Raw genomic sequence first — 72,089 nt, 5'->3', positions numbered from 1 at the left:
TGCTAACGTGATAAAGATTCCAATTGGTTGTCTCTCATTCGCTGCCTATACTCATTCACTGTTTGTTCAGTGTCTAGTTGCAGAAAATGTGAAGTGACTGAAATAAAAACCTGTGAAGAGACACACTGACTCACTAAGGTTTTGACCTCAAGGTTACAAAAGAAGACGTGTTCAAAAGCCCTAAAAAGACCTGCTTAGACTGAAATGGAAACCAGCATAAACGTCTCAGGTTACGTATGTAACCCTGGTTCCCTGAGGGAACGAGACACTGCGTCCTGAAACGCTATGGGGAACGCCATTGGCGGGCCGCACTCTGAGTCATAGTCTAACAACCAATCGGATGACGGGAGTGACGTCACAGGTGCGGTGACGTCAGCGACCAGGAAGTATAAAAGCACGTGCGTTTGAAGCCGGCGTCAGCTCAAAGGAATGAAGCGAGCGCCGCAGGGGTGCGGGAATTATGGTCCGAGACGCAGTGTCTCGTTCCCTCAGGGAACCAGGGTTACATACGTAACCTGAGACGTTCCCTTCCGGGAACTCAACACTGCGTCCTGAAACGCTATGGGGAACGAGGTACCAACGCCCCCATAATTCCAAAGCCCTGCCTAGTGTCTGTGCTGCTAGGCCAAGGGAAAGGAACGCGTTGAGTCTCTGGTGTACCACTCCAGAGAAGAAGTTCCCTCTGTCTGGTGACACTAGGGTGCCAGAACAAGAAGGAAACAGTGTCTGGAATACTTACCTGCCAAGACACTGAAATGGCTCCGCCTGGGAAAATTGCCAGGACGCGAGTGGTAATACATCTCTGTCTGTGATCAACCACCAGACAAGAGGGATATAAGAACCTCGGCCCTCGGGCTCACGAGGAGAAAGTGGTAGTCCTTTGTCTGGGAACAGCCAGAACAAGAGGGACACAAGAAGTGCCTGGTGAGCTTGCCAGGACACTGGAATGGCTCCGCCTGGGGAAATTGCCAGGATGTGAGTGGTAATACATCTCTGTCTGTGATCAACCACCAGACAAGAGGGAATATGAACCTCGGCCCTCGGGCACACGAGGAGAAGTGGTAGTCCTTTGTCTGGGGACAGCCAGAACAAGAGGGACACAAGAAGTGCCTGGTGAGCTTGCCAGGACACTGGAATGGCTCCGCCTGGGGAAATTGCCAGGACGCAAGTGGTAAAACATCTCTGTCTATGATACCCACCAGACAAGAGGGAGATATATTCCTCGGCCCTTAGGCACACGAGTATAGAGTTCTCGACCTTTGCCTGTCATTGACCAGTGCAGAGGGAGAAATAGTCCTCAGCCCAGAATGTTCCTCGGCCCTCAGGAACATGAGGAAAGTGGTAGACCTCTGTCTGGTTGCCAGCCAGAGCTAGAGGTACTCATCGGCCCTCAGGCGCACGAGGAGTCTTAGTCCTTTGTCTGGGAAGAGCCAGAACAAGAGGGACTAGAAATGACTCGGCCTGGTGACTTTGCCAGGAAGCGAAAGGTATGAGCCATTGTCTAATATTCCACGGACAAGAGGGCAATATGATCCTCGGCCCTTAGGCACACGAGGAGAACAGGACCGTATAGGACCAACCCGCAGCACCGCAGATGTCCTGGATAGGGACACCTGACGTCAGAGCCTTAGCGGCAGATAAGCCTCGAGTAGAGTGAGCCTTGACTCCCAACGGAGATGGGAGACCATAGGCAGTAGAAATGGCAGCTCTGTGGACGTATGTGTCTAGTGCTCATACTGGACACATTAGGTTATACTTCCGATGGTCGTGCTCCACGAATGGAGGAGGATAAAACGCTTGAAGCGTGATCGGCTGTGGTGTTGAAGGCGGGACCTTAGGGACATACCCAGCTCTTGGGTAAAGGAATGCTTTGGCCAACCCAGGGGCAAAGTCAATGTATGAAGGGGCCACCGAAAGGGCCTGCCGGTCCCCGACTCTCTTGAGAGACGTTAGCGCAAGCAGCAGTGCTGTCTTTAAAGTAAGCATCCGATCGGAGACCTCCTCTAGAGGCTCGAAGGGAGGCTTACACAGCGCCTCCAACACCACAGCTAAGTCCCACGTGGGGACTCTCAGTTTCGCACGAGGCCTCAGCCTGAGTGCACCGCGGAGGAAACGTGAGACCAGGGGGTTTTTGCCCACTGAAAGGCCGCCATGAAGGGCGTGGTAAGCCGATATAGCCACCACGTACACCTTCAAGGTGGAGTGAGCTAACCCTGCGGAAAGACGAGTTTGCAGGAACTCCAGCACTGTACCGACCGGGCAGTGAACTGGGTCTAAACGGCGTTCATGACACCATGAAGCAAACAGGTTCCACTTTAGGCCATACAGTTTCCTCGTAGAGGGAGCTCTGGATTGAAGAATGGTCTCGACAACCTCGGTTGGGAGACTGGCTTCTATGAGTTGTGCCCCCTCAGGGGCCACACCCATAACTTCCACATCTCTGGGTGGGGGTGGCAGATTGCGCCCCCAGCCTGGGAGAGAAGGTCCGAGAACCAGACTCGGGCCGGCCAGTACGGGGCTACTAGTAACAGCCGTACACCGTACCGGCGTACTCTTTCCAGAACTCCCGGGAGCAGAGCGATCGGGGAGGAAGCGTACAGACGAAGCCTCGGCCACGTCTGTACCATGGCATCCAGTCCAAGGGGAGCTGGAGGAACTAGAGAGTACCAGAGGGGACATTGCGATGTCTCCTGAGTCGCAAAGAGGTCCAAACACTCTCCAAATCTGCTTCACTACTTGTGGGTGAAGCATCCATTCCCCGGGCCTCGGCCCCTGCCTCGACAGGACGTCTGCTCCCACATTGAGACGTCCGGGAATATGGACTGCTCTCAACGAGAGAAGCTTTCCTTGAGACCACATGATGATCTGGTACGCCAACTTGTATAAGGGGCATGAACGCAGACCTCCCTGGTGGTTTATGGAGTAGACTACCGCAGTGTTGTCTGTACGGACCAGCACGTGACGGTTTCTTAGGTCTGGAAGGAAATGCTTCAGAGCCCGGAACACGGCCAGCATCTCTAGGCAATTTATGTGCCAAGAGTGATGATGGTCGTTCCACAGGCCACGGGCCGAGCGGCCACTCATGTGAGGGATGCATCTGTCGCTAGCGTGACGCGGCGGCAAGGAGCTCCCAGCACTGGACCTTGAGATAGGAACCAGGGCTTCTTCCACATGACTAAGGCACGTAGGCAGCGCCGCGTGACCTTGATCTTGCGGAATGGGTTCCCCCTCGGGGAAAACCCTTTGGTTTTGAGCCACCACTGTAGCGGTCTCATGTACAGCAGTCCAAGAGGTATCACGTTGGATGCAGCTGCCATAAGACCTAACAGTACTTGGAACTGTTTGACAGTGAGTAGCAGGCCTAGCTTGACCGCATTTGCTGCAGTAAGGATCGACTCGATCCGAGCAGGTGACATTCGTGCCTGCATCGTGGCCGAATCCCAGACTACACCTAGATAAGTGGTTCTCTGTAATGGAGAAAGCACACTTTTCTTGGCGTTGAGCCTCAACCCCAGCTTTGTCATATGAGCAAGAACAACATCTTGATGTTGAGCCGCTAACTGTTCTGAGCTGGCTAGGATAAGCCAGTCGTCTATGTAGTTGAGTATGCGGATGCCCTGGAGTCGCAGAGGAGCCAGAGCAGCATCCACACACTTCGTGAAAGTTCGGTGTGAGAGCGCTAGGCCGAACAGAAGAACTCTGTATTGGTGAGCTTTGCCCCTGAAAGCGAACCTGAGAAACTTCCTGTGTTAAGGAAGGATGGAGACGTGAAAATATGCGTCTTTTAGATCTATCGTGACAAACCAGTCCTCGGACCTGATTTGAGACACGACATGTCTGACAGTCAACATTTTGAACTTCAGCTTTCTGACTGAGAGGTTTAGCTGTCTGAGATCTAGAATGGGCCGCAGCCCCCCATCCTTCTTGGGAACAATGAAGTACCGGCTGTAGTACCCGGATTCTCTGTGTTGAGGAGGGACCACCTCGATGGCCTCCTTCCTCAGGAGAGTTTTTACTTCCTGTTCCATTACCAGACCCTGCTCGGGGCTTACAAGAGTAGGAAATACCCCGCTGAAAGGTGGCGGCTCGGCGCCGAATTGAGTGCAATAACCTTTCTCTACAGTGCGCAGGACCCACGTAGAAACGCTTGGCAGTAGTTTCCACGCTGCCAGAAACTCTACTAAGGGAACCAGCCTCTCGAGACTGGTTTCTGGATTTATTTGAGGAGCTAATTCGGTGACCTGTAACAGCGAACTGGCAGGATACACCTGAAGTAAGCGCTCTGAGGACCCCCGTGGGGGTGGCGAACTCTCTGGTTCCGCTACGTTTCCGGGCGGAGAGACCGGAGAATGGTGTTCGCGGGAGATTGCCGCGCCCTGTAACACTGGCAGGGTTAGCTGACGAATCTCCTGAGGGCCCCGAGGAGAGGTGGCCACCGTAATGGCGGTGGGGCACCTAACTCCCCGAGAGGGGCTGCCCTCATTGTCCCTGAGGTACAAGAGTCAGGGCCGTTTAGCCGAGGAACTCTAGACTAAAGCACGACCCTCAGATCGGGCTTAGTTTTGAAGCCCCCGGTCAGGAGTGTTGCTAATCCCGCCCTCTAGGTCTCACCGGAGGGATACAGGCTACAACGCTCCTATTATGAGCCTCTTATGTGAGGAGCTGGTACACGGCTGGGGTTCAAAGCTCCCGTCCAGCAACCCCGACACGTGTACATTTTGCCCATCAAGCCTGAAGTTATTTAGGCGGCCTGGAAAGCAAAAACGGAGCATTCAAGGATGATGCCAGGCTGGGCGACAGATAGCTGGCTAACGTCTGTTCAACCCGTGGCATCATCTTTTCTTTCTAGTTTTTCCCCTGATCTAGACAGTTCAGTGTGCAGATCGGGGAAGAACAGAAAGCTCCGTTTTGGAAGTGCTGACTTAGTCTGCAGAAAACATAAAGTTTGTTTCCCTGAGGCTCATTAGTCAGCACGTCCAACAGCTCCTCATACTGAGGCGATCAGGGGGGGGGGGGCGGTTGAATACTTTTGACAACGCTCTCCACATCAACCTCCTCGGAGGAAGATAGGGGAAGCGTTGAAAAACTTTTCCTGGAAGGAAGTAACCGCATTGCGGGCTTCCTTATCCAGTAGGAGGTTTACCAATCCACCAGGTAAGGAAGGAGATAGGGAATCACCCGTCTCCATTCCCTCTAGTAGATTGAGCTGCGATCCCCACGAGAGCAGCTACCGCTCCGCCTTGGCGGAAGCGGGGCCAGACCCGCGAGGAACGCTAGCGAAGGCTCCCTCGAAGAGAGCCTTCCAGGAACGGAGCACCCGCAGTGGAAGACGCTCACACTGTGGACAGTCAGCCTTTTCGAGGGCTGACTGTGCGTGCTCCGCACCCAAGCAGACCACGCATAGACTGTGTGTATCCCCACCAACAATGAAGCGTTGGCAGGGAGGAACACACTGTCTATGTGGCTGCTGTACCGCCTTAGTTTCTTAAACTTTCTTTCCCCCTTTGGTTGACATATTGCTCAAAATAAAGGTGTGCAAACTGGCACAAAAAACAGCAATATGTTTTTAAGACAGACACAGACACAGAGCGCTCTCGCTGAATGACAAAAGCTGACGCCGGCTTCAAACGCACGTGCTTTTATACTTCCTGGTCGCTGACGTCACCGCGCCTGTGACGTCACTCCCGTCATCCGATTGGTTGTTAGACTATGACTCAGAGTGCGGCCCGCCAATGGCGTTCCCCATAGCGTTTCAGGATGCAGTGTTGAGTTCCCGGAAGGGAACTTGTTTGTTGGATCAGAACATCTGGGAATTTGGTGCTTACATATGCACACTGTCCTGATCCCCTAACAATTATGTACTGTAAATACAAACATATGTAAACGAAAGATGGTGTTATAAAAAAGCAAAATATAAAAAAACATGTATAAAAGGTACCCTTGTGCAACCTTATGGACATTTTTGTCCACTTTAATGTTTTTTGATAATGTTGCCTGTGTTAATGCTAACTGCATAAATTTTGGCTCAGGTGTGTATTTTTATTGGAATTTTAAAATTTCACCCTCATTTCCTTTAATAAATCTATTTTACACTAGGTACAAAAAAATGTTCCTCTCAGCACCTTTTGGACAAAAATGTCCTTCTTGAAACCCTTTAAAACTTTGATTTTTAATCCTAGGGCCATTTAACTATAAAATTATGCAATTATTTGTTAATAGGCTTTTATTCTGTTGGCAAGGATTCAAAATTAAAATTTAGTACTTTTTACTAGATGGTGCCATTTTTGCTATGGATGTCATAGTGTGGTTTGTATGTGCATCCTAAATAAAATGTTTGCATTTGTGTGTGTGCACCTGTAATGTTTGAGAGAGAGAAATTATACTGTACTGTGAATCTAATGGGAAAAATTTGGTACTACACCCAAACAAAATCTTCCTAGAAGCTCATTTTTTGAGATATCAACCTCGAATTTAAAACACAACTTGTTTAGATTTATGGCTTTGACTTTCTATCAATTTCAGAGTTCAAAATGTTTTATAAATATTTATTTTATGTAAAAAAATTTGCTCAGATTTTTTTTTTAACTTTAACATTAATCTACAAAGGGTCTTCTTTAAAATGAGATCAAACTTAAGTCTGTACTCTCAAGCTTCAAATTTTTATGACAGTTTTTTGACATGGACATTTTTGTCCTCTATGAACCTGTGTGTAACTGTAAGGGTTAATGGAGAGCTTTTGTTTAAGTTATTGGGAAGTTTTTTAACTGTGGTATAATTTAACAGCACAGTGGTATTGCAGAATTAGATACATAAAACATCTAGGTTATGTAGGTAACCCACGTTCCCTGAAGGAGGGAACGGAGACGTTACATATGGAAACTCACTAGAGAGACCAATCACCTCTGATCTAAAGCTCAGCGTACAGCGCAGCCCAGGATTGTGGCAAGGGGATGTAACGTCTCCGTTCCCTCCTTCAGGGAACGTGGATTACCTACGTAACCTAGACGTTCCCCTTCAGTCGTTTACTACGACGTTACATATGGGAACTAACCCATGGAAAACGCCACAATCCTGAAGCTGCGTTATGCATGAGGACCAATGATGGCAGGCAAGCTTGACAGAACAAATGGCCTCAACACGTAACCTGCCCGACGCCCTGTAGGCCGGATAGAGGCCCATCAGGGGTGCCAGTTACTTTGGAACTGAAGCAGATTGTCGGGGGGCGGAGCATATGTGGTTAGGCATGTGGAATAGCAGGAAATTACATGTATTCTGGCTATAGACATAGGAGGAAACACGGTCTTTTGATGACCATGGATACTGAGACATGGTGCCACAACCAGCTGGGCGAAGGAATCCCAGCTGGAGCACAGGTCAGACTACTCCGTCTAGTCCGGACTGCGGACTAGGAGCTGGAGGAGCCAGCGTTTACACAGAGGGAAATGACTGGAAAAAACGACACCGAGCCGGCCCCCCGCAAATTACCTGATGTTACCTTAACACACGGGAGGACATAGGCTCAACACGGAGATTGTAGAATCTCGCGAAGGTATTGGGCGTCGCCCAGCCTGCAGCTCTACAGATGTCTGCTAGAGAGGCGCTGTGCGCCAACGCATAGGAGGAGGCAACACTCCGGGTAGAGTGAGCTCGAACTCCTAGGGGGCACGGCTCACCTTGGGACTCGTATGCCAAGGTGATGGCATCAACCACCCAATGGGCCAACCTCTGTTTGGAGACAGCTGTCCTCTGTAGCAAACAAAGAGCTGCTCGGAGCGTCTGAAGCTCCCGGTGCGATCCACGTAAAGACGCAAAGCGCGAACGGGACACAGCAACGCTAAGGCCGGGTCTGCCTCCTCCGGGGGCAGAGCTTGCAGGTTCACCACCTGGTCCCGAAAGGGAGTGGTGGGAACCTTGGGCACATAACCGGGCCGGGGTCTCAGGATGATGTGAGATTAAGCCGGGCCGAATTCAAGGCACGTTTCGCTAACAGAGAATGCGTGTAGGTCCCCCACCCTCTTGATGGAAGCGAGCACGGTCAGGAGCGAGGTTTTCAAAGATAAGAACTTGGGTTCGACTGAATCCAGGGGCTCGAAGGGCCATGATGCAGCGCAAGAAGTACTGCTAGAAACTCCAGGCAGTTGATATGCCATTGCAGTCGAGGTCTGGTCCAGGAGCCCGAAGCTGCTTGCCCGTTGCACACGGCACCCCAACTCGTCATGGAGGGATCTGTATTGACTACAACATGCCTGGACACCTGTCCAAAGGGTACTCCAGCCCGTAGGAAGGCAGGGTCTGACCACGGGCTGAAAAGGCGGCGACACTCCGGGGAAACTCCAATCTGGAGTGTGCCGCAGCGCCATGCCCAACTCGGGACTCGGTCGTGAAGCCAGTGCTGAAGCGGTCTGATATGAAGCAGGCCGAGTGGCGTAACTGCCGCTGCAGCTGCCATATGCCCCAGGAGCCTTTGAAAGACTTTGAGAGGGACCGCTATCTTGTGTCTGAAAAATTTCAGACAATTCAGCACTGACTGTGCATGCTCGTTGGTGAGACGTGCCGTCATGTTGACCGAGTCCAGCTCCAGACCAAGAAAGCAGATTCTCTGCACAGGGTTGACCCGAAGCCCCAGATGGCTGAGGTGCTGAAGCACCAGGTCCCTGTGCTCGCACAACAAATCTCGCGAGTGAGCTATAAGGAGCCAGTCGTCGAGATTGTTGAGGATGCGGATGCCTTTCCGCCAAAGAGGGGTCAGGGCACCCTCTGCCACCTTCGTGAAGGCGCGGGGAGACAGGGACAGGGCAAATGGGAGGACTTTGTACTGATAAGCCAGACCCTCGAAAGCAAACCGAAGAAACGGTCTGTGTCGAGGCAGAATCGAGACATGAAAGTACGCGTCCTTCAGGTCGATGGCTGCAAAGCAATCCTGGTGACGAATGCAAGAAAGAATGCGCTTCTAGGTAAGCATCTTGAACAGTAGCTTGTGAAGGGACTGGTTCAGAACTCGAAGGTCCAGGATTGGCCATAACCCACCGCTCTTTTTGGGCACGATTAAGTAAGGACTGTAAAACCCTGACTTCATCTCGGCTGGAAGGACCGGCTTGATCGCGTCCTTCACCAGGAGGACTGCGATCTCCGCACGCAGGGCAAAGGCATCCAAGTCCGAGCGGACAGTTGTGAAAAGTACGCCCTTGAACCTGGGCGGACGCCTGGTGAACTGAATCGCATAGCCGAGACGTACTGTCCGGATCAACCACCGAGACGGGCTGGGGAGCTCTAACCAGGCCCCCAGACGACGTGCTAGTGGGATCAACTGGACGTTGACCGACGTGACCACGGTGGGGCAGCCCAGGGGGGGAAAGGAGAAGGGACTGGTTCTTCGCTGGACCCTGAGCAGCGGGCGTGGCCGCCCTCCTGCGGCCGGCTCGACGTTGTTGGGAAGCGAGCCTCAGCGGTTAGCTCCTCAACAAGTGCGTTGCCGCGGCACCCGCCCCCAGAAACCAATCATCCAGCCTTGAAAGATCGGGCGAAGGTACCTTGGGCACCTCCAGCCCAATCCCCTTGGCGGCCCGGAAGAGCATAGCCGACAGTTCGGCGTCCGCCTCGGACGGGTGCTGTCCAGCTGGGGCTTCCTCCTCTGCTGTCAATCGCTCCCCCTCTGATGCAGCGACAGACATCCTATCTTCCTCGGGTGCTCCAAAGGAGATGCTAGGCCTGCCAAGCGGGGGAGCAGTCTGCTCAGGAAGCACCACAGGGCCAAGTGGCAACACGGAAGTCCGTGGGGTTTTGCCCGGCGGAGCATTCCGAACCGTTACCATGAGGTCCCCCAAGCGCCTAGCCGAGGCAGCAGAGAAGCCTTTACGGCTCGTCGAACTGGCCCGGGTAGACGACGAGGGGAGCCGTCTCGCGAACGAGAGGCGGGACCTCAACGTGGCCATGGTCATGCGCTCGCAATGAACGCATGTACCATCCACGATCGCTGCTTCAGTGTGACGTAAGCCCAGGCACGTGAGGCAGTGATCGTGTCCATCGAGGGAGGTGAGGAAGCTACCGCACCCAGAAGTACACGGTCGGACAGACATCCCGAAGAATGTCTCTCAACGACCGTGTAGAAATTTACTCTTTTAAGAAGCCTGGTTCGCCCATGGAGCGTGCGCGGCATAACTGTGCACTCAAAGGCTCGCTGGAATGCGAAAAGCCTTTAAAAAGGCTCACAGGCTGAACGGCTGGTGATGGCAGTGGCGGCGGCGGAGACTCCTCCCACTCGGCGCGCAGCAGCAGCAACAACAGCAACGGTGTTTGAGAGCGAACGTTGCTTAACGAACGTCTTTTCCTTTTCTCTATCCAGAACAGCAAACAAAGGCGAGGCTCTGAAGCAGAAAATCTGAATGAGTGAATGCGCGCCGCCATCTTATATATCCGTATGTACATGGGAGTGGCTGTGCACGCAAATCTCACTCGCCAATTCTCATTGGCTTTTTCTCTTTAGATCAGAGGTGATTGGTCTCTCTAGTGAGTTCCCATATGTAACGTCGTAGTAAACGACTGAAGGGGAACTTAAATGCATAAAATATCTTGCATAAAGATGAAAAAAGCTAACTGTGGTCTATCTGTACACATTCCTGATTTGCGTTAAAACTTTAACTAGAATAAAAGAACACTTTTGATTAATCAGGATTGTCTATTATGATTATTTTTTACAACCCTTGTTTTACTGTATCTAAAAAGATATGACTGTGTAAATGTAGCGTGGTGACAATGTTAATGGAGTAAACTGATTTAGGTAAGTGAAAATATGTGCAGAAGTAATTAGAGAATATTAATGGAGATAAACTGTGTGTTTTACGGGATGTGTGTCAATGTTTTGAAGTGCAAAAATAATTTCACATCTATCAGACATATAGGTTTGATGTAATTATTTAAAAAAGACATTTCATACTAGTTCAGTTAAAATGGTACTCAACAAGTGCATGAAATCTGAATATTTATGGGAAATAATTTATTGATTGGTAAGAATGCAATGGTTAAGTGATGGGTTTATGTAATGTCATACCTTTAAACTTAACAACAAGCAGGCTAGTCTGGCATTGGTGTAATATAGCATTGTGCAAGGCTGTAAACGCCACCAAAATTAATCAAAAATGCCCCGAAATTCAAGATATGAATTGCCTCTGTATGATAATAATATAGTTAAGCAATAGCACATTAATGAGAGGGCTATTTTCCCAAATATCAGCACAATTGAACTTGCCACCACTTACTAGCAGTTTTAGTTATATTTAAAACATTAATCTCATAACATAATTTATGCAATTGTAATTGCAGTGTAAATGCATTTTGTTGATAGTGATTTCATTAACATAGTGTAAGATGTTAAACAGAATGTAACTTTTTTTCCCAAAAATAATGATGAGAGGAATGCATCTTATCAGTCTGTAGTGCGTCTGCTCCCACCATTGTGTTTGCTTCTCTTTAAATGGCTTGTTTGCTTTGGCTCTCCTAACGCGTCATCTCGCCAGCACAAAGCAGATATTTATGCAGGATGGCAGCTCTTATGAGTCTCTTTGTTTTTTGAATGTTGTTTGGCCTCCAACTATGCCTCAGTCCAACAACCCCTGTTGTGAATTATTATTGTAAAGTCTGGTGTGAAGAACCATGGAGCACAGAAATATGTCATTAGAGTCTGAGCACATCAACACTCTAACATTTAGTGAACTCAGAGATGGGGGAAAACAAATGCAGAGTTTTAGGAAAGTAATATCAAAAATGAGCACACCAACACAGCATGCATGAAAGGACAACAATAGGCAACAAAGACAGGAAACACTAGAACTATATACACAGGGTAGATAATTGAATAACAAGACACATGTACAAACAATCAGGAAGACTGAAACTACTGAAAACTACAGTACAAACTAAGTGTCTCAGTTTACAGCCATTGCTATAGCTTTCTGCTTGGTGATGAATGTCTTTATTATCACATCTCCAATATACAGTATCATATTATAAATGATAAAGCAGAATTTTGGTTGGCACATCTCTACTGCCACATGATATATATACCATCATACCACAAAGCTCATAAGAAAGAACAAATGTCAGGACTGTATCACTATTTATGTACTGTGAAATTCTGCAACAAGAATGCAGTTGCTGGGCAAACCAGTAGAATCAGTATCCTACCTTGAGAAAAAGAGCTTGCACATAACAGTGTGAATAGAAGGTTTGGAAAAACAGAGAGCCTTTTTTTTAATTGCATTACATAAGTTGGGTTATGTAAGCCGGCCTCACAAACATAGGTTTTCACAAACTAAACATGAAAAAATGTATATTGGGTTGTGTTAATAAAGGGATGACACGTTGAGAGGGGAAAGAAAACAGACACAATGATGGGGAGATTATTTCTGCTGTCTCGACACACCTCCTCCTGTCATATCGTCCCGAGGGGAGACACATGCGACAAGAGCTTCTACCGTGAAGGAAAGGTTGTTTACCTTTGCAGTAAATAATATCTCTTTTGAACATGACATCAAACATAAATCAATAGCATATATTCTGAGACCAAAAATAAGGCATTGCCTTAAACGCACTGATATTTCAAATAACCAATTTCAAATATAAGATATATCAAATATGTTATTCCTGTTATGAAGGCCATAAAGACTAGGAACATGCTCTGGTCCAGCTCCAGCACTTAAACCTTCCATCGAAAATGTAATATATATGACATACTGCTCGGTATCAAGGGTGATAATTTCACATCTTACACCAATCCATGACACCAGCACTCCTATCTCTATTATCATTTCTATTATCACTTCATCATACACCCATTTTTATACAATTATGCCACGTTCACAGTCACTTCTTCTCTCAATTTCCTCATTCTGATTCTCGGTTTGAATTTCAGCAGATTTGACCATGTCTACATGCTTAAATGTAAAAGTTGCTGCCTTGTGATTGACTGATCAGATATTTGCCTTAAAAGTGTCCGGTGAGCAGCGTTGGGTAAATTACTCTAAAAAAAAATAATTAACTACTAGTTACTAATTACTTCTTAAACAGTGTAATTAGATTACTGTACAAATTACTCTCTCCAAAAAGTATTTGATTACTTATTACTCATTTCTAAATCCTATGAAACAGTTTTTTTTAATTCTCTCAAATAAATAATAGATAACTACATCAATTATTCTGGTCACACTTTAGGGTCCGATTCTCACTATTAACTATGACTTGTGCATCAATATGCTCCTAATTACTGCTTATTAATACTTGAAGTAGTTAAGTTTAAGAATTGGGTAGGATTAAGGATTTAGACTAAGGTGTTGCAGAATAAGACATTAATATTGTCACACTCTGGCTGGGTTGAGGAGTGGAGATGGAGGAGAACCGGAGTAAATGAATATATATTAAAGTTTATTAAATGAAATACAAACAAACAAACAAAAACCAGGAGCAAGAAACGAGAACATGTAACATTAACGACGGACAGCTGGGAGTGATTAGACACAGACATAAATACACAGAAAACAAGGCGTGGTTACAAACAAGATGACGAGGGGGAAATACAAATATGGGCAAGACTGAACCAACTAAACACAAACCAAAAGGGGGAGACAAGGACTAAACCATATGGACTGGAAACAGAAGGGGAAAAACATTGGGAAAACAGAACAGAGACAAAATACTGACAAATATGTACTTTTTAAAATGGACACTAAAGTGTTACCAGTATTAACTCTTATTAACTCAAAGTATTTATAAAAAGCATACATTTTAAGGTTAGACTTTAAATTTTGATGTTAAATCCACTATTGCATTGTATATAAATGTTCTACAGTCTATACACAGTATTAAGTTCAATTACATAAGAAGTAACTGTGATTAAATTAAAGATAAAATAAGAGTAATCCCTAACTTTTTAAGGGAAAAGTAATTAAATTGCAGTAAGTAATTACTTAGTAACTAGTTACACTCAATACTGGAGGTGAACTCTGCTCATTCAAAATGTCCAGCATCCAATTATTTTTTCTTGGTTGTACAAACATTATTGGAATATTACTTTTGAATGTTGACCAAACAAGTAGTACAGCAACATTTTTAAAGACTTTAGATAGACATCCAACTAAAACGTTTCAGAAAATATAAAAAAAGAAGAAAAACAAATGTGTCAAGGTTAGCTACTGTGATGAAGTGAAGGAACGAGGAGACACGAATGGAACAAAATGTATGTTTACATTTATGTTTTAGGAAGGTTTATTAAAGAAGAGAATAGACATTCTATTAACGTTACTGAAAAACTTTTTAAAAACACTTTAAAAGTGGAAACCCTGCAATTTGAGCTGGATAAATACAACTATTTGGAAACACTAGCAGAACTAATAAGATTCCAGTGTGGACAAGTTTGTCAGAGTCTGTGCTGTTCTTGGCTGAGTGTCCTTTCTGTATCCTTCTGAAGAATGTCAGTTTTATAAACAAGTGACTAAAGTCAATTTTTAATTCCTTTCCAAAACTACCATATTCAATTATATTTTACTTGTCTGCAAACAGTCTCATGTTTGAGTGCTACAAAGTGCACTCATTCAATGAAAGGGACATTTCTTAAAATGTCCTGTTTAATTCAGGAGCACATTGGAAAATATTCTTGATTGAAAAACTAAATTATTGCAGCTTGTAGTGGAGAAAAAATAGCATTATAAGCAGACCTCAGGGAAATTTAAAATGATTAAAAAATGTATAAGACCATTAGACACAATCATTTTATGAAAAACCACAAACGTGACCTCAGATCAGCATTTAAAGAGAACATTACCTCCTCTGATAAGCACCCTAAATACCCCCATTTTCTTCTTATTAGGTTCTTATCATTAACTAACCAGCATATTGAAATTATTACATTGTTTGTAATTTGTGTAATAGTGGAGTCTGTATAATAATGGTCTCTCAGACCTCCAGCCCTCCTTTTGCATCACGAGCAAGGAAGACTGAGAGGGTTAGAGGAGATGAGGTGAGCACAGGAATGCTTGACTGAAGGAGCATTATGGTTACATAACCATCTTCAAGCATGCCTCAGCTGCTTTGGAGGAAGTACAAGCTGTGCCTTACCTGAGGTGGGGGTTTGCAGAGAGAGCACAGCACATCCACAGGCCTCCTCTATGGGTCTCAACCAATTAACACGTCATCACCATAAAAAGGTTTGCTAAAAAGTGAACTTAGAGAGTACATTACAATTGCCTTTTCCCTGAAAATGAGAACTGTAAGTACTGAGAATAAAGAATGTTCAGACAGTCATTGTTTGGGATTGACAGCTCTATTTAATACCAGGTGAATTGCAAAAATAATTTTCTTTTAATATTTATTTTGATCTTGTTTTCCAGCAAAAATAACTGATAAGACTTTTTATAGTGACTGTACATGAATAATCATGCACTAATACCCAAATTAACATACTTTAACAAGAACTATTGATTAGTGAAGGCAGGAAGTAATCATGAATCAATGAAAAGCTATTCTTCTGGAGTTATATGGATTTGTGCATAAATAACAGCTTAAATACTTTAATGTATGTGTGTGATAGTTAATGCATTAATTAACATTTGAGGTAAGCAAAATCAATCACACTCTTGAGTCCAAGCCTCCATCACAAATTCAAATACATAACCTTAAAACTAGTAAAGAGGAAATGTTGAGTTGCTTTATTTAAAGCTTATTGTATTACTGTATTAAGAGCTTACTGTATTATGAGAAAGAGAATGATGGACTGAGCGAGTGTGATTGCCTGCAACTGATACAGCATTTATTCTTAAGCTCATATTCACAATAAAACATTAGTTTGAATGTCCGCTCAGAAAAGCAATATCTTTGTTGTACTATCCTTTCCTCTGTTAAGGGTTATTTCTGATAAAAGCGCTGCACAGTACGTTTGTTGGTTGCGTCTTACTTAGCTGTTGTTGAAAGTAAAAATGTCTCGTTTAAAACCCTCTTTCAATTTTTTAATATAAAAGTCTGCTGACTCAATCATTAAACAGTCTCTTGTTACCATGTAATTACGGAATAGTCTAAACTACAATAACAATCATGAACACACACACACACACACACACACACACACACACACACACACACACACACACACACACACACACACACACACACACACACACACACCATTGCTCAATACTAAATACTATCATTGGAATCATGAGTTTAGAGTGTTTAAATCAAGAAAACAACAACAACAACAACAACAACAACAACAACAACAACAACAACAACAACAACAACAACAAGGTAAAGCTGCTCTCTGTGGGTTCATGAGAGATGAACAGCTGCTGACGCCCTGGAATCAAATTTTCAAATAGACGTTATCTTTATCAACAAACCACATATTTAAAAGTCTAAACAAGTACATTCTTACCTAAAAAGTCTTTAAACTACATATTTTGACATAAAACAGTATTATAACAGTATTAATCATAGAGTGGATTTGGGCATCTGCCATGACATTCGCTGTGAGAAATACCACAAGCGTATTTGTATGTATTAAAACTTTGCACAAGATTGGCACAGGATGTTGATCCTCGTTATCAAATGTAGATACAAATAACTGCTACCAGTAATTTGATTTGATTTGTGTGATTCTCTTTTGCTTTAACTTCACCCTACTGTGGATTATAGGCAATTAAATAGAAAGTAAACAAAAAATGTAAAACCCAAAAAGAACATTGTTGGGACAGTTCCAAAGAAAAATAGAGCTGCAAGCAGCAATTATGGGGCCAAGCACACCAGTGGCAAAATGAGAAGCTAAGCATGGCATGGAGCACCAGACCATTTGCAACAATGAGTAATTAAAGCAAGTTTAGGATAATTATAATTAAAATGGCTGAAAAATCATACATACAACCTATGGTAATGTGATTTAATGGCTTATCACTTTTTAACATACTGACATACGTCAGTATGCAGAGATACAGCCTCAGACATTATTTAGCATTTTGCCTTATATTTGTTACGGCACTATACAAAAACAGTTTCATCCATCAACATGAAATTTGTAACTTTTTGTCAGCACAGTCTGAAGATGATCTGACTTGATTTTGGTGAAAATCAGACGAACGGTCTAGGAAAAGTTTGAAAAAGTAGGTTTTCAACATTAATCAAAATGGGGGACAGGAAGTTTGGCCCACAATGGCATAATTGGTATCTACAGGGGTTGGACAATGAAACTGAAACACTGGCCAATTTTGTGTTGGAGGGTTCATGGACAAATTTGATCAGCCTGGTGGCCAATCTTCATTGATTGCACATTCCACCAGTCAGAGCAGAGTGTGAAGGTTTAATTAGCAGAGTAATAGCACAGTTTAGCTTAAAAATATTGCAATGCACACAACATTATGGGTGACACATCAGAATTCAAGAGAGGACAAATTGTTGGTGTTCGTCTCGCTGGTGCATCTGTGACCAAGACAGCAAGTCTTTGTGATGTTTCAAGAGCCACGGTATCCAGGGTAATGTCAGCATACAACAAAGAAGGACGAACCACATCCAACAGGAGTAACTGTGGACGCAAGAGGAAGCTGTCTGAGAGGGATGTCCGGGTGCTAACCCGGATTGTGTCCAAAAAACATAAAACCACAGCTGCCCAACTCACTGCACAATTAAATGTGCACCTCAGCTCTCCTGTTTCCACCAAAACTGTTCGTCGTGAGCTCCACAGGGTCAATATACATGGCCGGGCTGCTATAGCCAAACCTTTGGTCACTCGTGCCAATGCCAAACGTCGGTTTCAATGGTGCCAGCAGCGAAAATCTTGGACGGTGGACAATGTGAAACATGTATTGTTTTCTGATGAGTCCACCTTCACTGTCTTTCCCACATCTGGGAGAGTTACGGTGTGGAGAAGCCCCAAAGAAGCGTACCACCCACACTGTTGCATGCCCAGAGTGAAGCATGGGGGTGGATCAGTGATGGTTTGGGCTGCAATATCATGGCATTCTCTAGGCCCAATACTTGTGATAGATGGGCGCGTCACTGCCAAGGACTACCAAACTATTCTGGAGGACCATGCCTTATGGATGATAATGCACCAATACACACAGCAAGACTGGTGACAGAGTGGTTTAATGAACATGAAAGTGAAGTTGAACATCTCCCATGGCCTGCACAGTCACCAGATCTAAATATTATTGAGCCACTTTGGGGTGTTTTGGAGGAGCGAGTCAGGAAACGTTTTCCTCCACCAGCATCACGTAGTGACCTGGCCACTATTCTGCAAGAGGAATGGTTAAAAATCCCTCTGGCCACTGTTCAGGACTTGTATCTGTCATTCCCAAGACGAATTAAATTTGTATTGGCCGCAAAAGGAGGCCCTACACCATACTAATAAATTATTGTGATCTAAAACCAGGCGTTTCAGTTTCATTGTCCAACCCCTGTATGTTGTCTGCATGATCTAAGGAATATTTTGAGACCAGTTTCATTGTAATAGGCTAATGCAATCAAAAATTATTAGCATTTTTGGAAATTTTATAATTAATAGTTAATGAGTGGTACTCTTGACCAAAAAGTGTTACCAAAATAATGTGGCATGGTCAGTGTGAGGTGACAACTGCACATACAAAATTTGGTGTTACTATGTCAAAGCTTTGCAGAGATATAGCCTCAGATGCAGTTTGGCATCTTTCCAGCAAATTCGTTAATGCGCTAAACGAAAACCATTTCATATATCAACACGGAATCCATAACTTTTTGCCAGCAAGGTCTGAAAATGATCCGAGTCAAATTTGGTGAAAACCGACGGGGAGTTCGAAAAATTAGGTTATCAACCTAAATCAAAATGGCGGACAGGAAGTTCATCCAATTATGGCATAATTGGTATTGATGTTCTTGGCATAATCCAAAGAATCTGTCAACATCAGTGTCATTACAATAGGTTAATTTAAACAAAAGTTATTAGCATTTTTGACCACAAGGTGGCAATACCACCAGCTTTTTGAGTACTGTCAGGGCACACATCAAGTTTTGTAACGATACGTCAGTGTGTTCGTAAAATATAGCATTTTACAACAAAATTCAAAATGGCAGACACCCAAAATGGCTGACATGGGACAATTCATTATCATTCAGCATGGTACACCGAATCTAAAGAGACCAGTTTTGTAATTTTTGGCCAAACCATTGAGAAGTTATAAGCAAAAATAGCAATTTTTCATATCTCCTAAACCACTAGGTGGCAGTGAGCCGAAACACTGCAGGTAGCCTTAGGTCATGCTTGTTATTACACACACCAAGTTTGGTCTCAATATGCCAAAGCGTTGTGGAGATATAGCCTTGCATCCATTTTTGTGTGTGTTTTGTACAATTTGTTTTCGCGTTATATAAGAACAGTTTGACGAATCAACTTAAATTCCATAACTTTGTTCCAGCATGGTCTAAAGATGATCTGAGCCAGTTTACGTGAAAATCTGAGGAACACTGTAAAAAGTTTTCACCAGTTTCAACTTAAAAACTTAAGTTTAGCAGCTGCCTTAAAATGTTAAGTTAAACCAACTTAAGTAATTTAAACTCACAAGTTAAATCAACTAATTTTGATTGTAATAAGTTCAAATGACTTGTAGTTTTAAGCTGATTTAACCTAAAAACTTAAGGCAGCTGCTGAACTTAGGTTTTTAAGTTGAATCTGGTGAAAACTTTTTACAGTGTAGGTGGAATTCAAAAAAGTAGTTTTTTCAGAACATTCTAAATGGAGGGAACATTTTCGTGATGGAAAATGAAGCCATATGATGCATTTGAATTGGCTTGAACCAAGAAATCGGAGGGAAAAAAATGTTTTCAGCCCATATGGTTAAAAGGTTATTAGCATAAACATGAGTGAAACTTTGGACAAGTGATGGTGCTAGAGAGGTTAAATTTAGAGACTCCAAACTTGCTGTGGTTAATGTTGGGACTGTCCTCAATCTCTGCGCCAAATTTCACAACTTTCCCGCAAGCGGTTTTATGGGCTGCCATAGACTCAAGAGCGGAAGAAACGGATAAAGAAGAAGAAGAAAAAGAATGCTAATGATACAATAAGTATCCCCTAAAAATAGGGGCAGTGTCAGGGGAACGACTTACAGTTCCCAGGTTATGACATACTTTAACTGTATGTGGCTTCTTGAAAAGTTTGACATTTCTAACAAGCATACTGTAAATCTTGTGGTAAATGCAGCTGTAGTTGTCAGCCACATGACTGACACAGAGACCTGAAGGGCAAAATATCCATGATATTGCAGCAAAGTCCAGTCAATTTTCATCGACTCGTGTTGCTGCTATGAAACAAAGGTTGCTGCACTGGGTGAAAGCTTATTATTTCTATTGCTTATCAGGCTTGTGGGTTTATTTCGCCTCCTAGTTAGGGTGTGTCTTTGGAAGACCTTTGTCTTATTTTATTAACTTTTGTCAGATTTTATAATCTGGACATGGATATAACTCCAGTACTGTTACCTCCTTGTGTTCCTGTGTCTGCCTGTTTCCCATTGGATTTATTAAATACTTTTTATTACGTCGTTGTTCGTGTGTTCCTGCCTGAATCGTGACAAGTACATATTTCTTTGTGTACCTGTATATAGTGCTGTGGTGTAGTGTTCCCACTGCATTAGCTACTAACACAGCATAACGTGAACCCATGAAAGGGAACATACTGTATAATGAATGGCAGTGGCAGAATGCCGCATCTCGTTCCCTACTCAAGGGATCAGGTTAGCCCTTGGAAAACAAGGCAAGAATATGCATCAAAAAAATTAAAGCAACAAAAATGACAAAAATGAATAGATTTCTTTTTTCTTTTATTGTATGACTAATGAAGATAATCAAATTCTACAGGGCCATAACATTTAAGAAAGCAAACCTTTACAAAGACGATTTCCCAGTGTACAGTACAGAATAAATCATACTTTGCCTCTGGACTTGTGCACACTGCGGTTTGTGTCGATGACCATTTATGCACATGTTCATCCTTTGAGTTAGTAGTTACTTCAACTTTTGCCAAGCACAAATGTAGGTGTTTTTTTTAATTACAGTGTGTGTTGGATTTCTTCAGTACATTGCAAAATCAAAAATTAAACCACTTTCACAATCTGGTATGCATATGAAATGCTAAAATCTCCCATAAAACAAATCAAATAAAATTACAAACTCTTAAATCCATAACACAGGTCATCAAAAATATATTATTAGATGCAACAAAACAATCTAAATATATCTATTATTTGTTGTGTAAATAGTATAATACACTAACTGAAATATTCTTTTCAATCCATCTTTTTTTATTGCCACATTACCCTGTCTTTAAAATAGATTATTCCAGATCTGAACCACCCGTCTTTACATGCTTTCAGAATGACAAACAGTCCCACAGCTAAATAGGGTTAACAGTTCATAACTGACTTTTTACAATATATACTGGAAACGACAGTGAGGAGGGGTGAGAAGCTAATTAATATGGTTCAAAGCTATCCTTGCATAGCACAAAGCTAACTACATAAATATCAAATATGCCTATAATGTGCAAAATGCATAACAAGAGGTTGGTACAAATGAAATGTTGCATCTTTAGAACAAGTATCATGATGGAAAATGTGTGTGTCTGTGTATATGTATATGCATATACACAAACACAAACATGATATTAGACATCAGTATCTATGAACTGATAATTTTACCGCATTCACAAAAGTTTGGGAACCCATGACTGTGCATTTGCATACTGTTTTCACACATATTCCCAGAGTAAACTTTCAGTCTTTGCTCGATCTGGCACAAACTCAGCAAACTCCTAGATACTGTCAAAAAGGTCTTTGTGAAGATCAAAGAATAAAATGAAGAGGGGTAACATGACATTTATCTGCATCACATAGTCCTTCTCCAGTGGCATACCCCAAAAACATCATATAAAAACTGTATATATTCATCATTTCAAAAAAAAAAAAAAAAAGTGAATTTAAACACTGAAGTTGACAAAACAGAGGAGTACTGCCAACTTATAAGAGCTTCTTGTATTTCAGGCATACATAAACACATCAAGAATAGCAACTCAGATTGATCAGAATGGTGTGCCTTCTATCACTTCCATCACAAAAAAGCCCTTACTAATCTATATTGCTACATCAAAGTAAAGTATGATAACGTCAAAGTTCCTCATTTAAGAGAACTTTTTTTTCTCTCAGTCCAAAAATAGAGAGGATACTCTTTATAAGTTTGGTTTCTTTTCAATAGGTGCTTGAGGAGCCACTGACATGCCACGAACATAAAAAAATTGGCATTGTTATAGCACTACTAGACATATTCATATGTAGAACAGTGTATTCACATACATGGCTAATAGCTAGACATGTCTTCTTTTAGTTTTCATTAACAAGCAGTGACAAACATGTCTGTAATGGAATATATGGCATGTGAGACAAAAGGCAGTGTGGCTGATACTTTCTTCAGTGATGTTTTTGAAAGGTTGCCCATATCTAATTCAAAGAAACAAGGAGAGCACCTTCTAAGAAAGCACCCTCTTAACTTGCAAATATATACAAGGCACTACTCTTGATCCGCTCCGACTCGTTCACTTTAAAGTGATGCTTGCGAGTAGCAGCACTGAAGTGATTAACCCTAGTGCCATCGTTTTTATATCCCACCGTTTCTCTTTTCTTTCAAAAAGCATCTACCAAAATAAATAAAGAGTATTTTAATGCTAAATACAAAATCGCATTCCGACACCAAGACAGACGTTTACATTCTTTCTAAGTATCTACTTCAGTCCCTCCTCGCAAACTTTTACACTAGTTTTCATCAAAGTTAATCATCAAAGGGTAAATCCGTGTCTAGTACATCTAGAAAAAGAAAATAGATCAAATAAATATTCATATACCCGAATGTCCTCAATGATCTACGCAAATCGAAACACAATGCACTCTTTCTCTCTGTCTCTGTCAAGCACTGAGTTTGTACCTTGTAGTTACATTTAGCAAAGCTCAAAATTAATATTGACATCTCTAAGATTTCATAATATTTACATGAAAACAAAATAAATAGTATGCTTTATGATATACACATTAATCTTTTCTCTACACTTTTTATATCCATGAGTAAATGATTGTTTTTTTTTTCCCCACTGAGACATGTTTTATTGCTGTTAATGGAACCCTAGTAGAATATAAGGTCAAAGAACGTAAGATCCAAAACACAGGCTAAAGAAAACAGAGGAACACGTGACTGTTTAAATCAAGCTGTTAACCGGGTATAGAAAGCTTCACCCATGCAAACTTATTCCATGTACATTGCTAATGTAATGCAAAAACAGATTTTATGTTAAAAGAATCTTGATAGAATAGTTCACCCTGTTTTTTTTTTATTTTTTCATTTTTATTTCCCTCATGTTGTTTTTAACCTGTTGTTTTTTTCTTCTTCTGGAACACAAATGTAGAAGATTTTTCAAAATGTTTACACATACAACAGTCAGCACATATGTCCAAAACGGACAAGCGCCATAAAAATACTGCATACAACATCTGTAATTCTATATGGTAGCTTCATGTGAGGAACAGGACTTTAGAAGACTTGGAATAAAGTTTAACTTGTACAGTGCTTGTTGTTGATCTGTTTTGTAGTTTTCAGAGTTTGACAGACATGGTCACTAAACTGCCACTGTAATGAAAAGAGCAGTATCTCCTTTTTGTGTTTTATAAGAACATACAGGATTGGAACAACATGAGGGAGAGTATTTAATGACAAAATCATTGTCTTCTTTTTTTTTTTTTGGGTTAACTATTCCTTAAGGAAGGGAGTATTAAACTATAATTCTAAGTGCATTTGCAGAACAGCATTTTCTCAGGTCTGGTATACTGTGTCGGTTTGTATATATAGTAAGTATGAGTTCCCTTCCATTGCAGTGGTTTGTACATAATTCAGTCCCTCTCTTCATCATATAGGAAGATACAGTATGTTACATATGTTGACACAAACTTCAAAGTGGGAGCTTGACTATCATTGAAACAAATTATTTTGTTTCAATTTTTTTTTGTTATCGTTTAGAAACATAAGAAAAAAAAAAAAAAAGAAAAATGCAAAACCGAGGAGATAGAATTAGTGTGGCTGCATCATGCCCTGTAGTTTGGGTTTTTTATTCAAGTAAGTGGCCCAATACACCAAGTTAAAGGTTCCGAAGAGCAACGGGAAGGCTATTCTGGCAATCCTGTCGATCTTGCTCACGCTGTTGAAGGTCTTCTTCGCCTCCGGAGGTTTGGGTTTTGGCTCTTCCTTGGGCTCGGTTGGCGGAGGGGGGGCACTTTTAGCAATGGTTGCCAAACCAGGGTCTCTGGCAATGTTCGGAGCAAACGCTGTTGCCGTCGCAGCCGTGTAGGTGTTGTTCTTTTTCAGTAATGACTCCTTCTTCTTCTTTTGCTGTAAAGGAGGTCAACAGGAAACATGTCATCAGCTGTTACTATTAACTACAGAGGTATTGAGATTCTGCTTCGTATATTTATCTCCTCCAATTCACCATGGGTTCTTTCGAGGTCCTCCTATTTAGGCGTAAAATAAGTTCTGTGGTAAACACAACCTGACGATACTTGGGTTTTGTTTTACCACTTAAACTGCACACACACTCACACACCAAACTGTCTTATCTAGTGACTTACTAGAAACATATGTTTACAAAAATAAACTGTTTTTTCAGTATAGGTGTGTGTAATTTACCGTGTAGAGCAAAATGTCCAAGTATTGTCAATTGATGTTTACCATGGACCTTGTTTTACTCATAAATTGAAGAACCCCATTATAAAACCCCTTAGGAAAATCTCGAGGGAGCCCATGGCAAATTAGTTTCCAAGTTATTATTGTACACTATATTCCAAGTATTCTCAAGTCACAGTGATGAACAAACAACATTTTTTGTCAGTATTTGCTCTGGATTTATATCATTTTTAATAAGGATAAGGATTTATAATGTTTAAAAATGTTACTATGCAATTGGTCATGACATGCAAAAGAAACAAATGCTGTATGTTTGAGGTCATAATAATGACTTTAAATTTCATAATAATAAGAAACTTTCATGTAATGAACAACTTTCACATAATAATTACTTTGTTTCTAATAAAACATGAGAATCTTTCTTCTTATAACGACCTAACATCTTAGAACCAGGGTGTAATGAATTAATTGATCCTTTGAAAAAGTAAATTTATGGATCATTCTTAATTTTATATTATTAAATCTGAAAGCATTTAAAGAGCAGTTTCCTGTCTATTCTTGTATTGCTCAACAGGTCAAGCTTGATATGGGATTTGGAAAGCAAATTTATTAAAGAGTAATTAGTAAATGCAATCTATTTACAATGTTTAAGATGTAATTAGTAACTAGTAATTACTTTTTCCTAGAGTAACTTACTCAACACTGCTCATAACTGGATAAAAATGTTTTTTAATACAAACGATTTTGTCTTGAGAAAGCCTGACCAGAAAGTAATTTTTAAAAGTGTGAAGTTTCAAGGTTACTTATACATACTGCACAGTTTACCAGACACAATGAAAAAACAAAAAAACAAAAACAAAACAAAAAACAGAAAGATGCATTCATTTCTTTATAAAAATGTGTGGGTTTATGGTTAGGTGTGTTCGTCTCCCTGATAACGCAAGTACATTATGGAAACATCTAATCTGTTGCATTGTTAATCTGCAATATATCTTTTAAAACGGTTCCTGTAAAATAGACAGAAACTGTCTTTAAGAGGTTTATGAATTTAGAATGTACGCAAATCTGCTTTTAAGAGATGAGTAACAGATCTTTGTACTCAACAGATGATTTATGGACGAAGTTCCAGACATCTTGGAGACATCTTATTCCTGTTCTCGGATTCTCTGTGCTACAGATTGTTAGTACATAAAATAAAGTACAAACTACTAAAAGACTATATACAGATAAAATATCTTTAATGCTATAAAGATACTATATAATATAGATTATATTTTAACAACTACTGCCATGTTCTCACAATTATACAGCTTTAAACCAGTTAATGTTGCTAGTGTAACCTAACGTCACCAAGTCTGTTGCTTTGTACATGAAAGTAATTATTAGGAGTAAAAAAAAAAAAAAAAAAAAAAAAAAAAATATATAATAATAATAATAATAATAATAATAATAATAATGATAAATATATATATATATATATATATATATATGTATATGTGTGTGTGTGTGTGTATGCGTGTATGTGTATGTCTAATTACTATTAAAAAAAAACTCAATCGTTATTATGAGATACTAAGTCATTGAGATATTTTATTACGTGAAAGCTTCCAATGTTTTCTTTTTATTATTTTTATTAAGATACGAAATCCTTATGATAAATTTTTTCATCATAATGAGATGTTAAGTCACAATAATGATATATTTTAAAACATAATTATTGCATTAACTCACAATTGCGAAAAATCGTATATGAGAAAGTCAAAATGATAGGAAATTTTATCATTATTAGTAACTCATTACAAGTTAAAGTCATCATAATGAAATGTTAGATCATAATATATAATAATTAATTTCTCTAAATGTTATAACTTTAAATTGTAAATTAAAGTTCTGAGATTTTTAAAATTATGAGAAAATGAAAAAAGTTTTAGTTTTATTAACAAATCCTTTAATGACATGTGACTTTTTTATGATTTGTACTTTACTGATTTCCTTATTTATAAGAATATAAACAATTATGTATTTGACATACAAACAAACCACTAAAATGAAACAAATCAACAAAAGCAATCGAAAAAAAAAATCATAGAGCAAAAACCTTAGTAGTGCAATGGTAATATAACAAATAAATATAAACTATACAAATAAGTAAATAGACACAAAAAAGGGGCTGTTGCTAGTATCATGAGTTCCTACTAAAAGCTATATTATGTTTACCATAGCCATTATTATTTTTCCTCTCGCCACATGCTTGCTACTACAATGGGTTACAAAAATGCAGATTTTTTTTCTTGAAAACTGAAATGGCGTTACCTTTTCGGGCACCACGCTTTTTCCATCCCAGGCGTAACCCCTCTTGGTGAAGTAGTTTACAGTGGCAAACTCAATGAGAGCTGAGAAGACAAAGGCGTAACAAACAGCGATGAACCAGTCCATGGCTGTGGCATAAGCCACCTTAGGGAGAGAGTTTCTGGCGCTGATACTCAGGGTGGTCATGGTAAGTACAGTGGTCACTCCTGCAACAGACAAAGCATATGGAGAGTGTTTACATTAAACAACTATGTCAGATTTTAATCAATCTCCCAAAAAAAAAAACAATATAGTGTTTACACTAAATAGTGCTGGGTTTCTTTTGCCTTCAAATCCGCCTTAATTCTTTATGGCTTAAATTGAACAAGGTTCTAGAAACAGAGATTTTGGTTCATATTTACATGATGGCATCATCCATGATGTGAATCTCACCCAAAGGTGCTCTACTGGACTGAGATGTGCTGACTGTGGAAGCCATTTGAGTAATGTGAACTCAATGTTCAAGAAACCAGTTTGAGATGATTTGAGCTTTGAGACATGGTGCGTTATCCTGCGGGAAGCAGCCATCTCAAGATGAGTACACTGTGGCCATAAAGGGATGGATGTGATCAGTAAAAATACTCAAATAGCCTGTGGCATTTAATCAATGCTTAACTGGTACTGAGGGGCCCAAAGCGTGCCAAGAAAATATCCATTACACCACCATCAGCAGCCTGAACTGTTGATACGGGGCAGGACTGATCCACAACCTTATGTTGTTTGTGCCAAATTCTGAGCCTACCGTTCAAATGATGCAGCAGAAAATCAAGACTCATCCGAGCAGGCAACCTTTTTACAATCTTCTCATCCAGTTTTGGTGAGCTTGTTTGAACTGTAGTCTGATTTTTCTGTTCTTAGCTGACAGAAGCCCACCTGCTTCAAGGTTTGCCGTGTCGTGTGTTCAAAGATGCTCTACTGCAAACCTCAGTTGTAATGTGTGGTTATTTGAGTTGCTGTTGCTTTTCTATCAGCTCAAACTGGTCTGACCATTCTCCTCTGACCTCTGGCATCAACAAGGAATTTTCGCCCACAGAAATGTCATTTGCTGGATATTTTCTAGTTTTCAGACCATTCTCTGTAAACGCTAGAGATGTTTGTGCATCAAAATCCCAGATCATCAGTTTCTGAAATACTCAGAACAGCCCGACTGAAATCAACAATCATGTCACTTTAAGTGTCACGTAAATCATCTTTCTTCCCAATTTTGATGCTCAGTTTCAACTTCAGCAGAACCTTTTGACCATGTCTACATGCCTAAATGCAATGACTTGCTGTCATGTCACTAGCTGATTAGATATTTGCGTTGTCGAACAGTTGAACAGGTGGACCTAATAAAGGGGCTGGTGAGAGTAGGCAATAGTATACATTATGAAAAATCTGAACACCATCTGATATTTAACAATATATACATTTACATTTAGTCATTTAGGAGATGCTTTTATCCAAAGCAACTCTTAAATGAGGACAATGGAAGCAATCAAAATACAAAACAAAAAAACAATGCTATGTAAGTGCTATGACAAGTCTCAGATTAGCTAAATGCAGTATACGTAGCAAGATTTTTTTTAAATTATAGAATAGAAAAAGAATAGAGCAAGCTAGTGTTTTTTTGTTGCCAATTGTATAATAAATGAAAAGAAAAAAGATAGAAAAGACTTAAAGATAGAAGATATAAAAATATATTTTTTTAAAGAATAGAAATAGAAATAGAATAGAGAGTGCTGGAGTTAGAGGGTCAAATAAAGACAGAAGAGATGTGTTTTTAGCCGATGCTTGAAGATGGCTAAGGACTTTCCTAGGTCATTCCACAAAGAGGGAACATTTAAGGTAAAAGTGATTTTGTGCCCCTTTGGGTCTGCAGAAAGTAAGCTTCTAGAGGCACATAAGTCTGAAGTAATAAATTTAGGTAAAGGAGTGCAGAGCTAGTGGTGGTTTTGTAAGCAAACATTAATGCCTTGAATTTTATGCGAGCAGCTATTAGTAGCCAGTGCAAATTGATGTAGAGAGGTGTGACGTGCGTTCCTTTCGGCTCGTTGAAAATTAATCTTGCAGCCGAATTCTAGATCAATTGTAAAGGAACTGACTGGAAGACCTGCCAAGAGAGCATTGCAATAGTCCAGCCTGGATAGAACAAGAGATTAAACAATATTTAAGGTGTGCACTGTCTGAAATGAATATTAGTTAGAAAGAACAATGTTTCAAGTAGCTACTGTAGAGTATATCTGTTTTAGTCCTTAATCTATGAATATGCTGAAAATAATGTTGCAATTTATGTAGTTGACAGCACATATCTGCATTTAAGATTAAATTAAAGTTAAAATTACTGTAAATGCTATAATAGAATGCTACATTAATTAAATGCTTTCTTTGCACAGGGTATCTTTCAGATGAATGCTAGCCTATATTAAAATGCAAATGTTGATTTTAGTTAATCTTACCTCATTAAAAAGTCTTCCAAAAGAATAGCTGAAATGAAAGTCACTTGTTCAGATCAATGGCCTCCATAGCGCAATGAGTGTTCATTTCTACTGCTCCATCAAACTCTGTCACCAATTCAATTCAGAGATAATTTATACCGACCTACTTGACGTACAAAAACTTCTGAGAGCTTTTTCTGCTTTGTGACCATGTTTCCTCAAAGAAAGCTCCTGTAATAAGGTAAGATCTGCCGCAGACAATGCATTCAGTACTCTAGACAGTGTTTCTATAAATTTTAGAACACATTTTCAACTAGAACAGCGACAGCTGGCAAACATTCGTTAGTATGAATTGTGTCCTGTTGAATGTAATTAAACCGAAACTGTAGTGCATATTACCTCTATCTCTTCCGCCCAATACGTGCCTGAACCTTCTTCCTGAAGTCAGACTAATCCTCTTGGCAAACACTGATTCTCACCACATCATTAAAAATGTTTGTCATCTGTTCTTAAGCTACCAAAAGTAATACCAGAGAAAAGTAACACCAAATTGCTATTTGCTTTCACGTGACAAACATGCAAATAAGGTATATTTGGTACTTCAGTGCTTTTTACAATAAAAAATAGCTATATTAGATATTTAGGGCAGCTTTTGCCTAAAGTGTCTATGTGAAATGATAGGCTGATAGTCACAGTATTTCGCATTCTTTAAAGATACACCCGTAAAGCTCTAATTAGGTTAGTTAGCTTGGTTATATAAATTTCCACTCTTCTTGTCTAAATATTGAATATATCTTTTAACAACATTTTCCTTGATGCACACAACAGGACAGGAGACAAATTAAGAAACAATGAATAATGATGTTGCAAGAAAAATGAAATTAACTCTCAAAGGTGTTCAGTAACATTGTTATGGAAAGAAATCATGTGGAGACTATGATGGAGAGATAAAAAAGAAGAGCTAATTTTCTTTTTGGCAGGCATGTAATAAAGCAATAAAATTATTATTATTTTTTTGATCCACGCTACGTCTTGCCTGAAATGATTTGCGTGTTATGAGGGATTTCTTAAATGTGTTTGTTTGCTTAGAAGCAGCGCAGTATGAAACAGTATAAAGAATATATACATATACACATTTGTGAGTGTATTTTTTTCTTTATGTGGCATTACAGTGTTATCAAGACATTATAATAGTGGTGTAATTAAAACACTTTCTTTTTTTTTAGAGCATCTCAACCAAATGGACACAACTAAGCTTTACCAATAGTGTGAGTCTTTGAATGGAGTCTATTTGTTTAACTAACCAATGGCGGACAGGGCGAGTGTTTGAGAAACGTTTGAAATAATTATTTTTGTATTGGAAAAGAAGAAGATAAGTTTTTTTTTTCTCATTTTTTAAATGGGATTTCAACAAAATAATTAAACTAATGAGTTTCTTCTGTACTATTCAACACTTTCACATTCTAGGCAAGGCCTAATTTCCATATTACTCTCAGAATAGCATGGTGAAATTGGTTTTATCTGTGGTGTAGAAGACTACTTCTTAAAAGGGCTTTTTCATCAGTTTTGTTTGGTGTAATTTGAGTTTCGGCTGTCTTGAGTTATTTAGCCGTTTCTCTTTCCTCCACACTGATAATATTAAGCGCAGAGTTCTATGTCTCAACAATGTTATCCTGGTCTTGAGACCTTTCCAGCAGCAATATGAACCTTCTCTGTGGTTTAATTTGCTTCAAAAAGCCTAGGTCTCTGGAGTAATATCTTCAGCACAATATGTTCGGCCTTGTCCTGCTGCTTCTGTGATATACAGTTAGTTCCTCCTATGGACTCATAATACTGGTCATCATTTTCCTTTAACATCGTATTCTCGTGACATTACTGACTTCCTTACACCAACATAAACCACACTATCGGCATTATGCCTTGTTATATATCAAGTTATGGAACTGTAGGGCCGTTTGTCAGTGCATTATGCTATCCTAGAGATTTACAACATTGTCTCTTAAAGGGAAATCTTACCAAAAAAGAAATTAATATGTACTATTTAGCAGAATGTTTCAGGCTACTGGAAGTGGAAAACAGTTGCTTGCACATTCTGCTACATATGTTTCATTTAAAGGTTTGATTTAATTTGGCTTTCATAAGTGTTAATGTCATACAGACATAATGCTCATACAGAAGTTCAGTGTCATGAATCAAGATGTTGCCTCTTCACCAAACGTGGTGTAAGGTTGAAAATTATCAAAGACTTCTGCTTTCCTGCCCCAAACACTACTTCAGGAACAAAAGGGCCATTTGGCACTCCTGAGGACACAGAGGAGCTGATAGTGATCAAGGCCTGTAGGCCAAAATGTGTATACATCGGGGGTCTGCTGATTGTAACACCTTTACAGAGGGTGAAGCTGTAATTTGCTGATTGGTCAGTTTGAATGTCTCACATTTGGGTTTTAGTCACATGGTCAAGGAAAGTATAAAAGGAGATTGTAACTGTTGCTCTGCCCCCTTCTCTTTACCTGGCTCTCTCTTACTTTCTCTCGTCTCTTTCTCTCTCTACCCCCCCCCCCCCCCCCAAATTCTCTCTCTCTCTCTCTCTCTCTCTCTCTATCTCTCTCTATCTCTCAGGTAACATTTCACATATACATGTTGGGTACAATTAACTGTCTATTTTTTACCATCCTTCATCTATTGTGAAACCAATTTAAGTGTAACCATAACCAAACATTGTTATTAAACCATTTTAATGATAAATGATGTGCTAACTAGTCTTGATTTAACATTAACATTGATGTGCTACTTATTGCAATACAATATAGTCACTCAATAGCAACGCTCTCCCACATATTTAGCTATTATAACTGCGCTTATTTCCGTCGTTGGTATAAGTGGCAGTGGGTGGTATTAGACTAGAAATGTACAGATTTATACCATCGTGCTGATAACATTTCTTTAGTCCTTCGGCAGTCCTACAGCCTGAACCACTGTTGGAAGCCACCCTTACAGATGGTGCCGAAACCCGGGATCCCTTGCAGTGAATTTTCTGAGATTTACTTTAGTCGGTTATCAGAGTGTGGATATTTTTCACAGTTGATCTTGTGGATAGATTAAAGCTGGCCTTCTTACTACGGAGTGGGTAAGTATGTTTTCATTCTCCATTTTGTATGAAATAGAAATGAGAAGGTTGTGAGTAGCTTGTAAGTCCCATTACTGTACAGTCCGACAACATTCAGATTATCTCCTCAGGGATGGAAGGGAAAATCTCTAACAAAAGTGACATATTGTTTGCTTTATGGAGCGAAAAAGTTGAACCTACCTTGTGCAAACTTAAGAAAGAATTTATTGATAATCGATGTTCAGATGTTGAAATGCTTAATTGGTGGAATGCATTTGGCAAACATCAAAAGAAATCAAAACATGGTGAAATAATTGAGGCTTTAAACTTCATAAGCTGTACTCGGCTACGTGATTTGATGACACATCTATCTTCAAGTATAGATGCTAAATGTAAAGAATTGCATTCAAAAAATGCAGAAGCACAAAAGTCAGAGGCAAAGATTCAGGATCTTCAATCACAGTTAGATACATTACTAGCTGAACAGTTGGCCCTGAGTGAAAAGTGTAAAAATCACAAGGGCACCATTGCAGATCTCAAGGCTAAGCTAAATGCACAAAAGTTGATGTCTCCCAAAATGCTTAACAGCGATGGGGCAAAAAAGCATGTTCACTTCTTAGAGGAGGTGACTTGCTGTGATGATTTTGAAGCATTTAGTACAGAGGAAGCATGTGCCAGTGCTCATGAAAGTGTGCCAATTTCAGTTCTTAAGGTGATGCAGCACCACAATAGCGCAGAGTCATGTACCACAACGCATGGTGTAAAGGAAGCATTTGAGAGTTATGAAAATCCTCAAATTCCAGGAGAACGCAGCAAACAACCCTGTGGCAAAGATAGCAGGTTTTGTAGTTCCTGTCACAAAAGAGGCCACACAGAGGAAAAATGCTGGTCACTGGGTAGGGGTAGACCTCCACCTTATTTTCTGAAACATAGGATATCACTTTCTAAAGTTAAAGGTCAGTGGTTTACATGTAACAAGTCATCCTCAGGTAAAACTCTTAGTGAATTGACCGCATTGTTCATGCAAGGCCTCCAGCTATTGACTTCACTTGCTAGTGGGTTAGCAGCCTAATAGCAATGTGTTTAATATGTAAACCTCCCAATTTCATGGATCCTGTTTGTATTTTCAAGTTTGTAATTGTGCTAAACACATTGTGAGTTGGACCACACAGTATAGTTGTTTGTGATACTACATGTACACATAGACTAGTTGAGTTTATTCTTTAAAAACATGACTGCTTTACTGTAAGTGTGGGAAACACTTAGGTAAAAGGTTGTAGATGCTACATGCATACTAGACCATGCGTCTTGTGTAAAGTTGGAATAATTGTAATACTGGCATCTTTATGTTGCATGTGTGTTGAATTTGTTTGCCTCCTAATTGGTACACTATGCTATTTTCAATATAGCTGCAGTGATCCATGTACAGGAGCATAGAATTGCCATGTGGCCACAGTGTGATTTCACAATTGTCTTAACTATGAAAATGCTTTCCTCACAGCAGGTTTCATCGCCTCTGGACTTTGCACTTTATCATGCTTAACAAAAAACAAAGGCATTGATGTGGAAGTATTTTGAACCAGACCACACCTCATACTCACATTCTCTTCCTGGCTCCCTGTTATAACAGGACCAAATTTGCATCACAATTGTAAAACTTCCATGCCTTTGTTTGAGCATGATTATACTGACACATAGCCACAGCTAAGTACAGACACATGTAACCTCACCTGATCTTCACACACAGAATGAAATCTACATCTGTCTGATACTGCCTTAAAATGTACTTTAATAGCATATTTCATCCAGTTATTGTTTGTTTTGTTTTTCTTTTAATTTGCTTAATCATTTGCTACCATTTGTCTCACCAAGTTGCTTAAAATGCAAAATGTGAATTTGCATTGACATATCATGTATGATTTTGAAACATTTGTGAAACAAATTTCATTGCTGCTTCTTCATATGTTGTTCATTTTAGTTGCAACAATGATTGTTTGTGGACAATTTAATTTCTGTATTTGGTTACACTGAATATTTTTCTGATACTCTTATTGATGAAGGGGTGATGAAATCAATATTTGTTGATGTTGTTATAATGCAATTTATTTTAATGTTTCCAAAAACAGTGTAAGAACTTCTCAGATTATCTTTTGTTCTTACCTTGACCATCTTTTTAAATACATAAATTTAAGGGCTTTTTGCCAGAGACAAATTCTATCTATCTGACCACATCAGTGACAAATGCCATGTATATCTTTGCTGTTTGTTGTGCCATATGATCTTTTGGAATTACAGGGTCCCTGCTGCACGCATTCACCTCCTGTGTCCTGCCTCAGAAAGAGAAACAAGTGTGTTCTACCACCTTCAGTTCCTGTTCTGTGGAGTTGTGAAGTTTTCAATGGTCGATTTTGCATATCAATGAAAGGTGCAATACCATTTGATGAAGTTCTCTCACACAAAGCTGAAGGGAAAACAAAGACTGACCAACTGCAATTGCAACAAGCCTGGACTAGAAGTCTGAAGATGACATCTGCACACAACAGAAAGCATGTTTCTATGGACTATGTCACCTTTTGCCTCTTTTTGGTGTGGCCAACGGTGCCAAGGGGCGTCTGTAAGGTTGAAAATTATCAAAGACTTCTGCTTTCCTGCCCCAAACACTACTTCAGGAACAAAAGGGCCATTTGGCACTCCTGAGGACACAGAGGAGCTGATAGTGATCAAGGCCTGTAGGCCAAAATGTGTATACATCGGGGGTCTGCTGATTGTAACACCTTTACAGAGGGTGAAGCTGTAATTTGCTGATTGGTCAGTTTGAATGTCTCACATTTGGGTTTTAGTCACATGGTCAAGGAAAGTATAAAAGGAGATTGTAACTGTTGCTCTGCCCCCTTCTCTTTACCTGGCTCTCTCTTACTTTCTCTCGTCTCTTTCTCTCTCTACCCCCCCCCCCCCCCCCAAATTCTCTCTCTCTCTCTCTCTCTCTCTCTCTATCTCTCTCTATCTCTCAGGTAACATTTCACATATACATGTTGGGTACAATTAACTGTCTATTTTTTACCATCCTTCATCTATTGTGAAACCAATTTAAGTGTAACCATAACCAAACATTGTTATTAAACCATTTTAATGATAAATGATGTGCTAACTAGTCTTGATTTAACATTAACATTGATGTGCTACTTATTGCAATACAATATAGTCACTCAATAGCAACGCTCTCCCACATATTTAGCTATTATAACTGCGCTTATTTCCGTCGTTGGTATAAGTGGCAGTGGGTGGTATTAGACTAGAAATGTACAGATTTATACCATCGTGCTGATAACATTTCTTTAGTCCTTCGGCAGTCCTACAGCCTGAACCACTGTTGGAAGCCACCCTTACAGTGGCAAACAGAGACAAATGACAGATAACATTCCTCAAGATGATGAACTATAAAGCTGACATATAGCTGACATTAAGGGAATACCCTTCAGATGTGACGACTGTCTGAAGCTCAATGAGATACTTATTACAATTTATAAGCCCAAAGAGATTTCTCAGATTTCATTCAGGAAAATGGTGTATGTGCCCATGCCATCTTCAGAGTTTTATTGTGTTTCAGCAACTCACTGCATATTCCCTTAAAGTGGAACACAATGCCGTTTCTTTTCGAGAAAAGAAAAAAAATGTTTGGCCCTGTCACCCTAGTTCTGTCTACATCCGTTTTGGAATCTGAGGAGTTTGGCAGTAGGCAGGCAACTCTCTTCCCCATTGAGTGTTCAGGAGGCGCGGACCGATTTATCGCTTCAGGCTATCAAAATCTGGCTTGTGCAGTCAATTGCTCCACAGCTGATTCAGCTCTGTCTGCTCTATGGTGGTTTGTAAGTGATACTGGTATTTGCATTTAGGGACCAAGTTCACCAGTTCCACTTCTTCCCTTAGGCCTGGCCTTATCACCTTGTGCATGGACACTGCTCTGGCACTGTTCGGGCTCAAGGGCATATGTGTTTTTAATTACCTCGAGGACTGGCTGATTTTAGCACAATCTGAGAATTTGGAGTCTTAGCATTGACATATTGTTCTTGATCACCTACAGAGGCAAGAGAGAGTGTTTTCCTGTGGGTGGAACTGAACTCATAAGCAGGAGTGATTGTCTTCTGCTTGATTTCCAGTCATTTTGCCTTTGTCTGAATGGATTTGGAGCAAAGCAAGACATTCCTGTAGGTTTGCATGCAGGCTTATGGGTCTCATGGGAGTGGCTTCACCATTGGGCCTGCTTAAAGGAGTCCTATTATGCTTTTTTACTTTTGAATTTTAGCCAGTGTGTGGTGTGCACTTTTGGGCATAAAAACCCCTTTAATATGAAATAACTTCTAAAAGGTTACAAATCTGAAAGTCCACTCCAAAGGGAGGTATTAACTATTTAAAAAATTCCTTTTCAAGAACTACAACAAATGGCTCCTTTGGACAACAGCGTTCATTTTCCGAATGCTATGATGTCACAACGTAAATCCCGCCTATGGAAATTCAAATCGTTGGCGGGTGAGGAATTAAAATGTCCACTAACCGCTCCGGTAGCCATGCTGGATCTGCGCCGTCGACGTGTGCAGTATAGAGGGTCGAAACACATAACACAAGCACAGTAAAGCCTCGTTCAGACTGTCAGCCCAAATCTGATTTGTATGCAAATCCGATCATATTTAGGTAGTCTGAACAGCAACGAACTACATGAAACCCGATTTGGTCAAATGCATTTCAAGCTACATTCCTATGTGGTTTGGAATCCTATTCAAATCGGATTTCTGCTTTTTCACGTTTTCATGCCACGTAAAACGTAAACACGTCAGACATTTTTGTGGAAAACATAAACGTTTTTGCAGAAACAAGCTTGTGTTGCTGCGAACTGCAAATCAAGCGGGAAAAGACAATATACAGCTAGTATGCGCACCTCTTTGAATTTTGAAACCAGCAGAGACGGCAGCAAAGAATAAAGTCACACATTCCAGCTTCCTGCGTTTCTGCCGCTGCTTCAGAAGACATTGTCATATCGCAAGACAGCATCTATATTGCAAACTGTATTGCTGTTATTGTTGTTTTTATGGTTGGCATAATAACGCAACGGCATTGCCATAGAAACCATCGCACAATCCGTAATACAAAAGAGCGCTTATGGACACACAAATCGGATTTGAACAGTTGAGATATGACTATGTGGACAGTCAGCTATTCAAATCCGATTCCATCCAGATATGGACAAAATCGGATTTGGGCTGACTGTCTGAACGAGGCTTCTTTGGTGATCCAATGTGTTTTTGTAAGAAAAATATACATATTTAAAACGTAAGTATCACCTTAATCTAGCTTGCACAATTGTACGCAGAACTTGTTGAAACAGCATCTAAGCTGTTCGCCAATCGCAATGCAGTGGGACTGCTAACCAATCACAACACATTTTGTTTTTCAGAAGGCGGGTTTTAATCAAACCTGGATCTAATCAAGCCATTTGTGCCAGCCTGGGGAGAAAGCTTTTGTAATAATGTAAATTATGTGAAAAATAATGTGTTTTTCGAACCACCAAGCATGAGACCATGCTCTATTCCAAACCCAAAACAAAATAAAGACTTTGTAAAAGAGCATAATAGGACCCCTTTAATATGAAATGGTTTCAGGGATGAGTCAAAAGTTGAGGGACTGGCCTCTGTTGGCATTCTCAATGCATAAACACATGATATCGGATACAGAAACAACTCCAGTTTTTTACTGGGTTGTTCCTTTGAGTAGAATCTGTCAAAGCAAGATGATTTCGACAGATGCCTAGTCAGTAGGTTGGGAGGCTGTTTACAAAGGTCGTCCAGCCTACGGAGTTTGGAAGAGCGATGTTCTCACATGGCACAAAAACTGCTTCAAGATGCTTTCGGACTTTCAAGCTTTGAGCTATTTCCTACTAGACATTCAAGATGTTGTGTTGTCATCATGATGGACAACATGTCAGAAGTCTAACACATGAATGGTAAAGGAAAAGTGCGTTCAAGCCTCATGTGGAGGTTAGTGTGGCCCATTTTTCTTTGGTCGCAGAATAAGTTTCCGTCACTAAGAAAGATGAAGAGAGACATTTCACAGGTCGCTGAATGGGTTAAGGCCTGGTAAATGGAGGTTGCATTATCAGACCATGGGACTGATTCTCCAGAACTTCGGCAAGGCAGAGGTGGATCGCTTTGCTTTGGGCTTCTTCTGATGGTGAGGCTCTTGTTTAGTCTATTTCAAACACCATTCTGAATATACAAGGCTCTTTTAGGAGTCTCTAAGCTTTTAGTGGCAGCTATTTATGTCATGGTGCAAAGAATGCAATCAGCTACTTAAATGCTGGCATTCCTTCAAGACCTTTTTCCTATGGATTGGTCCAAATTAAACTTATGGATGAGACGACTGAGACCTTTCCAATATGCTTGGGACTAGAAGGTTTAACAGAGCCTCCATTTGAACTGTTGGAGTCAGGTTTGGAGAGAATTTGAACTCGCAAGAAGGTTTGGTTCTTGGCATTGACCTTGGTTTAGAGATTTCAATGGTGTCAGCTGCTCAAACAGCGTCTCGCTCTCTTCTAGGGAACCAGGGTTGCATGTAATGGAGACATTTTGTTTTGATAGAATGAAGAGTTGCTGAGATTAGAGTCTTTCATCCAATTTTGGCTCAGCATAGTGAACAGAGAGGAATATGAAAGTTATGTTCACTCATTTCTTCGCGGCTTGGTCTAGTGATCCTCTAAAGCCATTTTGACAAAATTTGAAGGAGGAGTAGAAGAAAAAATAAAATACAGCCCATTTCAAAATGACAATTACTATAACCGGGGTGTGATTTGTGAAGATTGTTAAAAAAAAAAAATCTTTATGGACTATGAAACCTGTTAGGCTATTTCTGTCAGCTGTTAAAGTAACATTTACAGAATAATTATGAATTCTAGAATAATTGCCTTGCTTGACCTTGTGAACATTTGAATCATATAAATTGACATATTGTGATAAAACTTGGTGACAAGGACAATAAATTCTTAATTTCTGTCAGCAAAATCAGTTGGTAATTATTGAAATTTCAAGTAGAATAATGAAAATAATGGTCACTAAACTGATCAAAAAGAATACCACATCCTATTTCAATTATAAATACAGGTTAAATAACTTTCAACCTGGCAATTTTTCACTTTTTGGATACATGTATATGTATACGTGAGCCAAGGGAACAAAGGAGAAGCCAGGGCTTATAAACACAGGGAAAGTAATCAGGGAGAACATAAACAGGTGTGGGACTAATTAACCAAACAAGAACAGGAAAACTACCATATAAGGAAGCCAAGGACCAAAGACAGAGGTAAAACACGGAACAACAAGTCCATAACCCTGACACAAGGCACTTCATTTTTTCCCCCCAGATCAAGACAAAAACAAAGTGTCACATCCTTGGCCCCTTGTTCAAGTTTCAATCAAAGTGCATTTGTAGAATACTTCACAAAATGTAAAATATGAATGTAGTTTTGCAAGGCTGCAGCCAAGCTACCCAGCAAGAACTAAGGCACAGACGGCTCTCAGATGCAACTTTTAATGTTTGTCTGAGATGCAAACACTTGGGAATCCAAAGTGCCCAGTCAGGAGACTTAATTCAAGGGTAAACCGACAAGCTGACAGAAAAACAAAATCTTTCCTCTCTGATATGTGTTACATAATACATCACACAGACATACAGTATCCTCCTGGCACAGTTTAAAACTTTGAATACTGTTGTGCTCACTGTCAAATTAAGGATTTATGATTTTGCAGTTTGCATGCTTCTCAGAAAAGCACTAACAATCAATGCATGCAGCCTTCTAATAAAGTATTGAAGAAAATGTAAGCTGTAACTGAAAATAGATCACTTTTTTTAAGACCAAATAAGATTTTTGCTAAATTTGAACAAGATCCCCAAATCCTGTTCTGTTCCAAAACCTGCCTACCTAGTAAGCTGCCGACCTAGATAGCTTTTAGAGGATTTTAAAAGCTGAATACATTAATCGGAAAGGCATGGATAATGACTTCTAAACAAATAATGAATTCTAACTAATAATATAAAAATAGGCAGAAGATGAAGTCACTCTTTGTGCTTGCTCAAAAGCCGTTGGAGCCAAGAGACAGCACAATATTTAAAAAAAAATATATAAAATTGCAACAAGTACTGAATGTCTAAAATGAACGAGAGTAAACTCTATGAGTCAAAATAAGCAAAAAGCAACGTTCCAGTTTCTGATGTGCAGCAACAAGAGTGCGAATTTGTCATGGCAACCAGATGCATTTCACACTGATTTCTTACAAGAGCTGTGCTGAAAAGGTGGGTTAGAAGCATAGAGATATGTAAGAGCAGCCTCATTCAGTGCATATTATTAATCCCAGAATGAGCTAAATAATAATTGATGAGCTCAGAGAAATGCTCGACTATTTAACGTATTTTACAATTTTATGTATATTTACAATCTTTTTTGGCTTTTTGGACTGTTTAAGGCTTCTCCTTATTTTTATATTTTAGACATCCATCAATTATGGTAAAGAAAAAAATGTGTAAAGGAGAGTAAGGACATACTTGAATTATTTATGAATAAACTAGTGTATTCTGAGTCAGTGTCGCAAAGATCTTGACTCGCAATCTCCTTTTTGGACGGGCCTTTAGAGAGAAATGCTTACGGATTACATAAAGAAAGAGTTTTTGTTTTCAATTTGTTTTATTTCGTTAAGTTAAAATTTCAAGCCTTCTATAGATATATATCATGTCTGTGAGGCATGTATTCACTGAGTTTCGGTTCATTTTTGTGAAGCACTCCTGTTCAAGAACAAGACGTTTGTTTTCTTTATTTTATAAAAGCACTGTTTGTAACGTTTTGTTGAGTTCACAAGTACACCCTTTACAGTTCTGATTGATGTATTACTCTTACCTTTGTGAGCAAAAATTACGTAATTTTTAATTTTAATAACTTGCAAGTATATCGTATACTATTTGAACTGAACTGGATGATGATATCACTGAATTCATTGATGAACTGCCTTTAACTGAAAATTAATTATTTACAATAATGCGTTACTTACACACTATTGTGCTGTTTAAATACTGTGCAGTTGCTTTGACACAATCTGTATTGTTAAAAGCGCTATATAAATAAAGGTGACTTGACTTGACTTGACTTGCAAGTGATTGCTCTGGCGCCTCCATATCAAGCAGCTTTAGCTTCTACTCTCTGCACAAACTACTGGATATGTGCCTAATAGCGCACATTTATCTAAGTTTAACTTTTAAACTAACACTTTTTTATACTTGAACTGTTTAATATCTATAGATTTTATTTTAGGGAAGTCATGATGATTTGAGAAGGCAAATTGATCAGACTATTGTCTTCCGCTTGGTGCTGTTTATTATTAATATATATATATATATACACACAAAACAGAACTTTTATATTATAAGTTTTTTTGGGAGAAGGAAAAAAAAACTGAATTCTGATAAACTGTCAGACAAGGTCACTAATCTTAATTCATAGAAATCTCAGTTCCGTTATAACCAATAAAGCTCTTTAAACTAATAAATCTTTTATTTACAATGTCGCCCATGTTTGTGTGCTTATTAGAGTGTCTTTGCAGCATGCTAACATCAATCTCTCTGGCATCAGTTGTGGGTTGAGTCTTGCATGTAGTGTACTGTATGTCTCATGAGGAACCCTGTTTGTGTGGTGCATGGAGTTGCTGCCTAGGTAGATTATTCCAGTTCAATCATTTATGAGATTGCATTACAGTTAGGATGCTGCTTTAGAAAGCGGATACCTAGACAGTACAACAGCTCACTAGAAATGAAGATGTTGTAGTGTTGGAGATTGCTGCAGAGTGACACTAACAGCTCATTGATTGCTTAACTTAAAGATCAATTAGGACACTCACCGAACACAGTTCTGGCAGGGACAGATTCCCTGTTTAGCCAGAAGGACACCTGGGACAGGATCACGGTCATGATACACGGCAAATACGTCTGGATGACAAAGTAACCGATCTTCCTTTTGAGGTGGAAATGTGTTGTCATGACAACATACTCTCCTGGAAGCCAAAGAGAAAGAGATTTTTGAAGGAAGCCATATATGCATAATTAATGTGTGTATTAGGACAGTCAATTAAACATGTTAATTTACCATGGTTCATTATAAAGAAATTAACACTAAATTAATACAATTAATCATGCCCCTAACCCTTACGTGCGACAACAGCAGCACAGAATGAGTAAGTCTACTTCAGACAGACAGACTTGACTTCTAAAGCTACTTTCTGTCTTAATATTTTATAACAATATCAGTATCCTTATTTAGGGACTCTTCTCAGCAAATACTGATATGCAAGATTGAATATAATTAATCAGAACATTTATAAGGATATTATAGTTATTTCATCTACTTTTTTTTGGTAACACTTTACAATAAGGTTCATTAGTCAACATTAGTTGACCATAAACTAAGAATGAACAATATAAAAAAAAAAAAAAAATAGGCTTAGTTAATGCAAATTTCAGCATTTACTAATGCATTATGCATTATTTGTTAATATTAGTTAATGCACTGTGATTTTTATTTTGAAATTTTATTTTTATTAACCTTCATTAGCAAAAATAATAGTGTGATACATATATTGTTCATTATTCGTTCATGTTAGTTGATACATTAACTAATATTAACAAATGACACCTTACTGTAAAGTATTGCCGTTTTTTTTATTAGATTGGCAGCCCTGTATAAAGTACTGCATATACAGTATGCCATTATTGCAGATCATGCATTATTCATTAATCACTGCACTGCACTGCACTTTTTTGTTTGATGATTTCTCATGGACTGTCCATATCCACATGTATAGAAAACATGGTGATAATGCACTATATGTCTGATGCTGCTATTTTGCATTTCCCACATGGGAACAAATAACCATATAATGCTCATACGTTGCAGCAAAATCAATCTTGTATGTGTTTTCATCTGGAAGATGTGATATTTAGAGCATGTGCTCATGTGCAAAACACTACCAAATTATTCCTAGTCGATATTAGAACAATTCAGGAGATGTTTATTATTTAGAATGTATATGAATCTGGTGTTTATCACATGGTTTACATTCAAATGTGGTGCTTAAAATATCATGCTCTTTCCAGGTGATGCTCGTTTTCACATTTTGCTATTGAAAAACAAAGCAGCAATTACGTTGTAGTCTAATTTAGCCTTTGGTAAACTGGCGTTTTTTTCTAAAACAACAAGACAAGAATCTAGCAGGATGGAAAATAAGACCACAAGTGAAATTAAGATTAATAACATGTTTACACAAATCTTTCATCACAAACAGTGTTGGAAAGGTTACTTTGGAAATGTAGGAAATGTAATATGTTACAGATTACAAGTTACCCTATTCAAAATATATTAAGTAGTAATGTAATTAATTACTTCTTGATTACCTTTCTAAATTTCTAATTAATGTTTTCAACTGTTTCAAAAACAGGCAAAGCAACAAATTAATATTATTCAACTAATCCTATCTTTTTGCAGAACATATTCAGATTTAAACCCCTTTGTAATTGTTATCATTTCGATAATTTAGGCACAGTGGATTACAGTTACATTCATTATGTAATTAAATTACATTATGCCATTACATTTAACTAGTTACTCCCGGACGCTGATCACAAATTGTATTAACATCCTAACAATTAGAGTTACAGCGCCACAACGCACTTCCTTACACCCTCAATCAGTCAAAATATTGCAAAGTAAGAGTTTCCTGACTGATTGATAATGACAAGGTATTTATTGTTTGACAACTAAACCCACTAAATCATATTAGTCTGTTAAAATAAAAAGTCACCCACTTTGGACCTATTTGTTACAGTACCTGTATCAGTTGGCCAATAAAGGAGGGAACAGAATAATAATTTGCATGTCCACAAGGGAAATTATAAAATCTGGAGCATGCTACTTTGGCTAAACTTGCTAAAACATAACCATCATCTGGATAGGTTTCATTTCTAAACACGCACCAGTGCTGGACTGCACCACACCAGAGTCCACGGTCTGTCCCATCAAGTCATACTGGTTGAGTCGGGAGCCGTCGTCAGCCACCACCACAGACTGCGCCGCCCCACGCGTCCATACGTACACCACTTCAGCCCTCGTGTAGGCATCTGATGCAAACAAACAAAACACAGAATCAACTGTCTGAAGTCAAGAAGTCACTTGTCAGCAGTCAGAGCTTCCCGGGGCCATATACTGCAGTGGATCCTCAAGCACAGCGGAGACACAGCAGACGCTGAAATATTTAGAGCCTCGTGGCTTTGAGTCACAAGCTTGTTTTTTATTCATGTGTCTTTCCCCCCCTTCATTCTTCCTCCAGCGTGGACGCATCTGTTCTTTCTTTGCAAGGATTAGTTGGGTTGGGGTAGAGCTCGCTAAATCCATTCGGCTGGTTGTGTGGACTCGGGTTTGTGACGTGTTATGTCAAAGATCATCTCTACGCTGCTCACACTACTCACTTTGGAGACTCTGAGTAACTTTGCACGGAAGCGTGTAAAACATCACAGTACTTACAGCTGCCGAATTTGAGAGGGCAAGCATGGGCGTCCATTGGGAAGTCCTCCAAATGCATTGGACATTCAGCTCTGACTGTAAGCCTGAGACACACAGAGAGAGAGAGAGAGAGAATGCGGGATACAATATTATAATATTGACAGTTAATTAAAATTTTCCTCCCACTGATTGAAATACATTTGGACAGTGTGATGATACATGTAAGTATGCATTATTTATATGTAATTGTTATTAAGTGGTATAAAGCAATGCATTAATATGGAATGGATGTGCAGCTGCTGCTCACCCATTCTGAATTTAAGAATTTAAAAGCTGTAACCATACATTTTACCATTTGTGTTTAATAAAGTATTTAATTTAATAGATTACCCAAATAATTGCATTACAATGTCAGGGGTGTGCAGTCTATGCTCTACATACTGAAGCCTTTTGAGAGTTGACTGGCTAAAAATAAACATTGCTTTGTCATTTGAGGTGTAACATAAAGATTACATAACTATACTGTTGGGAATGCATATGTAACGGTCCTTGAATTGTTTATTCGCCAAACATTAGTAATTTTTTGCATATCTGTGCCCCCCAGTCCCTATCGTTTTACTTAATTTGGGTTGCAAAACAACAATAAATTTGGAAACTTTTTGGAATTTTTTAAAAACTTGTGGAAAATTTCAGGATTTTTTGGAAACTTTAGGAGAGTTTCCAGAAATGTTCCATTCCTTTTGCAACCCTACATCTTACCACCCCCTGCTCACAATGTATGCATTTTACACGTTGTAATGTTTTACCAGATGGTCTTAGTATAATCTTTAACTATCTTTAATATTATCTTTAATCTTTACATATTTAAGCAAACTTTAACTATTGTAAAAGCCATCGCTTTCAGAGAAATGTGTGAGAATTTTGTGAGATTAATGCTTTAATAAAGCAATAACAACTGCCAATAGTCATAAAAATTACAATAGAGAATAATAATAACAAATAATAATAATAATAATAATAATAATAATAATAGTAATAGAAAATAATCTAATTTCTAGGCTGGCAAGTGTAAAATATGTTTTAAAAGTAAAATGTTTTATAATTATTTAAGTACTTGGTGTTGTCTGATAAACGCCAAACCAAATATAATACTAAATATCTGTTTAGAAACATTTAAATACAGTTTGACTACCTTTCTTCTCCTTCACAGAACTTTTCTGTACATGTCTAACCATGGCTACCACAGTATTTCTGCTGTTCCATAAGCGCCACCTACTGTCAGAGAGTGAATTTGCATATTTATTCAGCCTGTCTGCTGATTTTGTGTTTGAAAATCAGACCGAATTGTCACGCAGCAAACAAGCCGTTTTGTACAATATATCTGGTCAATGGAAGTGAAGCTAATAAGCATTCTAAAAATCCAAACACTTCAGATAATAAGGTATCTAGAATTATTCAAGTATTTTGAATTGCCCAAATAACACAGTGCCCGATTGTTTCATTGTAACAATTAATGCTGAATTAAACCAATAAGACACAATGTAGCAACCGCTATTTCAACAATATCTTTTTGAAATTCACTCTGCATTTTTAAACATTATTGCACACGACTGATACAAGCAAACTTCATCAAAGCTATTATTATCACATACAGGGGGCCCTATGTAACCAGGTACTGGTCAGACCATCCATTTTTGAAAGGAATTACTACTACTACTCAGTTATATCCCACATATACAGTACACAGTCGCACACATACACATACATCTCTCTCAAGCTTGACAGCATGATGAAAATGTCATCCCCTGTGGTACGTTCCTCCCATTTTTCATTTTAACACAAATATGAACTTCTATCTTCACCCTAATGTACTAATTAAGCAGACTAAAGGATGATTTATAAAGTGTGGTCTTGACCCGTGTGTTAGTCCACTGAGAGGACGAGGTCCATGTTATTTATGACACAGCCATTAAAACGTATACTACAACTGCAAAATATGCATTTATAGACTCACACTAATACTTTTTATTTATATTTATTTATATTATTTGAATATATTTCTGTACTGAGAGAGATGAACACCCAGATCAAACACCAACATTAAAAGGAAATGACATGAAAAGGTGATCAGATTCACCATCTGTTCTGGGTAAGCAGATGAACATAATCAGCAGCTTCACCTCATGGTGTAAAGCAAAGTTCCTTCCTCTGTGATCCGCAGAAGTTTGTTAGGCATGGTCATGTTATGGGCGACTGACTTCTTTCCGTTGTGGAAAAACGTGTCGGGAGTCCAGATTTTGCTAGCCATGAGATTGTTGAGACGGAGCACCGCCATGGGACCTTTGAACTTCAGCCTCTCATCCTTCCAGCTCTGCCTGAAGAACACATCTATGGTGTACTCCTGCAAGCCCACAAATAACACATCGTTACCTAATCCCATGTATGGAGCATGATTATGATAATTTTGCATTTTCAGTTTCATTTTTTAAAAATATTTTAAAATTTAGTTTACATTTAGGTGTAGTTTTACACTCTTAAAAAAAGTTCTTTAAAAGGTTCTTCACAGTGATGCCATAGAAGAACCATTTTTGGCTCCACAACGAACCATTCAGTTAAAGGTTTTTTTAAAGAACCATCTCTTTCTTACCCTTATATAATCTGAAGAACCTTCTTTTGGCACAAAGAACTTTTTGTGGAACAGAAAGGTTCGTCAGATGTTAAAGGTTCTTTATGGAACCATTTAAACAAAAAAGGTTCTTCTATGGCATCATGAAGCACCTTTATTTTTAAGAGTGTATTTTGTTACTAAAAAAAAAAAAAACACTCTTGTGATACAATTATACAGTAGGTCATAGTGATCAGGTACAGTCAAGCTCCAAAATAAGCACCTTTTTCATTTTTCCTCAAATGCTTTGAGGATTTTAATTGAGACATGTAGTTATAGAGCAGCTTTTGAACAGTAATTTCAGTAAAACTGCAGTCGTCAAGAGGAGCCATGAGCTTTCTGAAGCATTGGTGGCCATAATTAGCGGCATGAATCATTCTAACAACTACTGATCGTCATAGCTGCGAGCATTTTTTCATTTTCACATGATCATCCATTATGACACAGATACAGCCGGATGTTCTAGGTAGAGTAGCAGCAGAAAAGAAATCTAACATGACTGCAGCATTTACTGGTTTAGAAATTAGAAGATTGATTTATAGACATGCATGGATAACATGTAGAGCTGCTTTATAAAGGAACTTTGGCATGTTTGGAAGAAGAAATGTGATGAAATCCAGCCAGAATCTGATATTCCGCAGAAAACTATTATGTAGAATAAAACAATAAACACAGCAGAGTGCATTTCCATAATCAAGCACATACAGTGACTCCAAAAAGATCACAAAAGTGATACTTAAAAATATCTGAATGCCATTTCACTAGATGACAACACTATATATATATCACACTAAGTGGCATCTGCAAACAAATAATGCTAGAGCTGTACACAGAACTGACTTTTTACATTGACAGAGTAATTTTTAATACAGGCATTAAGAATCACAGGTTCATCACATGAACTATGAACAGGTTCCACTAACGCTTAAACAAACAAGTGTCACATTATGTTTTTCTCATTTGTGATTTTAAATATTTTGTGAAATGTTCTGCCTGACAAGCATCTAGTGCTTTTTTAGAAATGCATTTGGTTTGATATTTTATGTATGCCAAGACATTCATTTCTTTTTAGGTGTGACTGAAGTGTCCTAAACTTTTTTTGATTACATGAAATATGTTATAGTTTTGTAATCAGTTAGTCATATTTCCTCACATAAGGCCACTTCCACTATTATTGAATATCGGATCTAGATTTCACATTTACAGATTGAATTATTACATTTCAAGCTTTTCAGTGTGATGAATAACAGTTAACAATGCAAATGACTCTTCTGAACACTGGCTACACAGAAAACGTGTGACATTTATAGAAAGTAAAAAAATGTTTTACCATGTCATGGTCCGAGACCGGTCCAATACTCGTCACGAAAATGTCAGTCTTGACTTCGGTTACACGCTCTGTTGAAGCAAGAAATTAGGAGTTTGAGTGTCAATCAGTGTTGGTCATTAGTTTTAACAACGCTTTAATCCAGAGGTTCAACCTGCCTGACTTTGATCTAATCGAGGTTCAGCAAACTCTCCACACTCCACGCACATGGGTTCTGTCTCTCTCTGGCAACCCCCTTCCATAATTCCTGGGATTTTCCAGCTCTTTTTTCTTTTCTTTCCCTTTCTTTTCTTTTCACACAGCATTAAAATTTCAAATCACTATAATGTATAAATACTTTTGTACAATTTTATGTTAAAATGCACCTTGCCTCAACGAGAATGGAACGATGACTGATGCTGACAGAAGTTGTTAGTCAACATCACTTGCAATTTATGACATGTTGTCACTTTGTGGGCGCTAAGGTAATGCGAGTAAGGTCAAACAGACGCACCGAAAATTAAAAATTATATGCTGCATGTGTGAGGAGTTCCTTGCCAACTCAATGAATCATTCAGTTCTGTTCAAAGCTAATTTATGTCAGGTGTTAAATGATCTGCATTTATGTGGAAAACAATGTTCACTTGATGTGCTTTTGCCTGGCAGGCTTGTTCAGAACAGAACTGCTCTCCACCAACGCCTTCGGGACATTTTTGACGAGACACGCTTTTGCATTTAGTGTCTTTCAGTGACCGTTTTTCAAAAGTTCTTTCAACACCTGATCTTTTGATTTCATATCAGTTATACATCATTTCTATCTACGTTTCATCATTGTTTCAAAACACTAGATTATTGTAACATTTTTCAGTTTTGTACAAACTGATCACACTTGCTGGTCATTCTTTCCAAGTTATGCCCATTATCTGTCCACATAATCATTGTTTTAAAACACTAGATTATTATATGTAATCTCCAAAACACATCAGTATCTTCTTTCCATTTAGTACCCTTACAATAAGATCGCTCAGTTGCAAACAATGCAAGTGCAGTGCATGCTTTAAATAATCCTGTTTGTAAATTAAAAAGGGTAACATTGTTACATTAGAAATAGACTTGCATTATAAAATCCATATTGCAATAGCATGTTTGTAATGGCGTGTAATGGTTTGTAATAGTATCACACACACATACACACACTTTGTATATTGTGGTTATCATCTGCCATAAATCTCTTGTACTGTAACAAGAACTCCTTATATTTTGGTTTTGTGTTTCAAAATCAGTTTTAGAGAATCCATATCTATTGATATACCAAATAATTATTAATCCAACAAAACTCTGTTGGATTAAATGATATACAAATGTATTGAACTGCATGAGAAAAGATGCAAATGAAAATATACAGTAATACAGCAGTATGAAAGGCAATTGCTGAGAATCAAAAGTTCACATAGACTAAACACTTATGTGTAGTGAGATAGAAAGTGTAGTGAGATTTTGTGTATACTGCCATTGCTGAAAATATGTTGAAATGCTTGGTAAAAGGGCATTTTTGATTATGTAAGATTAGTACTAGCGTTGTGAAAATTGCAAAGCAATTAGGGAAATATTTGCCACCTTAAAAGTGTCTTATTGCCATGATTTAACTGTGAGGACAAAATGCATTTGGCAAGTAAATAAAATGGTGCGAGTGTAATTCTTGGGTGTTGCAATCCATAATATGGAACAACTTATATAACAACTTATTCATAATATATAAAAGGTGAATGGAGAAATGTTCCTCTGCGGAACATTACATTTACATCTGGGAAGCATGTATTTTTTAGTTTTATCATTGTAACCACAGAAGTCCTTGCTGCATCCTTAAATCAAAATTAAAATGTTAGCAATAAAATTACATAAAACTGCTAAATAAGTGATTTAGAAACCTACTTCTGAAGAACCATCATTGGTTACTGATTTATTTTCCAGGCGTGAAAAAGTGCTGTTACATCCGTTTGAAGATGTAAGTTTAGAAATCTCCCACAAGGCTGAAAACTGGGACACATATGTATGAGGCGCATCATTAGAGAAACCTCTGCCTACCTCCGAGCCCAGGCCTGAGACGGTTGTCGTAGCCATCGAGAAGGCTGTCCAGAATCCTGGTGAAAACTGTAGTGTTGTCTTTCTGCTCCTCTGCGGTCTGACTGGAGCTGACAATGTAAAACAGCAGATATTTTATTCTAAAACCATTATTAACAGCAAAGGGTGGCTATAACACACCCTGATGTGTAAAATCAATGCAACACCCTCCTCGGGGTAACTCTGAAACTTCCAGCCTGTTTAAAGAGAATTTGCAATGTAATAGCCCAAAGATAAACAAGAAATCTCCTTCCGTCTTAGGAGCAAAAGAGGATGTACACAGAAACAATGCATTATTAATTAGCTAAAATACTCTTTTAGATGCAAATAAGCATGTGGATATTCTGAGTTCTGGCGACATGAAGCCAAATCCTAAAAGACACACCCAAGGCTGCAATCACAACCAACTCTGTCGCTCATAAATTTTTCAGACGAATGATTAGGAGCAAAATGCAGTTTAATCATATAGTGCAAAATGGTACTTTATGAATAAGAGCCTGTGAGGACGGTGGCCAATTTGTGCTCCTCTAAAAACAATCACCGGCTGGCCGTTCATACATAATTGCTTGCTTTTTTGGTAATCATTGGCATTCTTTTCCCTCTGGCAGGTACCGACCGGACCGCGAGTGCGACGGCAGACTCAATAAACACTGTTTGGTGTTTCAAAAATAAGCTTGGCATGGAAACAGATTTCAAGGAGAGGATGAGGTCATTGCGATTAGTTAGCATGGACCACGGATGGGGGTGTTTTCAAACAGAGAAAAGAGAGAGGGAGAGACGCGACAGACCCCAAACGAGAGAGACATCACACGCACTGAAATGCAAGTTAGCCTTGTATCCTGTGGTTCCATGTATTATTGCATGTAATTCCACTATAAATCTTCCACTAAACCAACATGGACAACTATTGATTCAAAGCAGTTAAATAAAATTTAAGCACAATTGTCCGATGATATATGCTTGCCGTCGCTGAGAAGAGCAGTGCAGGTTTTTGTGCTCATTTAGTGCACTCATTTCAATCAGTCTTAATGTCTCCCAGCTGAATTTCCTTTAGCAAGAACATAGAATGGAGTCCGAAAGTCTTAGAGCACTTTGGTGTATTTCACTGAAAACTTATGTCGTCAAGACAACGTAATATTTCTAGGTCATGATCAAATGTAAGCAAATTTGACCAATTCAACTTCTTTTTACAATTTTCTTGCTTTAATTCAAACATACTGGTTTATACAAACTTGCACACTCAGTTTTTTGCCATCTAAATCTTATTTGTTTATTAATGTTCTATTATAATAATGCAAAACAGAGGCATTTTCACAAGTGGTCTCCCACACCTTTGGACTTCGCAGGATTCAGCGACAGACTGGCTTAAATACGACGAGAATAAAAATAAAACGAGAATACTTCCACCCTCCCCCATCTGCGCAGAGAGATGTACACGCACATGCACACAGACCCCATGAGCGGCACGGAAAAGGGGTCATGAGAGGAAAACGTAGTCTCATATATTACGCATGCATGCCAGGACAACACTCACAGCATGCTGGTAATGTCAGCCTGATCCAAAATTACATCTCCACTGTTGCCTCTGATAAATGCACAAAAAATATGAGCTCAGGGCATTTTTATTTAGTAATAATTAACTCAAATATATTTTTTGGCAGATTTAGGCTCAATGAGGAACTGTAAGGACATGAAGAACACACCGCAAAATCCATGTGCTTATGAGCAGCATACAGATCCCCATTAAACATTGTACAGCAACCCCATCTACAGGTCATCTGAACAGCAACAGTGTCGAATACATGCTGTCCAGAGCCCAGTGCTGTGGGATGTGTGCTCTCACAGCACAGCTTACAAATGAGACGCTGTATGCCTATGGCATTTTTAAAGTATTCTGATCAAATATTCATGGGAAAGTCAACATCACTGTGACGGTCACTTGTCTAAAGCAGGCGAAACATTGCATGGCATTTCTAATCACTTTAGAATCATTATTTTACAACCATGATTTTTATTTAGCAATTTAATTTTATCCATAAAAATAGTTAATATTACACCCCAAACATTAAATTAAAATAAAAACTTGAGACCTCTTTTAAGCCAAGTAAAATAAATAAATATTTATGTTTGATTACAAACCTTTGAAAATAGCACTTTGCTGTATTTTTAGACATTTCCTACTACATGTTTTGTCTAAAGTAACTAATTCAGCTTATGGATGAAAGACATACGCAGTTTTTTTTCCTTACTTCACAATGCAGGTCAGCAAAATTCACCTATAAATGAATCACACTCCATGAAGCGTGCAGTCTAACAGTAAAGGAAAGTCACCGCAGAATGAAAACCTTAATGAAAGCTTCATTAGCATGACATTCTCTTTGAAGTCTGAGGTTCTGATCTTGGTCTAAGTTAACATCGTAGGTTTAGATCAAAGACCTACATTTAGATCAAAGTCCTTACATATTAAACTGAACTTTACTGTAACTACAGCGAAGAGCGTGCTCTTTATCAAAAGTAGAGAATGTGTTAATCCTTCCAAATGTGTATCGACCTCAGGTGCACAAACATACCTTTTTCCAGCCAGAACATTGGTCACCAGTAAACAGGCCCAAATCCAAAGCCAAGCTGCTCCTCTTCCACCCCACATCATTCTCCAAAGGATGAATCCCCACTAAAGAAGAGAAATTGAAGACATTAATTCAAAGAAACTCTGGGTTTTCCTCTCATTTCCAACTGGGGTGGAGGGATTGCAGGAAGAAGAGAGGTTTTTAGATTATAGGGAGCATATGCAGTAATATACCTCAATTTTCATTAGTAATATAATTAAAAATGATTTTAGACAGACAGCCTCAAAAGAAGTAGGTCTTTAGAGTCAGCTCACATGCAAGTACTCCCACACTTCCCAATCAATGTCTGTCTATGGGATCCCTGTAATTTTATATTTGTTATGTGATTTGTTGAGTCGCAACAGAGTGAGATACTGCACACAGTGCATTTAATCATCTAAATACAAATCCCATGAAAGCACAGCCCCCTATGCCAGTTTAACAAGTGCTGAACAAAATGTTCATAGTTCCCCTTTTTAACCTTTGAGGTATAATTAAAAGCATATTCACTAGCGTAGCAATCACGAATGCTGTGCGTTGATGTGACCCTTTATAGCTTACATATAGTGTAGATTAATACTACAGCAATTATATACATCATCAGAATCGAGAGTAAACAAATATCACAGTTTTGCGTGACACGATACGACAGTCATTACGTATGCCACAAGACCCACTGTGCAAATACTCAATGTTGAATCGCACTTACCCATTTTAGCATATTAATATGTGCTCATATGCATATAGGAATGTGCATCAGAGTTCTATACGTATAGACGTACACAGCTTTTAGTGTGCTTTGATTCCGCCGGTTGGCACTACGCATTAACGCAAATCATTACACACACAATCGGTGCGTTAATCCTCCATTAACATCATGAGAAATGATTTACAGCTCTATGTAAAAAGCTTGATCGCTCGCCGAGGCACTCTCCGTGATGCCCACGTTCAGATCGCACGAGATATATTTGGGCAAATACTTCCCGGGGATCATAATGCTTACACAATCCCTAACGTTCACACTTTTTGAGTTGTGTCGCGAGAGTGCATCATCAAAAGCACGTCTTAAGGTATCTGTGAGTTAGTATTGGGCGTGCGCCTCGGGGTTGCTCCTAAACGTGTAGTAATTCAATCGGAGTAATTAAGCAAACAAACAGTGCACATCATCGTCAAGTTCACAGCCATCATCCATCATGCATCATGCAAAGATAAAAGTACCTCATAATCCATTTTAGATTTCCAGGAATATGGCAGTACCTTTATGCAGTTGTGATCCCTCAACCCCCGGTTTTACAATATCCAAGACACAAGCATCAAGTCTTCCGTGCACTTACGTTAAATCGATTGCACCTTATCGGCAAACTTTTGCACACGTCTTTTCTGTCTGGATGCGAGGAGATGATGCTCTGAGATGTGAGCTGTGCTGAATTTGAGCTCGAGGCTGCTGCTGCTGCTGATGATGCTGCCGAGCGCGCGCAGCTCTCGCGCACTCTTCATCGAAACTCTTCCCAGTTTACAGCAAATTAGTCATCTAGCAGCCCCAAATCCTCACGAATAAAGCTTTACTACGGCGAGACAATGGTGCTACGTCCCCGAAACCAGATCGCTTGAGTACATGGCGATTGTGTTACAGAATGGAAGGTGGTACCAATCTCACATCGAAAGACCAATCCGTCCCATTTTTATATGCAGCACAATTTCACTCGCGCTGCTGTCGACTTAATCTCTTTCAGTGGTTGGGAAATCAAATCCTCTTATTTTTTTACCCGGATCTCGGCTGTTTTGTGCTCTGTTGCACTGCGTTGGAACAATAATAGGCGACACAGAGCGTCGTCTCCATCACAATTAACATGCTATTAATTATTACAGCAACATTGTTGAGCGCTGCCACGTTAAAGGCATGCCAGACATGCATGCAACAATATGCATGCCAATCCGCAGTGCATGCACACGCACACAACCCGAATAAAGGTGAATGCATGCATCTCTCACCTAAAAATCCCGATGGCTCGAATCTTTCCCAAAATCACCTTGAAGCAGTCTCTACAAACCCTCGTCTCAGCGACTCACCCACCGCCTGGAATATCGCACAGATATGTTTTTTTTTTTTTTTTTAATCAAATGCTTAAGGAAGATCCGCAGTCCTTACAGCGCATCTGCAGAGGAGCTTTTCTGATCATTTGCGTAGTGAGGACACAAACTAAAAGCCGGAGGGTGTTTTAAACGTGACATTAACGAGGAAAATAGCGCAGCTTATTAGAGGCCACGTCGCGAACATCGATCTCAGCCTGCTGGGTGTTAGAGAGCGATGCTGGGACGATCTGAGACATTAGGACAGCTTTCACACAAACTCCACGGCGTCTTGACGTTTATGTGTCCGTGTGCATGTTTAACAAGAGATGACGACGAGTAGCCTAGTAGCCGTTATTAGCACAGTTCCACTTTAACCTGATGCAATGCGAGCAACAGCTGCAACACAAAGACTTTGAGTTCTAAAGTTTAAAACGGTACGTGAGTCTACGATGTCTCCTATCTTAAATTCACCGTGTTCCCATCCTGGAACTACCTGAGCAAAGAAGTCGGATCTCGCGTAGCACTGCACGTTTCGCACGTGACTGTTCAGACGGCGTCATGTGCATCAGGAAAGTTTTTTATTTGCAGAACGTACCCTTCATCTAATCAGTAACTCATAAATGATTCACATTTATAGAGTGACATTAATTCCAATGCATCATTCGTATGACTTTGCCCGTTTCGCTTCAGCACCACGGACAGCCACGAAACTGCAGACAGCTTTTAAGAGGTTTCCTACAGCAAACACGTGCACAGCGGAGGTCTTCTTAATTCCACAGACCCCCACATATGATGAAACCTTTGCATGATTTAGACATAACACAACATGTTATTTTACATAATTAGTAAATACAGACATAGTAAGGATATTTTAAGTAAATTGCTATTCTGTTAACATAGTGAATAAAATGCATACACTGAATGCACCATAAGTTGCATTATATAAAAGTTTCTGACAAATACCCCTCTATTGCACTGCATTTGAGTAATTTTGCACTGTAATTGTCTCACTTCTCAGTTTCTTTATCAAAAAGCAAAGCAAGATGAATTGCAAAATGGTGGTCATGAGACTTTTACAGAGGCATACCATGCCATTTCTTGTAATGAAGTTCCAAATGTAGGTTTGGGAGGAGCCTAATAATTTAGTCCTGTCAATCATCATTATAAAACTATATAAAGCAGCAGTCATTGCAGGACACAATACCACAATTGGGGGGTTGAACTCAAGCCGAACATTGGGTTCGAGCCTCCATCGAGGACAGCAATCAGGACTGGATGGGGAGGTGAACTTGTGATATGTTTGTAAAATGTAGTCATGTCCTTACTCCAAAATTGTCTTTGTTTTATAATACTTTTACTTTTCGCAATTTGCTATCTGTAATATTGTTTAGAATAACATTTGTTTGGATATGTTGAGGTATAAGTGGATGTTTTCATTCTGTGTGCTTACCATTCTGAAATTATTGTATCAGATCTTTGCGCTACAATCTTCTTCACTGACTTGGTTTTAAAGGGATAGTTCACCCAAAAATGAAAATATGTCATTAACTATTTACTCTCATGTCTTTCCAAACTCGTAAGACCTTCATTCATCTTCAGAACACAAATTAAGATATTTTTGATGAAATCCGAGAGTTCTCTGACCCTACATAGACAGCAAGGGTACTACCACGGTCAAGGCACAGAAATGTATCAAGAACATTGGTAATATGGTCCATGTCACATCAGTGGTTCAATGAAGCTATGAGAATACTTTTTGTGCTCAAAGATAAATAACAACTTTATTCAACAATTCTTCTCTTCTGCGTCACCCTAGCACCATTATGGAGAGTACCACATTGACTATTTTACCATTGTCCTTACTGCGTTTCTGTGCCTTGACTGTGGCAGTACCCTTGTTGTCTATGGAGGGTCAGAAAGCTGTTGGATTTCAGCAAATTATCTGAATTTTTGTTCTAAATATGAACAAAAGTCATACAGGTTTGGAAAGACATGAGAGTGAGAAGTTAATGACAGAATTTCATTTTCGTGGGAACTAGCTTTTAACAGTTACACTGTTGAAGCCAGTGCTTTGAAATACTTCTAATTAATGTCTAACAATTGCGAAGCAATGTGTCATTCTGTTTTTATACATATTGTGCATCTGATCAAAATCAACATATTTCAACATATTTCAACATATTTTTAACACATCCTTCCTATCAGCGCCAGCAACCTTTGTCCTTTGACACAAAGAATGCTTGGAAATGCTGCATGCATAGTATGCCAAGATAATACACCAACAGTTTTCATCTTTTGATAGTGTGCATTGGTGACGCTAACTGTTAGCTGTCAGGCTATGCATCTACGGGGGAGCAGACAGTGAGCAGTTTATGTAACAGTGATTACAAGCTCGGGATTTAGTAAACCACTGCACACATTAATACTTTTCAGGCCATCTGTTTTGCTCTTGCTTTCCTTCCTTAACATTTCATATTCTTTAGCATTAAGAGTTTTCAGTCTTTGTGTAAATAGGTAAATTTAACAACTGACTTTAAAGCAGAAAGTAAACTTTTTCAAGGATTTATGAACACTTTTTTGTGGATTAACAAAGTCTCAAGATGTTTCAGCTTTTTCAAGAGAAAAGTAAATTTCAGATTCCCAATTCAGAGTTATGAGTGTGTCACTAGTATTGGCCTGAGGTTATGACAGAAACTGTCAGCCCACGCTTGAAATAGGCAGAGAAGGACGAATCTCAGATTCTTCACGCCTGTAAATGAAACGCTGGAAGAGGTGACATAATCAACACCTATGCGCTTCAACCGTTCAAGACTGCCAGATCTGTCACTATTTTGGGAGAACCGCCATCCAGGCTTCCCGGTTTCTGAAGCGCGAGATACACTGAGGCGCGCGGTTAATCACATGACGGGTAGGAAAGCGTCAACAAGTACTCTTAAGATTTGCCTGCTGAACCAGGTGTGAATGTCATCAGTCAGGACACAAACACATGGAATTCATTCTGAGATGAGACAGAGAAAGATGATAAAATATAGAAACTGTCTTTGCTGCATCACTGTATATTTTTTTACCCTTCCAAAGAAGAGATATGGGCAATGAAATTAAATTGAAAGGCTGACAGACCCTATATGATGCATATTTGGCAATGAAAGTGATTCTTTAACTGTGATGAAACCGTATAACCATTGTTATGATGAGTATTTTCTAAAGAAAAGGAAGTCGTTTTAGTGCTGAAATGTTTTGCAATCCCTACTGCAGAGATAATGTTGGTGTGGAGCTCTCCGTGGTTCTGAACGCTGAGCACTGGATACACTGTCCCCGACCGTATGACTGTCGCTTTCTGTTGGTTCAGGGGATGACAGGGTCTACGGCAAGCTGTCACACTGGAGTGGCTCATCTCAGCATGGGCCTGTCTCATCAACCTCCAGCGGCTCGGAGAGTACCTCTAGACACGCCATTGCACTGCAAAGCCAAGCTTGTACTAGACACAGACAATTTGAGAGCTATTTCAGTCTAGTCTGAGGGGCAGCCACTTTGAGGTCAGGCTTAAAAGACAGCTATCATGCAGTAGATAACAAAGGAGAAAACATATGTTGTCGTGCCCTGTCATAAATTATATATTATACGTACATACATGTCATACATTGTAACACTGTCAGTTTGACAAGTCAGAAAGGAGCTGTAGTGATGTCATCCAAATCATACACTCCTTTCACATTTTTAGTGTTACAGGAGAAGTGGCTTGTGAATGTGAGCAACAATGTAGACTGATTTTCAGAAAAGAAAGTAATTTTTTTCATTAAGATTATTTTTTGCCTAGCAAATAATTTTGTTGCAGATACAATAATTTGACTTACATAACCTTAAGTAGCTGTTTCTCTAGTTTAATTTAATACTTTGCATTTATGCTAACTTAACCCACATGCTAAAACAGTTTGCTATGTTATGGCTGTTTGGGGTGGGGATAGTTGTAACAGTTCATAAAAAATGTTACAACCAATTCCTTATGATGATTCCAATGAGTCCAGTTATCCAATCACATCCTCTATTGAGGCAAAGTCATGTGAGGTTTTTGTTGCACGTCAGGGGTTTCCATCATAGTTTATGTGCAGATCCTCAACCCCTTGATTTTGACCAAGAGAGTGAGTGTACTTTAAGTCTGCTCCATATAGCACAGTACCATCAACATAGATTGCATTTAATTTACCCCCACCCCAAACAACTCTATGATATATTGATAATTTTTTTATTTAATATTTAAAACAGTCCAAGCATACATATACACATAGAAACAAGTTCATAAGGGAAACATGTAAATAATAAATCAACCCCATAGCAGATTCCAAGTGATCAAGGGCTTAGGACATTCAACTTCAGCCCATTGCATGGTGTCACAAGGAGGGTCAGAGACGTGCGGATCCATTTGCAGCATTTATTGAGAATAGTCAACAGGCAGGAATAATCACCAGGAAAACAGGAACAACGTAGGAAATCCAGGAAACAGTTCGATACACCGGCAATGGTCGCAATGGCAGGTAGCAGGAATCGTCAACGGGGTACACAGTCCAGAGTCATACACAGAGAAACCAACACAAGGGAAAACGCTCGGAATTACGACCATAGGGAACGGTAAGACTTCGCCAGCTGGCTGTGTGTGTGAGTGGCTTAAATGCAGACAGTGTGATGAGGTGCAGCTGTGGGCAGTAATCAGTAAAGTGAGAGCAGGTGAATGCAGTGATTAGAGCAGTGGCTTGTGGGGAATGAAGTCCATGAAGTGTGGTGCAAGAGTACATGAAGACAGGATAGACCAGATACATGACACATGGGTTCTGCCAGTAGTGGGCACTCATGCAATCTAATCAATGATGTACATCCGAGTTAACAAGACGGAAGTGAAGGCCATAAAAAAACTGCAGAAACCGCAACAGCTTCTAATTTCAGAAACCAAAATGGCTGTTCAGTGCATTAACCAAATATGCAGCACAATCACATTTCACGCTGACTGTGGTAGAATTCAAAAACTCTGCCCTCGCCATGTAAACGAATGGGACATGAGCCAAACTTTTTTATCAACTGGTAGATAACATAGCAGGTGGATAGCATTCATTTTGGTTTTCTGACTTGTACTGGAACACGGTAAACTCGGTTTGACATCATTTGTTAGTATTGTTGTCAACAAATACTTATGGAATTACCCAATGGTCAAATATCGCATGCAGCTTTCTACTTATTTTGCTACTTATGGATTTCACTTATTGGATTTCATCTTGGGTAGCAAAAAAAGGGCATTAAGACTTACTTCTGTTTTTGTCTGATCTCTTCAGTGGACACTACATGGCTCTGTCAAAGCTGATACTGCTGGCCTCTGTGCGGTATCTCCATCGTTGTGTCTCCTTGCTTCAAGGACAATGCAATCACCCTCAAGTTAAGTCATTGTTGAGTTATTGAACTGTCACTAACCTGTTTGTCTTCCTTCTGCAAATAAACTCCCTGCACTTGTGTTCACTATCATTGTGTCTATGTGGGTGTGCAAGCAGCTTGCCAGGTCTTTCATGGCTACTTCTAATATTAAAAAAAGAAAAATTGGTTGAATTGGTTGAGTCCTTAAATCATTTTCACATTGTCCTAATTGTGTTTTGGATAGGATGTAAGTATGCAATAAATAACCTCTCATGATAGACAGAGAGTGGCCTCCCACCTGGCTGTTTGTCGTCATGCTTGTATCAGTCAACATCAAGCTTGACTGGCCTCTCCTTGAACGCTGTGACCACTTGGCTAAATGCCACCATGCCTTTTTTTCTGCCATGCTGTGTCTGGGTTGGACTCTCTGACTGTGCATGTTCTACCCTTTATCACTTTCTTGCTCCTAGCTCTTTTATCACCTCTTTCCACTCTTTCTTTCAAGCTAAAGCACTTGACATTGCTCATCCCAAATATAATCAGTTCAACATAGAACATAGAATAATTGCATTTTCCTTTGGCGAGGAAGTCCCTTTTCTCAGTTTTCTCGTTCTGTTTCCTCCACACTTAAATGGCAAAGGGTGAAATGCCCCCTAGTGTGCATTAAGTACCAGCCTGTCAGAGATTAGAGCTGGGCTCAGTTAGGTGCAAGCTATGGTCAGAATCGTTTACATAGCTGTTCGGTTTTAACATTAAAGTGTTTTGACTTTATAAAAAAGTCACAGGTTAAAGCGAAATATTTATAGCTACACTTGAGCTTGTTTAATTGACTAGAAATTTTTGCTATGTCCAGCTATGTTGCTATGTTATATCACTAATATAAGAACAGCATACTGAGAAAAAGGGAAAAGAAATCTTCCTGCTTTCAAGTGGAAAAGATACTTTAAAGACACAGTAATTACCACCCTCTCACACAAGCACTATAATCATGTTTAAGCCTCCTCTGCCATGGTAAATCTTCAGAGTGAGGAAATTGATGGAGGTCAAGAGTTTAGGGGGTTAGACAAAGGCTCATTCAGACTAAAAAAAGTAAGGAGTCCAACATCATCCAAAGAGACTGTTAAAATGTTAACACATAATTTCCTGAACCTGAACCTATTATCACTAATTGACAGAACTCTATTGTAAGACGGTTAGACCGGGTAAACTATTTAAAAGGGCCCGAAACTGTTAAACCAATATAGGAGTAGTTCACCCAAAAAGAACATTTTCTGAAAATTCACTGAGACTTTGTAAATGTGGCATTCCATCACTGACTCCCCAATGGATCCACTGCAGTGAATGGGTGCCATCAGAATGAGAGTGCAAACAGCTGATAAAAACATCACAATAATCCAAAAGTCTATCAATAACATCTTGGGAAGACAAAAGAAATGAACCATTGCTTCAAGCTAAAATAAGTCTATAGGTCAAAAAATAGTTCAGGAGAAAAATCTGCAGATCAAGCACCGTTTATAAGTGAAAACAGTCCATAATTGTTCTTAACAAATATGTGGTGATTTTAATGTGAGAGTAAAACAGGAGATGGACTTTTTCCACTGGAGGAAGCATTATATATTATCGACTCCAGAAGAGACAAAAACGTCTTAATGATGGATTGGTTTCTTACAAACATGCAGCTTTTTACTTCAAAAGACATTAATTGATGGACTGGAGTGTATTCCTACAAAATAAAAAATCAGTTGTTTGCTCATCTTTTAATGGATGGATATGAAGAATACAGTCAAGTCTTCAATTTGTGCATAAACTGAGAAGATGGAATGGTGTAGAAAAAGTTCTTACTTCTTGGGTGTCAAAAATATAAGGAATGTTGCATTTTTTGCAATGCAGAAAATCATGAAACAAAAAGGTTTGAGTACAGAATGTACTGTAGTACTTTTTTTCTGCCAAATTGATAATCACCCACAAGATCATTTATTTAGGTCATTAGCATCATCAGCATATAGCGAACGACTGGAGGCTGTGTCAAGATATGGATTTTGCATAATAAGCATTCTGCATTCCATGATGCATGCAATAATGCTTGAATTAATTAAACAAGAGTAATATACTAATAAACATGTGACCATACTTCATTTTCCCTGTGGCTCCACTCGCAGAGGTTCATGGAAAGATAACAGCTGGTGACAGGCCCTAGAAGTTTTACAGAAAGTTAGCTCGAGCAGATGGAACCGGCTCGGCACCAGTGTGTTTCCATGGTAATGTGAAGTTAACCTTATTTTCGTGTAGCATTTCTCATTTCCTTCGCAACACAGACAAATCGCACTCACGCTCACACACTTGAGCTAAATGTGTCCTTGTGTCACACTTACACAAATAACCCAAGGGTATTTTCATCTACATTAGCATAGCTTCTGTCCAGCATACTCAAGGTGCCTTCAATCATCGACCAGAAATATGCAAGCGTTTGCATAGAGGGAAAATAAGGAACATCAGAGGCAGTGGCTCCCTTTGATCTATGGCTAGTTCTAGACAGATAAATATTGTAATGCTCCTCCAGATTATAACAGCAAACTGTCTGTTATCACAGTTAGATCTTAAGTTATTTGGTATAGTCAAAATGTGCAATTCTTTATGATGTCCATTTCATACATCATTTTAGACAGATAGGCAGAGATAAGAGATAATTGAGATTTGCAATCGCCTACATCAAGGGATGTAAACTGTTGTGCATGTAGTATAGAATCCATCTTCCCTTGCAGTTGTGGCATAGGCATAGGTATTTTGGTTATTTACAGCTGTGGACTTATGTAATTTAAGCCATATCTAATTATTATGTTTTTTTTTTAAAACTTTAGAATTACTTGAAAAAGAAAACTTATCTAAAAATGCACAAAAACGTTCTAATGTCATGAATCACTTTGACTGACTAAATCAAAAGTTGACAATCAGAAGATATTACTAAATAGCCATTCATCAAATGAGTTGAGATGAAATGCCATGAAACTCTAAAAGTCGCAGGCAGTTGGTCTTTAACGTAATTGATGCTATCACAGAGTTATACGACTTGGCACAAGCTGATTGGTTCATGTTGCGTATGCAACCAATGAGCTTGCAGCCTTACGTTTAAATGGCTGGTAGCATTCACTTGGGCATTTCACAGCACGCTTTTAGAGTTCCTCTGAAACCCTCCACCTTCCCAGCTCCACCTGTATAGATCTGCTACGGGTTATTTTATGCTGTTTGTGCAGCAGCAGTATGTCTTCAATACTCAAAGCACCATATTGCCATATGCTTTGGCAGTTGCAAGTTCCTGTACTTGCTTGCAGCAGGAATAATCTACAACTACAGCTATAACCAACAGCAGCTGCAGTTCAGCAGCAGCAGATCTATTCTGCCAAGACCAAATACAGTATCATACCCATTACCATGCTAAACTTTTCCAAGAGTTGTCATGACAGAAATGCACTTAATTCACTAGCATACATCTACCAGTAGTGTACATGAGTTAACTTTGAGTCTAACAATAAAGGTTAATTTACATTAAAAAAAAATATTTCATACCTAGAACCCTAGAATTAAAGGGATAGTTCACCCAAAATGTATGATAGTCATTGACCACTAACCATTGACCAGCCATTAGCCATTTAATTCAATTCAAGTTTATATGTAAATCACTTTTTACAATATAAATTGTTGCAAAGCAGCTTTACAGAACATTAAAGTTTCTACAATACATTAAGTAATATCTTGCTAGTGGTGACTATGTCAAGTTGATGTACATATGGCAGAGATGCATGGTAAAAAGCAGTTAATGATGTAATCAAACAGACGATGAACACTATTAACAGTAATGATTATATGCAATTGCAATCAAACTTAAATTGGTAGTGCTGTATGTTGTTTCAGGGTTGGCATCTTCTGAGGTCCTCTGAGGGTTGGCATCATCTCTTCTAAGATGTTCTGGATCTAGACTGAAGCTTGTGTAATTCCTAGGATGTCCATCCCACAAAACATTTACTTCCAAAGCATGGAACAAAAATACAATGGAAGTCAATAGTAATAGTAATAGTGTTTGGTTACCACATTCTTCAAAATCTTCTTTTGTGTTCAGGAGAAGAAAATAACTCAGATTTGGAACAACTTGATTTTGACTAAATGTGACCACAGAACCAGTCATAAGGTTAAATTTTACAAAACTGAGATGTGTACATCATATGAAAGCTCAATAAATAAGCTTTCTATTGATGTATGGTTTGTCAGGATAGGACAATATTTGGCCGAGATACATCTATTTGAAAATCTGGAATCTGAGGGTGCAAAAAAATCAAAATATTGAGAAAATCACCTTTAAAGTTTTCCAAATTAAGTTCTTAACAATGCATATTACTAATCAAAAATTACATTTTGATATATTTATAGTAGGAATTTTACAAAAAATCTTCATGGAACATGATCTTTACTTAATTTCCTAATGATTTTTGGCATAAAAGAAAAATCAATAATTTTGACCCATACAATGTATTTTTGGCTATTGCTACAAATATACCCCAGCGACTTGAGACTGCTTTTGTGGTCCAGGGTCACAAATGAAGAATGTTTTGGTGAACATTCCTGTTAAATTGCAAAACTGCTACAAAAGACATAAACTGTTTAATGTTACGTTCTTTAAGAATTATACTATTTGATAAGTTTAGAAGCATTGGCTTTTCAGACCAATGTCTGATAAAGACCACATATTTAAAATACACACATCTTTTGAAAAATATTTTCTATGCCAACCAACCTCAAAATAATTTGAATTTAAAAAATGAAATGCCTTCAATAAGAAGTGGGTCTTGAATTATATTTACATGAATATGTGAGTGTGGATCAAGACGGCAAATATTCAGTTCCATTTCGATGACAGCAACCTATTGTGACTTAGACATTAATCCTTTGCCAACCAACAAATCACATTTTGTTTATTTCCATGTGAATTCTATGCTTGCTTCAAAATAAAAAAAAAACTTTGTTTTCGAAAGATTTTGAGTTTGAAGTGTCTACACATCAGGCCCTACTTTCAAAAATAATAAGTGGCCCCCTGCCAATACAACCTTGTCCAAGGGGCAAGACCCATCTTTATTGTCCTCAGAGAATTGAGGATCTTGACTGCTTCCTCCAAGTTCACCAACTAACAATCCCACCAGCCTATGTGCCAAACCCATTATCTTCCTCTGGATCCATAAGCCCGGTTCAGCCCATTAGCAGTAACTAGACCTGCTGAATGAGTTGTGTTTGTTTGCATTTTCCCTGCCAGATACTCAAGGATAGCTATGACGGGAGGACACTCAATGCTCCCCCCCCCCCAGGTAATCATTAATGTGCAGACATCCTGGCATGGTTATTGGAAACTTCTCCTACTGTGTATTTACTGTCACCTCCCACGCACAGGCAGGAAGTGTCAATGCTAACTGCTGTCACTCCAGTGATCACATGCTCGTCCACGGCAGGCTCAAGTCTCTGTAGGCTATGACCCAGCTGGTAAACAAGACTCTTTAATTCACACAGAGAGATCATTAGAACGTCCTTGGTACTTTAATTGCTTAGCTATTAGGGAGTTATTGTCCCTTTACTATCAATGTTTGTGACAAAATGACCAAAAAAAAAACCAACAACATTTTGAATAATTACATGAATCCATTTGGGAATTACTAAAATTGCTACCATCATTGAAGAGAAAAATCCAATATGCTTGGCCTTTGGTTCCAAATGAATAAAAGATCCTGTTATAATATATACGTTCAGCACATATACTCGTCCAAATCATATTCATCATCTTTTGCTATAAACCATGGATACAAACACTTAACATGGTTTAAACACCTCTTCAGATGAAATGTCTCTGCGGCTGCCATCCATTGCATCCAGAAGGGGACAATTGGTCATGTGGCCAATGATCAAACACTTTCCACCTTCAGGCAGAGAAGATTCCTCAATGGGGTTGAGGATAGAAAAAAAAGCAGAGAAAAATAGCGGCTGAACGAGGAAGAGGAAATAAAGCTGTTACTGCAGCAATTTTGTCACTTATTGTTTTTTCTACTGCACATTCTATAGTCGTGATTACTTTTAGGTTGACTTTTAGTATATTGCCAAGAAGGCACACATTTGACACTCACTAAAAATGTAGACTTGGTTTACAGGACTTCATGCTTTTTTGGGCAGTAAATAATGGTGCAAATACCAGTAAACTGACTACCGCAAACCTTAGTAAATCGCATTGCATGATTAATTTAAATACCGTCCTCCTACAAATGCATATATCAAGGTCAGTTGCAAAAGCTGGGTAACCAGGCATACTGTCCGAAGTGGCCAGGCCAGGTGCAAATGGTGAATTGTTCTGAGGAAACAGCCCCCTTTGTTCATTTAGCGCACTACAATTTGTTCTGTGTGAACAGCAGCCCCAAGCACTCATCTACTACAGCCAGTGCAACGCCCAATACTTTTCATCATGATCAGACTGACTAGATGGACTGCATCATTAAATGAGAGACTGTCACAAAACGTTATTGCTTTCTTATTGAATAATGGGAAAGACATACATGGCAAGGGAAAGATCACACACAGTTTTCAAAAGCAATTTTAGCATACATGATTATTGACATTCTTCATCCATTAAAAGTGTTGCGCTGAAATTCCTGCTCAGCTTCTGTGAATAGTACTATTCACAGAGTGTACATTCTCACAGTCTTTTGCACAGGTTTATTTATGCAAATATGGCACCTCCTAATTGGCTTGGCAAGTTGACACAGAACTGAATTCCAAGGAACAGTTATTTGGTTACTTTTGAAGCTCTTAATCTGGAGGTTGAACCCTTCGAAGCAATTAGGGCAGGACTGGTCTACTCTGGTCCTGGAGGGCCACTGTCCTGTAGAGTTTAGCACCAACCCTAATCAAACACACCTCTCTGTAGCTTTCTGGTGATCTCAAAGACATTGATTAGCTTGTTCAAGTGTGTTTGATTATGGTTGGAGCTGAACTCTGCAGGACAGTGGCCCTCCAGGACCGAAGTTGCCCAGCTCTGAATAAGGGCATAAACTGGAACACAGTTAAATTGCTCTCAGTCAAATTCTGCTCACGATGTATTTTTAAAACTACTTAGGGACATCCTAATAAAATTTGTGAATGTCCTGTTGCAGTTTGGTTGATGGTCCATATGACCATAAAGGACAGGAATTGACAGTAAGGCAAAGGTAAGTGCTAACTTTTGTTCTTCCTCAGTAAGTACATTGGCTGTTAGTTTTCCCACTGTGATATAACAAAGGTGAGCATGAGCACCAGTAGTTTTTAACATCTTAAAACTATACGCCATGGAGCTTCTCCATAACAAGCCTAAAAGCAGCACTGGGATCACACTTGACTTCAGGCTAGAGGGAAACCTTTTTTTAATTTCTCCAGGCAACCACTAAGTATGCTAATGACTGTTCATACGTGGCTTATAATTAGAATACCTGCAAATCTCCGTTGCTGCTGCTGTGAAGGCCTACAAAACAAACTCAAACTCGGCCTGTCAGTCTACTCTACTAGGGCTGGTCTACTATGCCTGTTTTCACCATAGAAAATCAACCACTTACCCTAGTTCTTTCTATTAAATACCATCCTGTCATAAGACAGCAATATCATTCATGAAATCCACAAGTACATAAAACAAATGGCCTATGCAGCCTTTGGCAAACTCCAAATAATGCTTTTATAAAAGATGCCTGCAGTGAAATCCCTGGGATCACAAGGCACTATCGTGTACCCCATTGCCAAGCACTTTCTAAAACAAACTGCAAGAGCATGGAGGCCACATTTAATAAACGCCAACTGCCCTGCCTTGGACATGTTGTCAGCATACCTCAAGATTGCTTGCCATCACGAGTCCTGTATAGACCACTTTATCTGGTCACTGGTCCACAGGTGGTCAGAAGATATATGAAAGGTATGGAAATATAAAGATCATCTTTAAGGAAATGTCAAATCTTCCCCTCATGACTAGAAATTGTAACTAATTGTTGGGTGGTGCATAAAATTGCTGGATATGATGGACTACCATAATCAAATAGGCATCTATGGTTTCATTTCAAGAAGAAAATCTGACAACTAGAAACCAACTTGCTCTCTTTTTTGAGGGAAGCAAAGACCATTTAGCTTCAGCAGAGCCAATTCTGCATCAATGGACTTGGTGAAAGTATGTGGAGAAAATCACAAATCAGATAGCAGGCAAGACTCACAGAAGTCTATTACAAGAGGCTATTCGTATGTGAAAGTGCGTTTTAAATTTAGGTCTACCGAAAAGACCTCTCAGATGGTCAGACATGAGCTCAGATCTATTTTTTTTGTCATCCTCAAAGCCTTAAAGGGAAGTAATGGCTCATACTTCCAAGACTTTTGAGGATTTGAGGCACAAATGAGCTTCCACAGTCTCAGACTGGGTATGAGATTGAAAAACACTACAGTGGAGAGAAGTGATCACGTATTCAAGCGCTCACAGCAAGGACATGATGATCAATCGAGAGCATCGCAACACAAGTCCACCATCTCACAAGCAGGGAGTAAACAGATCAATTCAGTGGAGAAAGTGTGCAAGTATGAACCAATCTTTTGTGAGTTTATGAATGAATACACTTTCATAGCTTGCAGAGGAGGCTGTAGTACGCACAACCCAGAAGACAGAAAATTCTGAATGGATGATGCCATACATTTGCTTATATAGACACTGCTGTGTCACACACGCTGCATTGCATCATCTGCCAGAGAACTGACTTGATTTTGTATGGGAGTTCCCATCGCATCATCTACTGACGCACTGAAGTTCCTGAGTTGAAAGAGATTCATTTGTTGCTAGTGTTGTTATACTTTTGTACATACCTTTATACCCATATTAAGATGGTTTTGACTTTGTGCTATAATTATAATCAGACAGACAGACAGAAAGACAGATACATAGATAGATAGATAGATTTCCCCTGCAGTTTAAAACAGTGAAGCTACAATGAGAGTGCAAATCAAACAAGGTCATTTTTAAGTGATCTTAGTAATATTTTTAGCTGAAACTCAAGAGGATTTTAACTAGAACATGGCTAGAATGAAACAAATGAGAATGTAAAGACAGTTTCATACCGGTGGGTAGTTACTTTATATTAGAATATAAAAAGGGACCTACATGTATTAATTTAAGGGAAAATAAAATAAATACATACAAAAAATATGTCATATATCATAATCAGTTCCATTTACAGATGATACAAGTTCTCTCATTTAAGGTTTATAAACATGATTTAAATCAAACTACACCATATAAAAATCACATTTATGCTATATGAACAACTGGCCATCCGTTTAATGTGTCCCCTGTCTGTGACCCGAGACACTGGGATAAAGCAGTTTGGAAAACGGATGAATGGATAGTGTACAACCATCATATGGGCATTTATATGGTGCTGACTACAACAGCTCAGTCATGTATCCTCAATATAGGTCAGCAGGACACATGAGGTTATGCAGCTGCTCGCAGCTCACGATCAGATTCCATGTTACTCCTTTGAATGCCTAGAAATGGAAGATTGTCATAAGAAGCTTAAGGCAGATTGGAAAGAATTTGATCCATGAGCATTTACAGTGTTAATGGCCACAGTGTGGCTTAACCATATAGTGAACTGATTCTGCATATCATCCTTGAAATCAATATGCCTAATGGCACATCAAATGAGAAGCCTTTAACAATAAAATCTTTTCATAAGACTGTCCTAGATTTGTCTAGTTTGGTGTTTTCCAACCGTTTGTACACTGATGGCCTTTAAGACCCCTCGTTGAGAATCACTAGTCTGGTGAATATTTCAATGCACTTCTCATAGACACACATATGTGCACATGAATACCCACACATGCTTAGAAAATGTGATTGAACAGTGGCAGATTGTTGGAGGGCAATGGATGAGCACGTTTAGCCGTGGTCTAGAGTGGATCTGGACTGAGCTGGATTTCACTGACATGTCTATTGAATGACAGCTTGGCATTTGAGGCACAAGAGTCTGCCGTGATTCTGCATGTGTGATTTTCTATTTATTCACCCCCCCTTCTCTCTCTCTCTCTAGTCACTTTCTCTGCTTTTGCTACGTCAGAACACAGAGTGAATCACATGGCATGTGACAGTCTGCTGTTGGAGCAGCGCTGAGCTAATTTTGGCATGGTTTTGAAAAAAAAAAAAAAAAAAAAAAGAGAAAAACATCCTGTTTGTCATCACAAGAAGAAAAAAAAGCTTAATCCCTAAATTATAAAACATATGCGTAGAGTCATACATCGATGTGAAAGCTGACTGTTGATTGGGCAATGCAGAAATCTTACGAAAGCCACAATAGGGGTTCTTTAAAAACAGAGCAGAACATTCTGTTTTTATGGTAATGTAGTGTTTCACACACAAAAGATTCTGAATCAAGCCATGATGCCTTCTGCATCTATTCATCAGCCGCCTTTTCTACCAAACACACTGCTTGCCATCCCAAACAGCACAAACTCAGCATGGGACAAAAGTTAGTTGCATGCCTGCTTGTGCATATATTCAGGCATCTGGCACTAGGCAGGTGGAGGCAGAAGAGAAGAGTAAGTGCACAGGGCAGTTCACAGACTGTGTACCAATAGGTGGCACTCTACCCTTTTTGACTAGAAAGGGCAACCTTGAGCATTTGGGCATCCAGATTGAATAAATTCTGGCACGCTTATGCTGTT

The 72,089-nt window shown here is 39.3% G+C and overlaps 1 protein-coding gene across 3 annotated transcripts; it reads right to left on the bottom strand.

The window, feature by feature from the left end:
- Window positions 1-20,803: 20,803 nt before the first annotated feature.
- Window positions 20,804-56,650, bottom strand: gabra1 (gamma-aminobutyric acid type A receptor subunit alpha1). 3 transcript variants are annotated; one of them, XM_073824291.1, is made up of 10 exons: window positions 55,863-56,650; window positions 53,835-53,935; window positions 51,229-51,335; window positions 49,168-49,235; window positions 47,353-47,573; window positions 45,194-45,276; window positions 44,647-44,790; window positions 42,519-42,671; window positions 27,031-27,233; window positions 20,804-24,426 (listed from the first exon to the last, which is right to left on the bottom strand). In XM_073824291.1, exons 2-10 carry the CDS (start codon window positions 53,912-53,914, stop codon window positions 24,109-24,111), a joined length of 1,377 nt encoding a protein of 458 aa, XP_073680392.1. In that variant the 5' UTR covers window positions 53,915-53,935; window positions 55,863-56,650; the 3' UTR covers window positions 20,804-24,108. The 3 variants fall into 3 exon arrangements, with proteins under 3 accessions (XP_073680392.1, XP_073680394.1, XP_073680393.1); XM_073824293.1 differs by lacking the exon at window positions 55,863-56,650 and adding an exon at window positions 55,128-55,614; XM_073824292.1 differs by lacking the exon at window positions 55,863-56,650 and adding an exon at window positions 55,205-55,614.
- Between the last annotated feature and the right edge of the window lie 15,439 nt (window positions 56,651-72,089).

Source organism: Garra rufa, chromosome 19 (genome assembly GCF_049309525.1).
Source record: "Garra rufa chromosome 19, GarRuf1.0, whole genome shotgun sequence".
Classification (NCBI taxonomy): domain Eukaryota; kingdom Metazoa; phylum Chordata; class Actinopteri; order Cypriniformes; family Cyprinidae; genus Garra; species Garra rufa.
The sequence above is the reverse complement of the archived record's forward strand: the minus strand, read 5'-3'. Positions and strand labels throughout refer to the sequence as shown.

Coding starts and splice junctions, on each gene's coding strand:
- gabra1 (XM_073824291.1), bottom strand. CDS start 53,914: ATGATGTGGGGTGGAAGAGGAGCAGCTTGGCTTTGGATTTGGGCCTGT. Junction 51,336..53,834: donor AATGTTCTGGCTGGAAAAAG/GTATGTTTGTGC, acceptor TTACATTGTCAG/CTCCAGTCAGACCGCAGAGG. Junction 27,234..42,518: donor CCCTGCCAGAACTGTGTTCG/GTGAGTGTCCTA, acceptor TGTCTGTTGCAG/GAGTGACCACTGTACTTACC.